The sequence below is a fragment of the Peromyscus maniculatus genome, chromosome 6, assembly GCF_049852395.1.
Source record: "Peromyscus maniculatus bairdii isolate BWxNUB_F1_BW_parent chromosome 6, HU_Pman_BW_mat_3.1, whole genome shotgun sequence".
NCBI classification, from domain to species: Eukaryota; Metazoa; Chordata; class Mammalia; order Rodentia; family Cricetidae; genus Peromyscus; species Peromyscus maniculatus.
In genome coordinates, this window is record NC_134857.1 from 3,519,389 (window position 1) to 3,591,477 (window position 72,089).

A 72,089-nucleotide genomic window follows, 5' to 3' on the forward strand; every position below is an offset into this window, starting at 1 on the left:
GTAGGAATTATAATGTGGTTACATTCTATTTTTCAAGTGAATGATAACAATGAATACAAAACAAATGGTAAAAAACAGCATGGTTCCCATATGCCTTACATGATTAAATATTTTACATAGTACAGGTGAAAAACAAGTTATCCAAAGAACCCACATACATTCATACCCAAGCAATTTGTTTTAGATTAACTGTGTGGGCAAGCAAGGTATTCTTCTCAGTCAGATCTTTTACTGGCAGGCTGCATTTTGCAGTTACAAAGAAAGGGCCAATTACTTTACTACTTATCTTGAAAGGTAATCTTATAAAGAATCTTAACAGAATCACAAATCTAAACTTTTATATATGAAAAAGAATCAGCTCTACTTTAAATATTTAGGGTATATACCCACTCATCTATAATTTTTTTATATCAGAAGATTGAGGACAAAAATGGGTATAATGAATAAACCATCACATTTGATCATCAACCAACCAAGCAAGGAAAGTATATCAGCTAGTAACAATTGGGCCGCTTTGCATTTTTGACTTCATCTATGTGTTCTTGTGAGCTTTAGATTGTTTTCTAGGGTTTTTTACCTCAAAAGTATTATCAAAACATTTGATCTAACCTGAAGTTATTTTAAAGCCTTGTTTCAGCTAATTATACACACCAAAAACTGTGACTACATCTTTCATCATTAAGACTAAAGGAATTTAAGCCAGCCTGGCTCCTGGGACTCAGTTGTTTTTCTTAATCATTAACTTGAGCTATAGCCTATGCAGCTCCAGAGGTGAAACTCTTAGGCCCTGGCTGTAGAACATTTCCTGTATTTATATTTTATTCATCAAAACTCTATATAAGCTAACATCATTGTTATCAGTTAGACAGTAAAGTTTAGGCAGGGATCATCTTCATGACAATCCACAAAGAAAAATCCCCAGTAGATGTAGTGGGTAGCCATTCCAGCTTGGATCTGGAAGTTCCAACCCCCATTGAGACTCCGGCAACTGTCACACCTACAAGGCGGGGCAAGGGGAGCTGGCACCCAACGTGGGGCTCGAACCCACGACACTGAGATTAAGAGTCTCATGCTCTACCGACTAGGGGGAGAGGGGAGGCGCCTGGGGACCCAAGAGCTGGATGGGCCAGCGCTCTCTCTGTGCGCTGTCCCCTCACCCCGCCTCGTTGGCGTGACAGTTGCCAGAGTCTCAATGGGGGTTGGAACTTCCAGATCCAAGCTGGAATGGCTACCCACTACAAGTAGATCAGGATGTTTCCATGAGATAAACACTACATTACAGGCAGTGGGGATCTCCCCACACACATTCACACCATGCCAAATACCAGAGAAAGATCACAGCAGCAAACCTGTAAAGGCACTGCAGGAGCAAAAGACATTCTGGGGTGTGTGGTCTTAGGGCCTTGCCTAACCAAGACTGACCCATTGGAGAGTTTCCTCCTGATGAGCTGACACCTTGAAATTCAATTGCCACCTGCTTCTCCTCTGACATGGCCACCAGCAGGAAATGTTCCAGAACCTGCTTACTCACAGGGTGTGTGCTCTGCCTTTCCCCTGCAGCCAGAGCTTGCCTGCTTGTCATAGATCTGACCTCTGCTACTGTAAGCTCCCCCAATACCTGCAAAGACCATTGTTTAGGACCCTGCTCTCCCCAGATCTTCTATCAGTCCCCAAAACGTTCCTATCTGACCCAGTGATAGTCTAAGCTCCTTTCCCATCCCGACTTTGGCTCTTCTCATCTCCACACTGGATGCCCTACTACCACAGATGGCCTGTGCCCTCACTGTCCCCACTTGGCCCCTGTCCCATGCTTCTTGTATGCCTGGCTCCTTCTGGATGTGTCTGGGTCTGGCTGCTTCCCTGCCTCTCTGCTTCCACATTCCAAATGCCTACCTTGACATGTGGGGTTATGGGAATCCCAACCTAAAATGGTACTGAGCATGCCAGTTCTCTTCAGGGGCCTAGGGACTGTGGGGATGTGTCTTTGCGGTGGTTGAATATCTCCCTCACTCATTTCCCTCATGTCCACATTGCCATACTAGTGACCCAATACCAGACCCAGGGCACACTGCAGATAAGTTCATTGACTGGTAAGAAGGCTGTAGGGGACACAGGCCTGCCATTCCAGAGTGGGGGATTAAAAACATAGAAAGATCATATGTTCCAAACCAACCTTAGCTACAGAATCTCTGCCTCAAAGAAGACAGGCAGACCAAGGCGGGGGCTCAATTAGTGGAGGGCTTTCCTAGGGCACACAAAGCCCTAAGCTCCATACCAGCACCATATAAACATTGTCTTGACATCCAGGCAGGAAGGAAGATCAGGACTTGAAGGTTAGCCTTAGCTTCTTGGAGAGTGGGAGACCAACCTGACCTACAGGAGACATTGTTGAGAGAGACTGAGACAGAGAAAGATTCTGGCTTTGGGGACATAGGCAGGTCGACCCTGGCAGGAGAGCTGTCTTGAGAGATGGGTGACAGAGTGTGTGGCTGAGTGTAATTAAGGTGTCCCAGGTCATACTTGGAGGGGTGCTGTCTCCAGGGTACCTGATACCTAGGATGGCAAGAGTGGCCTCAGAAAGAAGAATGGCATGTTCTGAGTGCTGTTGGAGTTAGGGGAGGCTCAGCAGGAGCCTCTCACACTCTTCTGGCTGGGGAGACAGAAGGCCACAGCAGCCTCCAGGGCTTGCTGGCAGCACCTCCTCTTCCCTCCTGCACACCTACATGTGGGTTCTGGGTTGTCATAATTGGTCACAAGCCATGTGTCTTAAAACAGCAGGAATGGAATTTGCTGGTTCCAGAGGCCCAAAGTCCCAAATCCCAAAGATTCTAGGCAAGGGCTCCACCCCCATCCACACCCCATGCTTCTCACTGGGAGATGCTAGGCAGGGGCTTCTTCATAGGCTCTGGGGAAGGCTCCTTTCTGCCTCTTCCAGGATCTAAGACTTGGGTGGCCTGTGAGTCAGGTTACATCCCACCAGTCTCCATCTCTGTCTTCCTCCGAATTCCTGTGTTCTTTATTATGTCTTTATTGAGACAGGGTGTTCCTGATCACCCCTCCTAGATTGAACTTCTAGACCCTCCTGCCTCGGCCTCTCCAGTGTGAGGTCAGGCTTGGGACTGTAGCTCAGTGGTAGAGTATTTGCCCAGTTTGTACAAGGTCCTGGGTTCTATTCCCAGAGCTGAATAAATCCCAGTAACTCACATGCCGTGAACACATGACTGTGCAATCATGCCAGCCTTGTGTCTTCTAAGACGGCCAGACAGTATATTTGGGGCTTGTTCTGTCTAACTTCCTATGACATGTCCTCACCCCCTGGCTTCTGTTAACACCCTATTCCAAGATAGCTTTATACTCTAAGGCTCCCAGCAGGTGTGGATCCCAGCAAGCCGTTGGTTAACTTCCACACTGGCCCATGGTGCCCTCCATGTGCTCATCAAGGAATGCAGCCGCTCAGCAGTGTCTGGGCCACTAGACACCCACAGTTCTCCTGGTGTTCCATGCTAGACTTTGCCTGGGGTCCAGTCAGCCCATGATGCATTCCTAGAGCCACCTACACTATTTATTTCCTTTTTACTTTGCAGTGTTGAGAATGGAAACCAGGACCTCCGGCATGGAAGGAAAGGGCTGTAGCCTTAGTCCAAGCCTACAGCCCCTCACTGGAAGATTCTAAGCAGGGGATCCACCCCCTAGCCACTCCCCAGGCCTACAGCCCCACACTGGGAAATTCTAGGCAGGGGATCCACCCCCGAGCCACACTCCCAGCCACTGACTAGTAGATTCCAGGTAGGAAATGTACTTCTGGGTCACACCCCACACTTTTATACCCTGATGCTCTGTGCTGTCCACCTTCTTGGCTCAAACCCAGTAGTAAGGTGTACCTCCCAAGTGAGGACACCATGTGACTGCCTAGACTTACCCATGCAGGCATACCATGCTGGCCCCAGACCTAAGTATCATCAGGCTGTAGTGTCCTCTCACAGCAGAACCTTTGCTGGAGGTGTCAGTCTGCGTTTTGTGTGCACTGCACATCAGCCCCTCAGTCGTGGCTAGTTCTTTATGTTTTGGGGTCGGGGTACAAACTCTCAAACTCTCTGATTTGGGATCCAGGATAAGAGGTTGGCTACCTATCCCAGGCAGTCGTAGGTTGTGTTTGTTTCATGCCCAGAACTTAGTTCTCAGTAAGTGGATTGAAAATGCATTCAACTCGCCCATTGCTGGCTTCCTGCTGAAGCCCACATTACCGCAGAAGTAAATACACCTGCCAGAGCCTGGTGTGCAGTGAGATTCGGTTTGGGGAGAGGTGCAGTGCAGTTGGTAATCTCTGGACAGCAGGAAGCCATCCCCACACCTCTAGGGAGCAGAAGGGGCAACCACCAGCCCTGCTTGGAGAAGCTTCCAGTAAAGGGGGTTAGGAGGATGAGGTGTCATGCATGCTGGGCTGTGAGTGGCCCTCAGTCACCATAGCCCTGGCCTCCAGAGCCCACAAGTCCTTTCTCTGAGGCCCTGACCTCGCAGGAACCTGAAGAAACTCTGGAGCTGGCATTGTGAGCAGTGTGTGTCCTGCACATTGAGGATGAGAGCTGGAAGGGGCTCAAGGGCTTGGAGGGCACTGGTGGCATGGACTGCCCCTTCTGCCTGGGCACACACAAGGTGGTGTTTATCCTCATCTCCAAGGATTACACATCACTGGCACCTTCTATCAGGCCGAGCAGATCCACATCCATGCACATTTAATGGAGACCTGAGTATTTGATCCCCATACCTGTGGCCCTTTGAGCCCATGAGCCCCGCACCCTGAAACCCTGAGCCTGTGAGCCCCTTACCATGAGCCCCACACGCCATCCCCAGAAGTTCACACACACACACACATACACACACACATACACACACATACACACACACCACACACATACACATACACACACACACACACCACACACACACACACACACACACACACACACCACACACACACACACACACACACACACACACACACACACACACGCACACACCCTGCAAGTACAGCCTCTGCTGCTTCTGTGCCACTACCCACCCTTTGAGGGCTGGCACAGATGCTGGCTGGAGACCATGTGACTGTGGAGGTCATGGGGCTAGTGTAGAACCGGTTGATGGGTGAGGAGGACAGATGGTGCCCTGGAGACTGAAAGGATAAAACGGCACTGGTGGTCGGTGCTGGAAGAGTCACGAGCCATGGCTACCAGATTAGAATGGGCTTTATTAGAAAGGAGAGGATACAATGGAGAAGCCAGGCCTGGCATAGGCTCAGAGAGAGACAGGGAGAGAGAGAGAGAGAGAGAGAGAGAGAGAGAGAGAGAGAGAGAGAGAGAGAGAGAGAGAGAGAGAGAGAGAGAGAGCGAGCATGGGGGTCCATGTATGGCTTTTTTTTTTTTTTTTTTTTTTTTTTTTTTTGGTTTTTCGAGACAGAGTTTCTCTGTGTAGCTTTGCACCTTTTCCTGCTTTTTAAGGCGGGACAGAGTCGCCTGCTGATGATGTAATAAGGCGCCAGACAAGACCCCAAGCTGCGAATATACAGAATCCTTACAAAGACCCTCTGAGAAAGTGTGCATGTGCATGGCTGCAGGTGGCCTGCTACTGCGTGCAGTACAACCTCTGCAGTGACTTGCACTGAGCATCTAGAAGAGGCCCCAGCACATGATTCCCCATCCCCCCTACTCATCCTATGGCCAAGAGAGTTTTTGTTACACTGAGAGCAGGGGCACACCTTGACCTGAAGCAAGCAGGACCTGTAGCCCTTGGCACTACAGAACAGAGCCCAGGCAATGGCGGGACTGTCCCCAGGGTAGCTCCTTCCTGCAGAGTTCTAAACTCATAAGCACAGGTGTTTATTCCTTCTTGGGTTTGTAGTGGTCATGACTTTCACAGCAGGAGCTCCCCTGGCTTCTTTCAATGGGTGAGACTGCCCTAGGGGCTCACGACCAACCAATGGCCCCCTTAGCTGCCCTCTGCAGGGCCACATCGCTGTGCAAAACAAAGGTTCCAGACAGCGTTTTTCTCCGTGGTTCCTGAGCCATTTTTCGGTCCCAGGCCTGGGTACTGGGGAGCAGGTGTGTCTGTCCAGGCCCCACTGCATGTCTCTGAAGGGATCCCAGGCACCTTGAACACATCCCACTTTCTTGAGAAGGACATTCATGCATGTAGAGACCCTCCCTAGCAAGGAACCCAGCACCTTTGCATGCTTCTGGGGAGCTGCTGCTTAACCTTCTCTGAGGAATTTCTGTTCCATCAATAACCTCCCTTTGAAGCTGTTTTGAAGGTAGTTTGTTTGTTTGTTTGTTTTTTTCTATTTATATGCATGGTTAAGTATTGACACCAGGCCTCAGGGTCCCTCTATCATTTCCTAGCCAGGTATTGCCAATGGCTGAGTTTCAAGTGGTGTCAGCCGCAGACTCAAGAGTCCTTCCCCAGGGGTGAGGACCAAGTCACATGCACTGTGGTTTGCACACAAAGCTGCTTTAAATTGTGCAAATTAATTAATTATTTGTGATTCTTGGCCAGGCAGTTGTGGCCCATGCCTTTAATTAGGCATGTCTTCTAAAGACATGACTTACTCCCCTTTGTGGGTGACAGAGCAGAATTTACCTAAAAGTGCATCCCCCTCCATTAAGTTAAACCCTGTTGTCACAGAGAATTCGGGATTCCTACTCCCTTGGAGAATGATGGATGGCAAAATTTTAGTTTCAGAGGAACAACTTTTAATAGTAACAGTGAATCCCACTGCAAAAGAGCATTTCAGGACACAGATTACTGTCACAGCTCGCAGCGGCTGCACTACGGGCTTGCTATGTATGACACCCTTTTTCTGCCCAGGGTCTCCAGGGACCGGAGCCATGGCAGCAGCCACCACCTCCCATGGCTCTCGCACCACCTCCTCCCCGGAGCCCAGGCCTTGGCCTCCCAGGACAGCGGTACCAGTGGCGGCTTCTTCCCGGCGCTGCCCGATGCCGCCACTGACTCCGCAGTCCCCGCCCTTCCCGGGCCCGATACCAGCGAGCATCCCCGGCCACAGCCTCCCGGCCCTGGACTGCCATGGGCGCCTCTGCTGCCCAACACAGCCAACAGCGCCTGTGCGACCCGCAGTGGCTGGAGGTGTTGATCTTAACACAGGTGGCCAGGCGACCCCCACCCCCACCTCCCCACAACCCCAACACACACACACACACACACACACACACACACACACACACACACACCTGCGGGATTAGCCACTTTGCGCCTGCGCAGTGCCTCCGTCATGCCAACACCCACATTGCAGCCTGGGCCTCCCTACCTGTTCAGGCTGTACCACTGCCAGTGGAGCTAGCTGAGGGGATGCATTCGCTGGTCCAGGCTGCCTATGTGGGCGAGATGCGACTGAGGAGGTGGTGAGGACGGTATGCCGCCTGCTGTGACTTCCCGAGAGGGTCAGGGAAGGTGAAGCTGAGAGGGAGGCAGATGCATAGGTCACAGAACTGGAGCACTTATGAGGGCTGGATGGATGGCTTCAAGGTTACGAGTGCTGCTTGAACAGAGGAAAAGCCATAGCCCAGGTAGACATGGAAGGTGCATTTCCACACAGAGACTGGGAGTCCCTTTTCTGAGGTTGCACCCGGGGAGGGCTTCAGAGAAGGCTGAAGCACATCCAGAGCTGCTGGGCATACAGGAGAAGGGTTCTGAGAGTGCATGTTAGCACTTGTCCTGATGGGCCATGAAGGATACTTTAGTGGGGATGCATCAAGTGAATGCAAAAGACTTTGAGCAAAAGCCTGTAACTGTCTCATCCTTAGCCTTGGGAGGCTTGACCTACAAAGCCCCAAGGAAGCATGGCTACACTTGTTTTGAAAAGGCTATTACAATCCAGGACTGTCTTCCTACCATGTGTCTAAGGGCAGCCATGGCCTATGGGTCCTGCCTGAAAGATGTGCTGGGGAAAAGGTGGCACAGAACTTGTGGCAGTGGCCAAGCAAGTGGTCAAACGTGAGACCCATGCCATGAGGGGAGCCCATGCTTGACACTTCCTGGAGGGCCAATAACCAGAGGCTGGACAGCCCAGAGACCTAGGAACAGAACATTCTTATTTCCTGAGAGGTATTAGGAAACATGGGGATGTTTCTCAATAAGAATAATTTAATTATTTTAAGTTTTTCAACAAGTCCAACAAAGCCAAAGCTTTTTAAAAGTTGGTGGGCAGTATAATCTTGTATTATAGAAATAAAATTCTCAAATTTTGAAGAATGGTGGACCTTGGGTACTTTACAGAAACAGAAACAAAGGATCCTATAGACATGGACATAATTAAACCTAAAAAAGTTGAAATCAAGAAATACTTATTATAAATACATAAGTATAAAAGAGAAAAGCAATTTATTCTCACTAGTGCATCTAAACATCATCTTTACCCTTACACAATCTGAAGTAGTAAATCCCTTAAATGCCATAGTCACAAAAGATGAATAAGGGATCATTGTTTTTAAGAGTTAACAATAGAATCCACTGCAATTCCAAATTTATAAAGGTTGATAAAAATGCACTTTGCAACATTCAAGAAAAATAGTATCACACTTTTAAATTGTTTAAAGAAACTCATTTTGTTTCCACATTATTGGCTAAATTCATTTTGGCTTTCTACAAAAAACATTGGTGGTGACTGGATATAATTTGTTACTTCTGATATTCATGTAACTTCATATCACAGAGGAAAAGATTCAGGCTTTCATAAGAATTATTTTATGAAAATTTCAACTATAGATCTCACTGTCATATAAAGTTATGAGATACTAGTCAGAATTTTAAAGTACCTATCAAGTATCTTCCATACATAATCTGTAAGAGAATAAGTTTCAAGTTTTTATAGCTTTCTGATGACACTTAGAAATTCTAATTTTTTTAATAATACTCATGCATTTGAGTATTAATCATCATGGACAAATTCAAATCATGGAATAATCTCTGCAGCTTCATGTTTGTCTTACTAAGTTTATACTTAGTAAGTGTTTTGATAAATCACCATGACCAAAAACAAGTTGGAGAATAAAAGCTTTATCTTACTTTTGAGTTGCAATCCAGTAAGAAGAGAAGTTAAGGCAGGAACTCAAAGGCACATGAACATATAACACACACACACACACACACACACACACACACACAAGAGAGAGAGAGAGAGAGAGAGAGAGAGAGAGAGAGAGAGAGAAGAGAGAGAGAGAGAGAGAGAGAGAGAGAGAGAGAGAGAGAGAGAGAGAGAGAGAGAGAACACCATCATACCAAGTTAATGGCATAGATAAGGTCTTCAACTTGTTAATAGAAGAAAACTCCCCACAATAAAGAAAGACACATCCATGCAAAAACAAAAAAGTACACACAGCACCAAATAGGACCAGAAAAAAAAATCCTCAGGGCATGCTAAAACTTTAAGTATATATAACAAAGAAAGTATGTTGTAAGGAGTGAGAGAAAAATGCAAGTCACATATAAAGGAAAATATATCAGAATAACAGCTGCTTTCTCAGTGGAAACTGAAATTCAGAAGAGCCTGGAGAAAGGCATTCTAAGTCTTAAAGACTACAACAGCAGATTTAAAATAATATGCCCAGCAAAACTGTGATGATTCAAGGAGAATGAAAAACATTCCAATGACATAAACAGTCTAACCAAGTTACATGCAACAAACTAAAAATTAGGAAAATATATGCAGCATTATTTCTCCCTGAAGAGAGGATTGAGCACAGCAGAGAGTGAGACTGTGGGAATAAATACCAAGTCTTAATTTTTAAAACACAAAATAACCACAGAGAGGAAGAAAATTACCAAAAATCAACAACACGATTACCACTTCTGAAATACATTTCAGTAATTTTAAATATCAATGGCCTGCATGCTCCAAAGGACACAGACTGACTGAAATAACCAATAAGCAAAGAAAAGAGAAAGAAACAAGACTGGGAGTCAGGAGATGAGAGGGGAAGGCAGGCAGGGAAGAGAGTGAAAAGGGAAAACAGAAAGTAACTTCCCACTTAAAAAGGAGAATACTTCTAAAAGGGTCATCATTGAACCAGGACCTCTTGCCTTGGTTACCTCCATCCAGGCCAAGGCTGCCTGAGCTAGGGATGGAGTACAGGCAGAGAGAACCAAAGAGAAGAAAAATTCAGGGCCCAATAAAGGGACAGTCTCAAAGACCACCCCAAAATCTCCCTGCTCAGAAGACCCCACCCTTCCTGATAGAATGCATTGTTCTTCAAGAGATTCCAGTGCTTCTTTTCTTGCTCCCTGGGCATTCAATTCTTTGCCTCTGGGAAGAACCAGGACACCTATGCAGCAGGGGTCAGCACTGATGCTTCTGTTACATAGAGGGTGGACTCATTGTTAGGATTCTGCCCCCACTCCAGCTGCGAGACCGCACATATGCAGTTCAGGAATTAAGCAAGGAGTCTTGAGTCTTACATCATCAGTGCATGCTGGTGATTAGGAGCTAAGCAAGGAGTCTTGAGTCTTATATCATCAGGGCGTGCTTGTGATTATGTGTGCACAGCGCAGTCACACAATCAGTGCATGCTTTGCGGAACCTGCCTGTGCATATCCACAGGAATCCTTAAAAAGCCAGACACAGACTCCTTCCCTTCCCTTCTCTGTTCTCTCTCCCCACCACTATCTCTTCTCTGTTCTCCCTCTCTGCTCTCTGCACCTGCTTCTTCCACAGACCTGGTTCTTTTGTGTCCTGTCCCTGCAACCCCTTCTCCGCTTCTCCTAATAAAGCTCTGATGCTGGGTTTTGTTGTGGCTTGTGGCTCGTGCCTCGTGACCTTTCCACATGGTGACCAGTGCTGCTAATCATTTAAAAAAAACACAAAGTAAGATCTTATTAATCTTAGATGAAATTTACACTTCAGGTTTCTGAGAGATGAATTCAGAAATGGAATGAATGCCTATCTCTTTGTAGGAACTTCAGTGATACCCTTTTTTTCTTTCTTTGGTTGGTTATTTTTTAGAGGCAGACAAGATCCAAATATGTATGTCTGGCTATCCTGACCTCATTTCATAGACAAGGCTGGCCTCCAACTGAATGAGATTCCTGAGTGCTGGGAATGAAGGCATCATGCAATACACAAAGCTGCCCATCTTTCTTTGTAGTTAGTATTGTTCATACAGTTTCTCTGACATGTACTTAATATGTTGACTTGTTTGCTTGTCTCTCTATATGTGTGTTAATAGTCATTTCTCTTGGAAGGGTAAGTTCTATTCAAAGGACCAAGAAATGACACATGTGAATTTCCTTTTCAATTTCCTTCTAAACTGACTTGGTGATTATATTAGAAATTATCTGTCATGGAATAAGTGTGGAAAGCATGCAATTATATGATTATATTGTCAAAGAAATATATATTTACATTGTGAGCACTGACACTCTTTCTGTTTTACACATGTATGGGATATTTTAGAATGCAGTGACCTATGATGACGTGCTTGGGAGAAGTGGGCTTTGCTGGATCCTTCCCAGAAGAGTTTCCACAAAGATGTGATGCTGGAGACCTACAAGAACCTCACTGCTGTAGTTAAGACTGTGGATTTTCCTTCAACATTTAAAATAAGGGAACAATGTTTTTTTGTTGTTGTTGTTTTTGATGCTCTTCTGCAATTTGGATCAATAAATATAAAGAATGTGGTGATTAAGTCAGACATGGTTTTTTTTTGTTTTTTTTTGTTTTGTTTTGTTTTTCGAGACAGGGTTTCTCTTGTGTAGCTTTGCGCCTTTCCTGGAACTCACTTGGTAGCCCAGGCTGGCCTTGAACTCACAGAGATCCGCCTGCCTCTGCCTCCCGAGTGCTGGGATTAAAGGCGTGCACCACCACCGCCCGGCCAGACATGGTTTTTAAGTAAACTGGATGAAGTACGTTAAATATTGCATAATATCCAATAATAAATCAAACATTTGCTGGTATTATATTTTAGGCTACAAATGGGAAGACCAAAAAACATTGATCTAAAAGATATGGAAGGTAATTTTTATGTGCAAACTAATACAAATATCCAACAGAATAATTTGGGGTTGGGGGGTGTGTTTTGTTTTGTTTTGTTTTTCAAGACAGAGTTTCTCTGTGTAAAAGTCCTGGTTGTCCTGGAAATTATTTTGTAGACCAGGCTGGCTTTGAATTCCATATAAAAATTTTAATTTGCCCTGGAAATTTTAAGGAAAAGTAACAATGTAAATAAGCACAGCTTTCAGTGTATTGATGATTACCTAAATTCTCAATCACTCTGTACCTCAATGTTAGTTATCTGATCTCTGTTTGCAAGGTATTCTTCTCCGAAAGAAGACAATCAAATAATACCTTAACAGATATCACCATTTTAATCATAGCCTCATGAGTGCTAGACTATAGAACTGCCAATCCATTCAGTTCCATACCACTCAGGTATAGGAAAAGGCATACCTGTGCATTGGATGATAGGTATATGTCCAAAATCTTCTAATAACCAAATACTCCCTGTTGAAGCTACTGTTACTGACATACTTGTGGTGAATTACCAAAGTTTAGTGATAGAGTCAGGTTTTTTTTTTTTTTTTTTTTTGGTTTTTCAAGACAGGGTTTCTCTGTGTAGTTTTGGTGCCTGTCCTGGATCTTACTCTGTAGACCAGGCTGGCCTCAAACTCACAGAAATCTGCCTGGCTCTGCCTCTTGAATGCTAAGATTGAAGTCATGCACCACCACCGCCTGGCTGATAGGGTCAGTTTATGAGAATTAAGAAGATTGTTAAGGAGAAAGCTGAATACCTATATCACATCCCTATGTGGAACAAAAATACACTTTGGGAATGCAATAAGGAAATGTGTGTTATTCTTTCTTTAATGGTATATCATATATCACTCTGGAAACAGGCCAAGTGTGCATAAATGATATAGAAAGAAGCAATGTATTTCTTTTGTACGCAGTACAATTAGAAGATATGTAGTCACCCCTATGTAGTCTTTCTGAATGTAATATAAGCTTACAAATAATAGTTTTTCAGACATTTTTGGAAATAGCAACAAACTCACATCACAGAAAAGCCCTTTAAATACAAAAAGTGTGTAAATTCTTCTGTTTGTTCTGGTAAACTTTGCAAATGTAGTGTGACTCAATATAGGAAAATGTTATGAATGTAATCAATGTGGTAAAGCTGAGTTGTTCCAATTTTCTTCAATTATATGAAAAAACTCATATGAATAAGGATGCTATAAAAGTGACCCATGTACTAAAGGCTCTGACCATCACTGGTATTTTTAACACACAAAAGAGCCCATAAAATAAAGAGGGACCCTGTGGATATAAACAACATGGTAAAGCCTTAATGTCTGACTCCTCTTTGCCATTATATAAAACTGTAAAATTAAGTCATAGAGATGAAAACATTCATCAGAGTAATGAATTTGTTATAGCATTTACATGTGCCAATTATCTTCACAGGCATGAAAGAAGTTCTATTGGAGAAAACCCTGTGAATATAATCACAAAATACATTAAAAAAAAAAAAAAAAAAAAACAGCCGGGCAATGGTGGTGCACGCCTTTAATCCCAGCACTCGGGAGGCAGAGGCAGGCGGATCTCTGTGAGTTCGAGGCCAGCCTGGGCTACCAAGTGAGTCCCAGGAAAGGTGCAAAGCTACACAGAGAAACCCTGTCTCAAAAAACCAAAAACAAACAAACAAACAAACAAAAAAAAACCAAAAAAAACAAAAACACATTCTGGATAGAAGCCCTATGAATGTAATCAATGTGGTAAAGTCTTTTCACAACAGTCATCTCCAAGTTCCTACAACAACTCATACTGGAGTGAAATTGTACAATGTAGTCAATGTGGGAAAGCATTCCCACAATAAAGTAGCCTCCAAATACACAAAAGAACCCAATGAATGTCATCAATGTGGGAAAATCTTTTCACAAGAAAGTCATCTCCAAATTCATAAAAGAACTCATCTGGGAGAGAAATCCTATGAATGAAAGCAATGTGGTAAAAAGCCTTGAATGCCGCAATTATCTTCAAAGGCATGAAAGAATTCATATTGGATAGTAACCCTATGGATATAATCAATGTCATAAAGTCTTTGCATTTCAGCAAAGCCTTTGAATCCATGAAATGCATTCATCCACGAGTAAAGCCTAAAGTGTGGAATGAATTTGTTAAATGTAGCTAGAGAGTTTTCCCTGGATCCTGCCAAGCCCTGTCAGTCTGACAGCCCACTAATAAAATAAACACACAGACGCTTATATTATTTAAACTGTTTGGCCTAATGGCTCAGGATTCTAACTATCTATTTCTTACATCTTCAATTGATCCATTTCTATAAATCTATACCTTGCCACGTAGCTCATGGCTTACCAGCATCTTCACATGCTGCTTGTCATGGCGGCAGCTGGCAGTGTCTCCCTTTGCCTTCCTGTTCTCTCCATTCTCCCCTCTGTTAGTCCTGCCTACACTTCCTACCTGGCTACTGGCCAATCAGTGTTTCATTTATTGACCAATCAGAGCAACACATTTGATGTACAGACCATCCCACAGCAGTTAAAGCCTTCATAAATCACAGTAGTCTTTGATGAAATGAAAGAACTCATACTGAAGGGAAATCTATGAGTATAAAGGGTTTGGTAAGATATTTAGCCAACAAGTTTACATTTAGCTACACAAAATTATTGTTGAGAAAAATATCTGACAAGTGTCAACAACCTACTCAAGGATTATGATGTCCCTCTTTATTTTGTCTGCACCTACAAACTCATGGACAAAAGCCCTGAGAATTTAGTTAGTAAGGCAAACCTTTTAGATATCACATTTCCCATCAATTACCCAGAGTAAACTTTATGAATGTATACTAGTCTCTTCTCTTCCTGTGATAAAACACAGTGTCTCAGGCAACCTATAAAAGAACTTAATTTGTCTTATGGTTCCAGAGTAAAACAGGATCATCATGAGAGAGGCATGGAAACAAATGTCAGACATAACAGCTAAAGCAGGAAGCTCAGAGCTCACAACCTCAACCTGAAGTTTGGAGCACAGAGTGGGAACTGGAAGTGGTGTGAGGATTTAAATCCTCAAAGCCCACAACCAGTGATAATCTTTCCTCTACAGTGTGGCATTTTCTAAACTTTTCCAAATGATACCAACAACTGAGAAGTATTGGTTCTCTAACTTGGAAGCACAAATGCTTGCTTTCTGTTATATGAACCAATTCATGACTTAACAAAACTCTGTACATAAGCCTTTGAAGGCCTCAACATCTGGGTCACATGAATGAATGCTTACAAAGTAAAAGTGGTCATGAGTGAAAATGTTTGTTTAATGCATTGTTTTAATTTTTATTTTGTTATGACAGTGTGACTTTAGATATCTGCATGTGCTTGATGGTTCCCAAGAGCAGCAGACAGTGGAGTATTCCTGGATTTCTAACAGGAATTACAGGAAGGTGTGAAAAACCTCACCTGGATTATGAATATGGAACTTGCCTTAACTGCTTGGTCCTGTCTTGATCTCTATAAATATTTCAAAGCCTTTATATATCATGTTGTTTTTGGGAAATAGCAGAGTACTCATACATGAGAAAAATCCTATTCATGTAAACAATATGGTAAAACTTTAGACATCAAAGTTGTCTTCCTTCTCAAGGAAAAACTCTTGTTGCATCTCTTTTTCACCACAGCCTTGAAGAAAGTAAACTATTTGCCAGGTTTGTTCAAGTTTGATGGTGGAGGACACAGTATTGTGGTTTGTATTTTGAACCTTTTGCAGTAGGCATTGAAGTGTCTGTGTATGTGGCAAATCCACTTACTGAAGTTTATTTAGTGGTTCACATATTCCTTCTTTGACTTCTGTTCATCTGTTGTGCTTTCACTTGGTAGTAGGTATTTTCTGCTGAAATGTATAGAATGGGATGTCTGTTATCTATGTGGCTAGCTCAGTCGGTAGAGCATGAGACTCTTAATCTCAGGGTCGTGGGTTCGGGCCCCACGTTGGGTGCCAGATATTGGAGAAATTATTTTGGCCACTCCACGTAGTTAAAAGGATATTTATTTAATGGCGTAACTCACAAATTAAGTAATGGGTAGGTCGCAGGGTCTGGGGAAGGTGTAACGCAGTCCAGCGGTGTTCTCCGGAGCTCTGCACAGTCAATCTGCACCGGCCAGCGTCCCGGCACCGAGAGCGCCCAGAGCGAGCGCTGACCCATCCAGCTCTCAGGTCCCCCGGTGCCTCCCCTCGCCCCGCCTCATAGGCGTGACAGTTGCCAGAGTCTCAATGGGGGTTGGAACTTCCAGAACCAAGCTGGAATGGCTACCCACTACAGGGATGTCCGTTATCTATGTGGTCTATTGTTTACTAAGTATCAGACATTGTGTGATCACACTGAAGGTGTCTATGAAAAGGTGGTGGGTTGTTACTACTTTTGGTTTTCATATTTTCACAAATTCCCAACAGATGTTCTTTGTTATCTATCCCAGATTGGATGTCAGTAATTAGTCAGGGCTACATTTGAACTCATGATTCTCGTGTGTCAGCCTACTGAGTATAAGTCCATGGGTAGAAGATGTAACTTAATGTGTGCTCTTTTGTCAACGTGTTTCAAGAATGTTAATGTTGAAATGCTTAATAGAAGAAAATATATGAAACTTTAGACACTTCATGTATCTACAGGAGCACAGGACAATTTGAATAATGAATCCTATTTATAAATGAATATGGTATTTATACTGCTGTCTTTTTTTTCTTTTTGGATTGTGTTAGTTTATTCTGAGGAATAAACACCTGTTCATAACACTTTCACAGAACTAGAAATTAATGCCAGAGAATATTATTAGTGGGTAAAGTTGGTTGCTGTTAAGTCTGATGACCTGAGTTGAATCTCTGTGAGACCACTACTCCTTCTCCAAGCTTTTCTCTTATTTTTATACTTGGGCTGTGGCATGTGCACAACCAAGCACCAACCCATAGAAAAAGAATTTTTAAAACCAAATAAGGCTAGTGAGATCACTTGTAACTGAACTTGACTACCTACATTTGATTGCTAGAAGTCACATAGATGAAGGAGTAACTGTCAATTGTAATTTGTCCTGTAAGGGATCCATGCACATCATGGCACACATGTATACAGAGTTAAAAGAGCTTAAAAAGTTGAAACTAACAAAACAAAGAAATTAACCAAATTTTGAGAACATATGGAACGATTTAACAATTAAAATTAATACACTGTACAATTTTAAGAAGAGTTACTGTTCCTTAAAACAATGATGGTTCCTGTTTAAAATTTGCACTATCATTTCATTCTCTGGTTCAGACAGGTCCTCTAAGCAACATATCCCAACCAGGCATGGTGATGTATGATTTTAACCACAGCATTTGGGATACAGAGTCAGTAGGATCTCTCTCACATTGAGGCCAGCATGGTCCATATAATGAGTTGTAGGATAGCCATGGCTATCAAGAAAGATTCTATCTCAAAAATTTGCCCCTCCAAAAAAATTAAGAAGAAAAATATCATAACTAAAATTGTGGAAATTTTCTTATATACTCTGGTAGACTACTCAACAAAGCCTTTATTTTTCTTTATCATATTAAGAGAAGTGTGTTAACCATGACAATGAGAAGTAATGTAGAGTGTCCATTCACAGAAATCCATTGAATCCTTCAATGACTATGTAGCAGGGCCTTTCATTACCTTCAAGTGACAGGAGTATTGGGACATCTTCATCTTCTGCAGTATAATGACGTATTTGTTATTTGGAGAGTTGGGTCAGTAGTAATGCTCCTGTTAGGTATCCAAGTTTGCTTCCTACAACCCATGTCAGATGGCTCAGAGCCACCTGTAATTCCAGGTCCAGAAGAGATGATGTAATCTTTTGGCCTCCTTTGGCACTGGGTATGTAAATGGGGTCATGAAATATAGGTGACTTCATGTTGGAAAAGGTTTACTTTGTATATGTGTTAGTTTTTTCATTAAAATTAATTTAGGTGTATAAGTTTTGCAAGTGTGTACACCAATTTAATGCCAGGTACCAATGGAGGTAAGAGGTTGTCAGATCCACCAATCTCACAGGATAAATGTGCACTGTTGCTCTCTAATTACAATCACAGTGAGACATTCTTAGCTTTTCATATAGTTTTAGAAACAGCTTTTCTTTTATAAATAGTTGGGAGTTTTCTTTCAGTGTGTTGAATTTATCCTGCAAATTGAATATGTCCAACATCTTAATATTGATTCATCATGTTTATAAGGATCCTCTAATGAATCCCCATTTAATTAGTTTTTTTATTGTTTTGTGAATATGTGAATGAGTTTTAGTTTATTGCATGAAATGTACTTTGGGGCTGGACAGGTGGTTCAGTGTGTGCTCTTCTTGGGGCTGACCTCTTTTCACATCCAATACCCATGTTCGGAGGCTCATATGCACCTGCAACTCCAGATGCAGGGAATCTGACAAACTGGTGTCACCTGTACACATGAAAGACATTCTTCCATCCATTCAACACACCTAAAAATGGAATTAAAACTATTTTTCAAAAGTGCTTATGGCTTATAAAGCAATTGGTGCAAAACAAGTTGCTTTAGGTTTATAATAAAAATCATACAAATTTTCTTTTAAAATCTGTTAACTTGCAATTGGTTTTTAAAGGTTTGTATTACTTTATCTCATTGTGACACAAAATTACAACCATTAATCATAGAACATATAAAATAGCTTCTAAGTGATCACAAAAGGTAGCACTCCCATGTTGAATTAACAGAGTTATCAAGTAAGTCTCAAATTTTGGAAGAAGAACCCCACAAACACACCATTTATATGATTACCTGACAGAGTACTAGAGTGCAAACAGTGAGTGCTAGGATGTGGTTTGTTCTTATTGTTTTATTAAAATCTTGTACTTCTTTGTTTAAAGGACCATGATATATTTGTAGGTTTGTGTCTTTCTCCAGTGGTGCTGTCTATGTTGTATTTTTAAAATAATTATATATCTCATTGTTCTTTTTCCAGAAAAAGATAGACTTTCATGTATTTTTATATTCTGAAAATTAGCTATAGTAACTTCTTAGTCCCTTGAAATTTGTTGGTTTGGGGAGTTTCTATAGAGAAATAGTTGTATTTTTCTTTTCTCAATCTCAGTGGCTTCCAGTTCCCCATTTCTTAGCATATCTGGATTTCCTAATTTTTCTATTAATCAAATTTATTCACTAATTTTACATCCTGACTGCAGTTTCCCCTCCCTTTTCTCCTTCCATCCCTTCTCCCCACCTTCCCTTCCCCCTTCCCCCATTGACTACACTTTCTGTTACTATTCAGAAAGGAACAGACCTCCCATGGGTGTCAACACAGCATGGCACATCAAATCAGGGTACAACAAAGCCCCTCCCCTTTTTACTGTTAGCCCTCTCATCTTCCAGTTCCTTCTGGAATAGCCCATTAAGATTGGTGTAGAGCTTACAATGGCTTTTGATATCCAAAGTCCTGTATAGCTTTCTGAATTCCTCAAAAATACAACATTTTCAGATTATTACAACAACAGCCTCATTTAAGGGTACCAATTTTTGTTCTAGATTGCTTCTTTGTTGCTATGATTAAATATTTTTATTAAAAGCAACTGAGGTGATTGATAAGTAGGCTTACTTAACTGACACTGCCAGGGCACATCCAATCATTGAGGAAACTCACAAAATATATTTAGGTTAGTAACTGAAGGTAAAATCATTGCAAAACATTGCTTGGTGGTGTGTTCTCTTTTCTGCTTATGGTCTCATGCTCAGCTAACTCTCTTATCAAGTCTGGGCCACTTGCTTAGGGGCTTTTCCATGCTCAGTAGTTTGCTGTGGGATGTTCTGTATGTCAAATGTGTTGCTCTGATTGGTCAGTAAATAAAACACTGATTAGCCAGTAGCCAGGCAGGAAGTATAGGCGGGACTAACAGAGAGGAGAAGTGAGAGAAGTCAAATCTTAACACTCCTTCCATTCAGTAAAATATTGTTTATTCCCAACCCCAAGCCTGAATTCTAGGAATCTGATGGCCTGGAACAGTGACTCTTCTTTCCTGAAAGCAGTATGACTTCCTCCTTCCTTTTCTATGGACCAACTGTTTTCATACTCACATAATGAATAAGACTGTGAAGTCTGACTCTAGATTGTGGGGAAAAGACACAGACACGACTTTCCTTAGGATAAAATCAAGTGCAGTTCCTGTCTAGGTAAGATCCCCTTTCACCAGCACACCCTCCTGAACAAGAGAAGTTTGCCTTGTCCAGACTCTTATTTGTAACAATTCACAGGTTACTCTAAGAACACATAGCTCACCCAAGGAACCACCTCAGATGGCCTCACAGGATAAATGCTTCCCAACAGCTTCTGAAGTGGCCCTGTGCCTCTGGAACTCTGCAGTTCAGCAAAAGAACCCCAGAGATGGAAGTGTCTGGATATCACAGTGACAGTGGTACCAGGAAGTTACCAGGAAACGCATAACCAATCTATATGCAGAGCAAAGATGAGAAATGCTTTGGGAAAGAAAATAGTATCCCTTTGCTGGTCACATCATCCTGAGGGTTGAAACATGTGTTTGACATGAAATTTGAGTGCATCAAATCTCAATAAATGGACACTAAGAACAGTCTATGTAGAAAGAGCTCTAAAGAAAGAGACAGAAAGAGATAAAGAAACTGAAGAAACAAAATATTTCACCTAAGGAGAGGAGGGGCCATGTACTCTGGCTACAGACTTCGTTAATATCACCTACCCTACCCTGACAAAGGAGATTGAACAATGGGAGACTTCAAACTTGGGTTTAAGTCCCTATCTTTCCTCTGCATACATGGCATTGTTCACTGTATCCCTCCCCAAGAAGTCATTGAGACAGTTTGGGAAATCTTGGATGAGGTCTAGTGGAAGTAAAGAAGTTAGTCTCTTTGGTGGAGTTACGTCTGACTATCTAAGATGATGCCATGAGATAATGCTTTACTGAGTAAAAGTGCCACAAAAAACTACCAAAGTTTTATTAGAATGAACTCTTTCAACAAGTTTTCTTTCCAGAAGTTTTAAATTATAGTCCATATGGAGGGTGACAAAACCATCTGATCTCCGCTGACAGCATGCTTACCTGGGATAATTGGGGCAAGAAACGTCTTGTGTTTGGGAACTAAGTTAAAACTCCTGGGTGACAATACTTGGCTTCCACAGTTACAATTACACCCCACGAAGTTGTCTTCCAGTCTCCACATATGTGTCACAGCCCAAAAACCATAATATAACACATATGCACAGACACACACACAACAGAATTTCTTTTGAAATAAATCTCATTACCATTACATTATCTGGCATCTCTGGATAATTACCTTAGAATGCAGTACTTCAAGATGAAATATCAGATGGATAACTAATGGGGACATGCAGACATGTGAAACTTCAAATAATATATTCATATCCATAGCACATTAAGCAATGTTGTAAAATACACAGTTGACTGCTGATTTTCCTACATTATTACATCTCTACCAGATATATGAAAATGCTGTTTGGAATCACATGAGGTATTTAATGTTTCTTATATTCTCTTCTATTAAGCATTTTAACATTAATATATGTTTGAACGTGCTACTAAAACAGCATACATGGCGGGGGGGTACATCATCTACCCTTGGACTTGTACTCAGGAGGGTGACAACTAAGGATAATGAGTTCAAATATATCCCTAATTACTGACGTTGAAGCCAGACTGGATAATAAACAACATCTCAAGGGAATTTGTTAAAATACAAAAAACAAAACCAGGAAAAACAACGCATCACACTTTCACAGACACTTACTTCAACAATCACATACTGCCTGATATTTAAATAAACAATGGACCACTTAGATGATGGGCATCCCATTCTATACATTGCAACAGAAAAATACCTATTACTAAGTGAAAGCGCAACAGAAGATGAACAGAAATCAAAGAAAAAAAAATAAGAACCACAAAATAAACTTCATTAAATGGATTGGCCACACATATACCACATTTTAGTATCTATCTCAAATGTGGCAAAATAGAAACCCATGATGCAATGATCTCCCCCATCTGTCTTGAGTCAACATGGTAAATAAATTACTTCCTTCAAGGGTATGATGAAAAAGACATAAAACAAGATTTTTTTTGTGTGAGTCTGGAGATAATTGTGATGTCTAAAGTCTTAACCAAATCATTTACCAGAATAGGATATTTCTGTTGTATGAATTATTTCCTATTTCCTGACATCAAGATTATATATGACAGCTTTGAAATATTTACAGGGTGATAGACATAGCCAAACAGTTAAGAGAAGTTTCCAGGATGAAGCCAGGTTTTTAACAACTCCCTGTAATTCCTGCTAAAAGAAGATCCAATGGCCTAAACTTCTTGATCCAATGGCCTAAACTGGAAACCAGAATGCACATACCCACAAAAAGAAACAATGATATCATATAATTAAAATTAAAACAAATCTTTAAACAATTAGATTTATACTCAAGAATGTTTTTCTCTTGTAAGCATTTATTCCTGTAACCCAGGTGTGGAAGCATCAAAAGGCTTACTTCCAGAGTTTTTCTTCATCATGAACTGGTTCATAAAACAGAAAGCAGGCATGTAAGCTTGAAGTCAGAGAAATCAATCTTTCTCAGTTAGTAGTATCATTTGGGAAGATATGGGTAATGCTTGCCCTGCTGGAAGAAGGATGCCTCTGGGGTTGAGCATGAGTTCACATCCACATACCATTTTCAGTTCCCATTTTCACCTTCATATCGCAGGTAGATGTGAGTTCTTAGCTTCCTGCTTTAGCTGCCATGTGTGACACTTGTTGCCATGCCACTTTGATGGTGATCCTGTATCCCTCTAGAACCAAGGGCTCACTCATGAGTTGACTTAGACATAAAGTTTTATCACAGCAACAGAAAAGGCATTAATACACATCCATTAAATTTTACAACTGGATTGTTATTTCATGTAATTTAAGAGAACTGTGGAATTTAAAAGAGTTACCTCATCATTTAAATTCATAGTTATTTTCATCACATGAGTTTGTGGGTGCAAATAAAATAAAGAGAGACATCATAATGCTAGAACAGATTGGTGACACTGGTCAGATTTCTTCTCCAGAATAAACTTGTGTAACTGAATTTAAGTCAGTTGGGTAAAGATCTTACCAAACTCTTTATGGCCAGATTTCCTTAAGTATTAGTTTTTTTCAGGTCCTCAAGGACTACTGTAAAATGAAAAGACTTTAAAATACCAACTACACACTGAAATTTTACTCTTGTATTAAAGACTAACCTGAAGTGCAAAACTTTGCCACACTCACTACCTTTCTAGGTTTCTCTGTAGTGTGATTATTTTTTTCTGATGATTTCAAAGACTGCTGATTCATGCAAAGGCTTTACCACACTGATTACATTCATAGGGTTTCTCTCCAGAATGTGTTCTCTCATGCATTTGATGATTACTGTGTCATGAAAAGGATTTATCACATTGATTACATTTGTATGGTTACTTTCCAGATTGTGTTCTTTTATGTATTTAGAGAGTACTGTCACATGCAAAGGCTTAAACCACATTGATTACACTTGTAAGGTTTCTGTCCATTATGTGTCATGACAAGTCTTTAAAACAATGATTGCATTTATAGGGTTATGCTCCAGCATGTGTTCTTTCATGTACTCTGAGATTATTGGCACATGCAAAGGCTTTACCACAATGATTACATTCATAGGGTTTCTCTCCAGTATGTATTCTTTTATGTCTTTGGAGACTACTGGCACTTGCAAAGGCTTTACCACATTGATTGCATTCATATGGTTTCTCTCCAGAATGTATTCTTTCGTGCCTTTGAAGATTAATATGTTGTGAAAAAGCTTTATTACATTGACTACATTTGTAGGGTTTCTCTCCAGTATGTGCTCTTTTATGTATTTGGAGACTAGTGGTCCATGCAAAGGCTTTATCACATTGATTACATTTGTAGGGTTTCTCTCCAGTATGTGTTCTTTTATGTATTTGGAGAGCATTGTGTTCTGAAAAGGCTTTATCACATTGATTACATTTGTAGGGTTTCTCTCCAGTATGGGTTCTTTCGTGTATTTGTAGATAACTATGTCGTGAAAAGTCTTTATCGCATTGGTTACATTTGTAGAGTTTCTCTCCAGAATGTCTTCTTTTATGAATTTGGAAAGCATTGTGTTGTGAAAAGCCTTTATCACATTGATTACATTTGTAGGGTTTCTCTCCAGAATGTATACTTTCATGTCTTCGGAGATCAGTGGTACATACAAAGGCTTTACCACATTGATTACATTTATAGGGTTTCTCTCCAGAATGTATTCTTTTATGAATCTGAAGATTACTGTGTCCAGAAAAGGCTTTATCACATTGATTACATTTGTAGGGTTTCTCTCCAGTATGTGTTCTTTTATGTATTTGGAGATCACTGTGTCGTGAAAAGTCTTTATCACATTGATTACATTTGTAGGGTTTCTCTCCAGTATGTGTTCTTTCATGTAGCTGGAGACTAGTGGCATATGCAAAGTCTTTATCACAATGATTACATTTGTAGGGTTTCTCTCCAGTATGTGTTCTTTCATGTATTTGAAGTTGACTGCGTCGTGAAAAGTCTTTATCACATTGATTACATTTGTAGGGTTTCTCTCCAGTATGTGTTCTTCCATGTGTTTGGAGATGACAGTGTTGTGAAAAGGATTTATCACACCGATTACATTTGTAGGGTTTCTCTCCAGTATGTGTTCTTTCATGTGTTCGGAGACTACTGGCACTTGTAAAAGCTTTACCACATTGATTACATTCATAGGGTTTCTCTCCAGAATGTGTTCTTTCATGAATTTGAAGATTACCATATTGTGAAAAACCTTTATCACATTGATTACATGTGTAGGGTTTCTCTCCAGTATGTGTTCTTTCATGTATTTGGAGTTGACTGTGACTTGCAAAGGCTATATCACATTGATTACATTTGTGGGCTTTCTCTCCAGAATGTGTTCTTTTATGTATTTGGAGATCACTGTGTCGTGAAAAGTCTTTATCACACTGATTACATTTGTAGGGTTTCTCTCCAGTATGTGTTCTTTCATGCAGTTGGAGACTAGTGGCATATGCAAAGTCTTTATCACAATGATTACATTTGTAGGGTTTCTCCCCAGAAAATGTTCTTTCATGCATTTGAAGATGACTGTGTTGTGAAAAAGCTTTTGCACATTGAATATATTCACAGGGTTTCTCTCCAGTATGACATTTTTTGAACCTGTAAAGATACTTAGCACATGTAAAAGATTTATCACATTCAGTACACTGATGAATATTTATATCTATATGAGTTAATTTTACAATTTGGTCTAATTTTTTAAGACAAATAAGATCTAAAAGTGTACACTCATACTGCTCCCCTTCATTTTTGTATGTTTTGTGTCTTTGAAGGTATCTGTAATGATAAGAGCCTTTATCACAGGGTCCACATTTGTAGCATCATTATTCTATATGAGATTCTTCACATATTTAAAGAGAACTGGAAGAACTCAGAGCTTTAACATACTTATTACATTCATAAATTTTCTAATAGTGAGAGTCATTACTACATTTACAAAGTGAACCAGGACAAACAGACATTTTTATACATTCCAATACCCATAGGGCTTTTCTGCAGTGCAATTTTGTTTATGTATTCTCAATGAAGTTGGAAAATCAATTAATTTTAAACTTGTATCACATTAAAAAATTCTACTCAAAGTGGGGACTACTACATATCTTCTAATTGTTTTGTTTTAAGACAGTTATATTGCTTCCGTCCATATCTATCCCTCTGCTCACATGGCTTTTATTCAGAGTGAAATATTATGTACTGATAAAGGAAAACTAACAAACAAAGTTTCCACACTGCATCCACATAGCTTGATTTTCTCTTCCTCAAAGACATGTGGTATAGAGATTAATGATTCTCCACCACAACTTTCTTGACTCTCATAAACTAACCCTCTCCCTAAATTTAGAAAAATCACAAGTATATAAGTAACACTCATTTACTCTGAACTATTTGCTTATTAGAATGTTTTCGATATATACTTATTACCTATTCAACACATATTCCTTTTGCAATATCCGATTGGCATAAAATTAAACAGATTGGCTGATCTACAGCAGAGCTATCATGGAGCTGTAATTCAAATGGGGATATTTAAGGCATTGTTTCCCTGTGATCTTTCTCAGAGCAATGCCTTGCAAACACATATCAGCTCCCTGACATTGAGGTATTTGGTTTTGTGAGAATTTAACAATCATCAGTACACTTTAAACTGTGCTTATTTACATTGTTGCTTTTGTTTAAAACTTCTGGGACACATTACAATTTCTCCATAGGCTCATTTGTTCACCTAGCACATGAAAATTACCTTCCATTTCTTCCAGAACTTTCACAATGTTCTTCAATATTATGATCTTCCCAACTGTAGCCTAAAATACAGTACCAGAAAATGTATATTATGGGAAACTGTGCAAAATTTAAGTTACTATCTTCAGTGAATTTTAGAACCATGCCAGATTTATTCACCTCATTCTTCTCATTTCTCAATCAGAATTACAGAAGAGTATTAATAGCCAAAGAACAATTGTCCCCTTATTTTAAAATGTGATAAAAAATTCAGTCTTACCTATAGCAGTGAGGTTTCTGTAGATCTCCAGCATCACATCTTTGTAGAGATTCTTCTGGGAAGAATCCAGCAAAGTCCACTCCTCCCAAGTGAAGTCGATATGCACATCATCATAGGTCACTGCAGTCTAAAATATCCCATACAACAGAAAGTGTGATACTGACAGCATGGTGATGTGTATTTCTTTGACAATATATTTGTATAATTCTGGGGCTCCCCACACTTATTCCATGACACAGACATTCTAATCATCAATTCATTTTAGGACAAAAATGAACAATTAGGTTCACCTCTGTCATTTCTTCACACTTTGTCTAGGATATAGCCTTGCAGGAGAAATGCCTATTAACAGAGATAAAAAGAGAGGCAAGCAAACAGATCAAAGTATACATCAGAGAAAGTGAATGAACATTTACTAACTATAAACAAGATGGGCAAGCTGGGTGCATTGGCTCATGCCTATAATCCCAGCACTCATGAGGCAAAAGAAAGGTGAAATTAGTTGAATTGGATGCCATTCTGCCCAATGCAGTTAATTTCAGGATAGCCAGTTACATATTAGTAAGACCCTGACTCCCCCATAAAAATAAATTGTACAAAAATGGTAGAAAGAACTCCCAGGTTTTTATGGAAGTTTCTACAAAGAATTATGCATATACTCCAGCTCTGTTTTCATCTTCCAGAAACCAGTTTAAACTATAACAATAATAAGATCTTGCTAAAAGGGAATGCATGTTTATAGTTACAAATGAGCAAATGCAAAGATTAGCAATGTAAATGCTGATCATAAACAACATAGGACAGTAGAGATGACTCAGCATTTAAGAGCTCTTGCTGGTCTTGCAGACAGGTAGGCTCAATTGCCAATACTTACATGGGGGCTTACATCTATCCATTACTACAAGTTCAGGGGTTGTGAAACCATCTTCTGATTGCTGTGAGGACCAGACACACATGTAGTGCAAATCCATGCATACTGGCAAAAGATAAATATGCATTCAAAAGAACTGAAAACCAACACAATAGGTAGGAAGAATGTCACACACTTGCAACTGAATGACTCAGAAGGCTTACACAGCTTTAATGTCATGAGTACTGTCATCCTGAGAAAGAGAATAGTACACTCTGCCAGATTTGAAATTTCAAGCAAAACAGGGTATGCTTGACATGTACAAAAACATACATTCCAGGCCAATCACATAATAATATAAAAAAAGCCCAGGCATGATGGCACATATTTAATCACAAGACATAGGAGCCAAAATCTTTGGATATCTGAATTTAGGCCAGCCTGGTCTACAGAGCTACTTTTAGGATAGCCAGGGCTACACAGAGAAACCTTCTCTTCAAAAACAAAAATAAAATCAACAAAATTGACAAAAACTCAGGTTACAAAATGGCTTAGCACTGAATAGCAATTGCTTCAACAGTATCATATGGGATTTAGTGATATCACCTATAATCTTGGTGAAGTCATGACAGCCAGACACAAAGAACATGAGCTAAGGACAAGGGCTATGGAATGCTCAGGTGATTGGGCTGTACCAGTGCCTGTGCTTGAGCCCATCTGGGCTGGCTGGGAAGATGTCTGTGTGACTGTGCTGTGGTGTGGGTCTGGTGACTTGTTCATTGAGGACGTTGGTGCTGGGATTAGGGACACAGTTGCTGTGTCCTTTCCTGAATCTCAGATGGGGCTATACTATGAACAGTTCTCCTTAGAGTGGCTGTGGTTGGTGAAGAGGTATTTGTAACTGCCATACTCATCATGGGCAAAAGTTTGTTTGTGTAAGTGACTTTGGCCAGTGTTAATGAGAGTGGAGTTAAAGCTGACTTCTCAGGAAGAGTGGGTGTCCCAGTTCCATATGATGGGATGGCATCCTCTGGTGTGCTTAATGGTGTTGAAGGTATTGTCATGGTCCTATTTGTTTCTCTGAGGCCTGGAGACACTGATGATCCTATTCCAGTGTTGATGGACTTTGGTGGTGATGGAGCTGTAACTAGAGGCATGATAACACCAGAAACTGTGCTGTCTGGTAAGGTGTCTGGGCTGTGGTGTGTTGCTTGCTTATTGTGGAGGTTGTTGCTGGGGTTAGAGATATAGCTGCATAGAAAATGGGTTGAGGCTATAGACACTCAAATCCCTTCTCCAATGAGGAATTTCATCCAGAAAGACTCCTCCTACTAAGGGTTCTATAAGCACACTAAACAAAGATATCAAGGAGAGACAAGTATTCAAATACACCATCCTATCTGGGATGGTTTTCATTCAATCGAATACATTCTGACCTAGGTCACCTCATGATCAAAATGCATTTAGTCTATCTTCAATGATCCTCATTATCTTTAACAGCACCTACCCTTTCAAATGTTCAAGGTCTCTTTGGACACCTTGGACACAAGGTGATCACTTGACTCTGACATCTTGTAAAATCAGAAAACATGTTATATCTTTCCAACATACACTGGCACAGAATACCCATTACCATTCCCAAAGAGGGCCTGGAACATAGTGAGGGAAGACTGGACCAAGGCAAGACTGAAACCCAGCACGGTAAACACCAAATCCTGTACTTGTGTCTCAGACACATGGAGCTTCAGTTTCAAAGGGCTTAGGTGTCTCATTTTCCCAAAAATTTCTCATATATCTCTTTGTGGCTACTTCTACTCCCTATATGCAGCTCTCCATGGCAAATATCTCATAGCTTATGTATCTCAGTGTCTTGTGGTCTCAAAATGCAACCTGGGCTTCATGCTCAAAGTTTCAAGCAATGAACTTTCACAGCATCCTCACTGGGGCTCTGACTCTGCCAAACATAGATGACTGCAAGAGCGCTGAACTGAAACCACAGACCAGGAATCCATGACCTGAGATTTTGATTCTTTCTTGTTTCCAGAGCCAGCACAAATTTTGCTTCCTATTCAGATGGACCTTGCCAAGCTTGGACCACAGTTGCAGCAGGTTTTGTATGAAGCTGCTTCTGGGTGATAGGAATCACTTTGCCTAATCCTTCCATTAATTGAAGGCAGAAGAGGATGCCCTTAGGGTACCTATATAGGCTTCCACTGTAGAAAAGGGCCTACTCTTTAATGGTGATCTCCTTGAAAATACCTGCCTCTGTTTCAGCACATGACTGCCGACTGAAACTACCTTTTGTTGTCATTTATTTCTGTCCAACTTGTTGCCTTTTTTCACTGTCGATCTGAATGAGTCACCAGTAATAAGCATCTAACAGATTCAATATTCCATCTAAGAAATCAGCCCATTTCTTTTTAATTTGGCCTTACTCAATTTCTCAGGGCAAGGACAGAATAAGGAAGATTCTAGGGCCGGGCGGTGGTGGCGCACGCCTTTCATCCCAGCACTCGGGAGGCAGAGCCAGGCGGATCTCTGTGAGTTCGATGTCAGCCTGGGCTACCAAGTGAGTTCCAGGAAAGGCACAAAGCTACACAGAGAAACCCTGTCTCAAAAAACCAAAAAAAAAAAAAAAAAAGAAAGAAAGAAAGATTTTAGGCCAAAATAAGACACAAATGACGTCTAGCTTAATCTTTCATGGAGTCTATTTCTCACTAAAATCTATGACCTGACCTCCTCTGTGTGCATTACTCTCAAAAGTCCCATCTTCCTTGTCCTACAAGAACAGCCTATTGAGCTCTGTGTGAGCTTTCTATGACTTTTGTCATTTAAGTCCTGATATCTTCTACATTCTTCTAGAAGACAACATTCCCAGGCTCTTCCCAACAATACAATCACTTTTGGTGTTCCACTTTTTGTTCTAACTTGCTTCTCTGCTGCTGTGATTAAATCCTCTAATCAAAATCATCTCAGGTAAGTTTATTTAGCTGATTCTGCCAGGTCACAATCCATCATTGTGGTATAGAAAATGAAGATTAAAACCACGGGCAAACACTGTGTCCTGGCCTTCTCACTTGCTTTGTCACTGTCTTGTGCTCAGCCAGCTCTCCTATCCATCCCAGGTCCACTTGCTTAGATATTGCCAACTCACTGGAAGAGCCTCTCCACATCAATCATCAACACAATCTCTTTAAGACATAGCCATTCCAGACAACTATGAAAAAACCAGTTTGAACATAGTTAAGCAAGTGTATTTGTGGCAGGGTGGAGGAGAATTTGGGGGGGAGGTTTATGCACAAGAGTCATAAGCTGGGTTTTGAGGTAGATAGATTCCCGATTATCAATGGAACTGCCATATTGATTTCCATAATGGCTGTACAAGTTTTGACTCCCACCAGCAGTGGAGGAGTGTTCCCTTTGTTCCGCATCCTGGCCAGCATGAGCCATCACTTGTGTTATTGATCTTAGCCATTCTAACAGGTGCAAAGTGAAATACCAAAGTAATTTTGATTTACATTTCCTTGATGGCTAGGGATGTTGAACATTTCCTAAAGTGTTTCTCAGTCATTTTAGATTCCTCTATTGAGAATTCTATTTAGATATGTACCATATTTATAATTGGATTATTTGGCTTGTGGATGTCTAGTTTATTGAGTTGTTTATTGTCTTGAGCAAGGTAACCCAGAACCACATAGACACACATGATATGCACTCACTTATAAATGGATATTAGCTGTCAAGTAAAAAAATAACCACAGTACAATCCACAGACTCAGAAAGGCTAAGTAACAAGGATGGCTGTAGAGGCAGGGGAATGCATGGATCTCCCTGGGAAGAGGAGATAAATAGATTTTGTGGGTGGACTGGGGGCAGGAACAGAAAAGATCAGGTAAGTAATGGAGGGACAGAGTGAGAGAATATAAGAAAAGGTGAGTGCAATAGGGGAGCTTTTGGGAGTGATGTGGAAACCTAGTATGGTAGAAATTTTCTGGAAGCTATGAGGGTGACCTTAATGAGGACTCCAAGTATTTGAGAATATGGAGCCTGAACTAGCCATCTTATATAACAATGTAAGGTTCCCAGTGGTGGGAATGGGACACCAACCCAGACACAAAAATATTCAACCCATACTTGTCCTGTCGGCAAGATATTCTGGGGCAATGGTGTCTCCGAGTTTGTGTAGTAACCAACAAACTACTGGACTAACTTTAGGCCCAAGACCAAAGAGGGAGCCCATGCCCAACACTGCCTGGATGAACAGGAACCAGAAGTTGGATGGCTCAGAGAACTAGGGTAGAACCAAATACAACTGACCAAAAAGAAAAAAAAGTCAATGAATTAATATCTGACAATATTCTATTATCATAGATTAGTGCCCAGTCCAATTGTCATCAGAGAGGCCTACTCCTGCAGCTGATGGGAGCAGATGCAGAGATCCTCATCCAAATATTAGCTGGAGCTCTGGGAACCCTGAATAAGGGTGGACTGTAGGACCCAGAGGTGTCAAGGACACCAGGAGAACATGTCCACAGAATCAACTAGGCAGGGACAAAAGGGACTCAAAGAGACAGAAGCAGCAATCATGGGTCCTGCATGGGTCTGAGCCAGGTCCTCTGCATACATGCTGTGGTTTTTTTACCTTGATGTGTTTGTGGGAGTAAGGATGTCTCTGACCAGTTTGTCTACTCTTGGACCCTTTTCCTCCTCCTGGGTTGCCTAATCCAGCCTTGATATGAAGGTTTGTGGCTAGTTTAATTGCATCTTGTAATGATGTGTTTGACTGATACACCAACAGGAGCAGTGGATCTGGAGAGTGGGAAGGAGATGGGGACTGGGAGGAGTGGAGGAATTGGAGACTGAGGTCAGGATGTATTGTATAACAAAAGAATAAATAAAGCAAGAATAAACAAACAAAAAACAACAAAAAGGATAGGAAAGTGCATTTAGTCTAACTTCAATGATTCTCATAGTCTGTAACAGCTCCAACACTGTTCAAATATCCAAAGTCTCTTCTGGTACTCACGATTATCTCTTGAATGTAAAATATTCTAAAATCAAGAAACAAGTTAAACCTTTGCAACATACAGTGGCACAGGATATATTTTCATTCAGAAAGAGAGGAATGAGGCCATGTTCCAGCACTCAAATCAGGCAGATAGCCCATGCTCATGTGCAGGCAACACCAGCCAGAGTATTACTCAGCTGTAAAAACAATGACATCATAAAATCTGTAGGCAAATGGATGGAACTAGAAAATATCATCCTCAGTGAGGTAATCCAGACTCAGGAAGACAACCATAACATGTACTCACTCATAGGTGGATACTAGATGTAAAGCAAAGGATAAACAGACCACAACGCATAGCTGCAGAGAAGCTAGGAAACAAGGAGGACCCTAAGATGGATGAACAGATCACAATGGGAAGGGGAAACAGAGATCTCCATGAGTAAACTGAGGATGAGGGGAGGTCAATAGAGGAGAGGAGATGGGGGATGAGAACATGAGAGAATGGGATGGTCGAGCTAGGGGAGGGACGGAGTAAGAGAGCAATGAAAGAAATATCTTGATAGAGGGAGACAGACAGTATGGGTTAAGGGAGAAGCCTGGTGCTAGGGAAATGCCCAGGAATCCATAGGACAACCCCAGATTAGACTACTAGCAACAGTGGAAAGAGTGCCTGAACTGTCCTACCCTGGTAATTAGATTGGTGAATACCGTAACTGTCACCATAGAGCCTTCATCCAGTAACTGATGGAAGCAGATGCAGAGACCCATAACTGTGCACCTGGCCAAGCTCCATGTCGAAAAGTCTAGTCGAAAAGAGGGAAGAGGGATTACATGAACAAGGGGGTCAAGATCATGATGGGGAAATCTACAAAGACAACTGAACCAAGCTCAAAGGAACCCATGAACTTTAGACGGACAGCTGTGGAACCTGCATGGGACCAGACTATACCCTCTGCATATGGGAGACAGTTGTGAAGCTGTGTCTGTTTGAGGGGCCGGATGCCCACACAGAAAACACTGTAAGAGAATAATTAAATGTCAATTTCCTGCCACATGGATTATGTCACAAGATGTGGAATCTGCCCTATCCACCCACCCAAAACCACACACAACTGAGAAACCTCTGTAGCTCATTATAACTGCTGCTGCTCTGCGACAGTGAAGACAGTGACCCCACACTCACCATGGCATGGCTTCTGGTCTCCCTTGCAGCTCTCTAGAGCTGCCTTCTATTGGTATTCCAAATTACTAAACCTTCCTAGGGTCCCACATTAGCCTAGGCCACCCAGCTGGGCCTCAGGACATTAGCACCCGCTCTACTGGGTGATCAGAGGTCCAGTGACTCAGACAGCACGGGCCTTCCCTGTTCTGCAGTTCCACCCCAGGAGACAGGCCCCTAGTATTTTAGTAGAAATTCTTCCAGTCTCCCAGACAACTTCCTGTTTCTCTTCCAAGGCATGGAGTGTTTTGTGTGAACAAGCCATTACTCAATGTACAATGCAGCCAACCCTTTGCTTCTTAGCTGGGAACTCCTACAGCCAAACACAGGTCACATTCAAAAAGAAAGTGTTTCTATTATTTAACTATTTTTAAAGCAAAAACAGGCCAGAAATTAGAAAACAATGAGGGACAATGGTAGGGCTTGCAGGCATTAAAGAGACTGGACATGATGTAGTTATACTCTCAAAGAACTATTTAGAAAAGTTGAAGCAGGATTTAGGGCCATGTGCTGCAGATTTGTAAGAGAGCACACCAAGGATTACTCCTGCCTTCTCCCTCAGGCTTAACACCTTAAACCAGGAAAATAATAGTCCCAATAGGCAAGGCCACATTATTTTACCCAGATCTCCTATATTGGTTGAACTAGTGTAACTACAGTAATTTGGTTTCATGGTAAGGTCAGTCCTTTATCCAGATTCTTGATTGCCCTGGACTGTGGACCCCAAAAAATGCAAGTCAGGACATTACTGGAGCATCTGAAATTGATTACCTACCACATTGCTAATCTCAACTACTGCCAAACCAGGAAATGTTTCACCCTCCTTCCTACCCCTCCCTTTATACACTGTCACTACACCAGTTTCAAAGTTGGTCATGAAAGTCCTTTCTTGCCCAGGTCCCTCTTCATTTCTATGTCCCCAATAAAAGCCAGAGAGATTGGAGGACACTGATTCACTGGTCTATGTTTCCTTCTCACTGACCAGTCAGGACCCAACTAGAAGGAACTGAAGGACTCTTCCCAGCACCAGGCAACAGAGGAAGGATTAGGTTTTCAAAACAATGCTCAACAATGCTTATAGCATGAGACAAGCCTACAGAAACATTGCTCTAAACAGAAATAAAAAATCAACAGCACTTGAGAGAAAAGGAATGAAACTATAAATGACCAAAAAACATTGGAAAACAGAAACAAATGGGGATTACAGAAGAAATGCATTTTTAATTTTTATTAAGAAATTTTTATTCATTTTACATAACAACCACAGATACCCCTCCTCCCTCCTCTCACACCCCCAGTATCCCCCCCAACCAGCCCCCAATTCCCACCTCCTCCATGTCAAGGTCTCCCATGGAGAGTCAGCAGAGCTTGGTCCATTCCATTGGGGCAGGTCCAAAGCCCGCCCCCCTGCACCTAGGCTGCCAGAGGTGTCACACTTTAACGAAATGTATTTAAAGAAAATGAAATTTAAAAAATAATAACAATAATTCTTTTTAGAATGACAAAAGTAATTTATTTTGAAGATAAAAAAAACTTAACTACATTAGGAAAGAGTAGGACCTTCACTAGTTGAGGAAATGCAATTAATAAAACACTGATTGCTCTTGCCCACATGCACATGCTGGCTGCTGAGATCTGTAACCTGACACATAGAGTTACAGCCAATGGTCTATTTCTCAATCCTCTCAGCTGACTTAACTCTGTCAAGCAGGACTGAACATATCTGCAAAAGAGAGTTGTCTAATTAGAAATTCAATATTCATTGGCTCAAACTAACTGTCTCAAATTGTACACCCACCAATCTGGTCTGTGTTCATTCACATGACAGGGATTAAAACATGCTGGAAAACTACAGTCAAGTCCTTCTTCATAATAGTGACTCCAGCAGCTGGTTGCCTACTGTTTCTCTCTGAAGGGCACACATTAAACTATTCCTCCTATTCTGGTCTGAAGGCAGAAGTCATGCTCCACATGCAAATCCTTTTCCTGTGACTTCAATGAATAGTCAACTACATGACACAAATGGGTAATTTTAAAACTCTGAGGTGCTAGAGTCCTTTAATTTAAGAATTTATAATGTTTAATCATAGACACCAAAGTCATTTTCCTGGGGACCAATATACTGGGATCAAGGCCCCTTGAATCAACATAGGGGAGTTTGTCTCAGAAACATTTTTCTAAATAGTTGAAGGTGCAGCTGTTCAAGAATGAATACTCCTTCCAAAGGAGAAATCACTCCACACACTTGGGATTAATAAAGAAAACTTTCTTTAATGATAGCATGCATCCATCTCTGGCTTATGCTCAAAGAGGAGCCAGCCTGGAACAGATTTTGCATTCCACATGTTCTGTCATCCTTAAGTTGCTTTTAGGTTCAGGCTCCAGTTACACTTTGAACATTTAAATAGGATCAGGAGATTGCAAGTCTAGCCACTTAGGCAGATGGGAAACTCACACAGCAAAGATAATTCCACATTTATTCCTTAAGTTCACCACTAACATGAAACAGCAGGTCATTCTTCAGTGACAGGGTCCTGGGGTGAAGGTATCAGGGTTGAGAAGGGTAGGAAAAGTAGAAGGCAGAAAAAATAAAGGCTGAGGTGGGGAGGTCTTGCACGAGCTACGCCTCATGCCAAGTAAACTTCTCAAGAAGAATAGCATCTTGTATACTGCTTCCCGTGGGGAAATGGAAGAAAATGAAAGACTTCTATGAAGTCAACAGAAACTATCATATGATGGGGCAAACTCAGGAAGAGGCATTTCACACAGTGCTGCATAAGGAGAACACAGGATATCTCAAGAACATTACTGACTAAAGACACCATGGCCTTGAGACTGATAACCACCTAGCTCCAATTGGCAAGTAGACTTGTCTCCTGGAAAGCCCCACCCCCACCACTCTTCTCTGACTGGCAGGTCAGACTGGAGGGCCTGATTGGCTAGTGAGGCCTGAGTGACAAGAGCACCTTCCTTAGGATAACAGTGTGCTTAAAGACTCTGTACAGTGAGTGGTTCCTGGCCCTGCCTTCCAACCAAGACACAGACCTTTTCTAGATCTGCAGATTTCCATTACAACAGCATTTGCCCCTGGCTCAAATAGCTGACCTTGCTATATTCCTGCACTTTACAGGCACTTCCTCTTCTTCCTCCTGGACACCATGTGACTAGCTTGCACACAATGTGGAGGAGAGTGATTCACCTCTCCACCAGGTTGAAGGATGCCCAGAATATTAACAATTAAAGAGAGATTTTAGGACACAAAATGAAATGTCTGTTTTATGGCTTCACACTGAGGTCTGATGAACTCAGGTACTTTTTACCTGGTTGCCACAGGGACTTTAGACAACCAGGAGAGAAAATCAGGAATCACATCACAGACAAGATAGGTCTTTCTTCCATCAGAAGGCTGGATTATGGTTCCATTGCTTTAGAGTTTTTTTCCTGAAATTCTTTTCAATCTCTTGACAATTAACAACAATATGAAGTGTAGTCTTCACAGTTGCTACGAGTCACAGGAATATGAATCAGGAAATCAGCTGACTATGGTAAAACTATTACCTAGAAGAATCAAGGAATTTTTCCAGAGAAACTCAAGTCTGAAGGAGTATTTGGTGTTACTTGGTTTTTAATATATCTGCTGTTTTCTGCTATGAATTTCATGTGCACTCTCATAGCTTCCCCCAAGAACTTCTAAACAGCATGGATTGATCATTTCTTAGGCTTGTACAATTAAGGTATTTGGATATAGTCAGGCAGGCAATGTTTACTGCCTCCAGGCTTTCTGCTCCTTTTTAGCATTAGGATTAGATGCCTGCCTTCTGCGATTATCTCCTTCAGGGAGCATCCAAATCCAGGGCCAGCTCCAGACAAAGCACCGGCTAGGCTCCTGAATTAAGGTAAACACACCCATATGGAGATACTGCCTAGGCCAGGATGTTAGGTAGGGTAGCTTGGCTTCTTGTGCAACTTAAGCTCAGAACTCCCTTTCTTTCAGGGCCCAAGTAGCACCCTAGAACAACTGACTTAGAACAAATGGCTTTGTTCCTAACAGGTGCTTCAAACTGTGATGCAAGTAACCTAGCTGTCTAATACTCCCCCGCCCCCATGCGCACCCTGCCAGAAAATGGCAACATAGAAAAAGAAAAGCAATTATATTTTAGTGATTCGTAGGCTCTTTTACCTAATCACATGTAAGATTGCAGTCTGAGCACATTTATGATAAACTTGTAACGTTTCACCTAACCACTTAGAAGAATATATTTTGAGCTGAATCCCCAGGGGAGTCTTTGCCCTGGAGGAGATGGGAATGGGGGGTGGGCTGGGGGAAAGTGGGGGTGAGGGGTGGGAGGGGGGAGGACAGGTGAATCCATGTCTGATATGTAAAATTAAATTAAATTATAAAATAAAAAAATGAAAAAGAATATATTTTGAACACATAAATTCCCTTTCTGACTCATTCCAGGCCTTATTTGATCCACCTCCTTTATTCACTCCCCTTTTGGGATGCAAAAGAAGCTATCACTGCTCTTATGGGGACCTTGAAAGCTTTTTACTGTACTATAAAAGAGTTATTGCTTCTAAGGTTGTGGACCAGTTCCCCAAGAGAACTGGCAAATTTTGTCTCAGAAAAATAAAGTGGATGGACAAAAGAGCTCGGTGTACTTAGATTCCTTTCCCTCAGATTATTCTGGCATAGTGTCTCTTCTAGAAACTCTGGGAAGAAGACGAATAGAGGAGGCTAGACCCCAATAGTCCTCGTTACACAGTAAGTTGAATACCTAGAGAGAAATGGAACAAGTGCTTTATGAGTACTACTGTTATCTACAACATCTTCCTCTGGGCAAGAGAAAACGAAACAAAACAGTATTAGTAAGGTTCTCTGCTTGAACAGAATGATAGATTAAATCCCATAGGTTCTGAGACTCTAATGATATCCTGGGCTCTCAGAGACTGCAGAAGCTCCATGTTTCAGGCTCTGCCATCCCTAGCACACGCAGCTTGCCTACCACTCCAGTTCTACTCCACAACTGCAGCTCTCCTTGGTCATCCTACAGTCCAAGAACCTACCACCCCTTCAGGTGTCCACTGTACTCACTGACCTCTCAGGGCCTCTCCGCAGGTGTTTCATATCTGTTACAGTGTCATTGGCTCTTCATGAGCCCTTCAGTCTTGGATTGGCAGGTAAGATACCGAGGCAGAAGAATCCCAGCAAATTACCAAACTGTCTGGGCTCTGCCGAGATATCAAGCAAAGGTAGTATCTAGTCCTTCGGTCTACTGTATGTGGATTCTACTTTTACCTGACAGCTTACTGAATTTGAGGGGACCTAAAGGGGTAAAGAATAAACACAGCAGACAGGAGGAGACATGAAGGAGATGGGAAAGGACAGGAGGAGACAGGAAAGGACCTGAGTGTTCCCAGGGCACTGGAGGTGCTTCAGTTCTCTGAGTCCCAGTATCAGCTCCCTGGAGTCTCTACTGTCTGGGCCATCTAGTCCTGACCTGGAGATGGTGCACTGATGGAGCCTGGGAAGTGCTCCTATTCCCAGCATCAGGAGTGAGATTACACAGAGGCTCACAGGCTTGTTCTGGTCTGTAGGGGACAACAAGTGACAGTTTCCTGAGCCTACCTTAGACTTTCCTGGGGGCCTGTCTCCATAACCCATTGTACACTCAGTCCTTGGATGTTGTTGAAACCCTCAAACTCCAGCCTCTGCCTCCGAAGTTTTGTGATCACAGGGTTGGGACACCATGACTGGCATGGCGACTTATTCCACTTTACTGAATGTTATGGTATAAACATGTGGACACTCAAAAGGTAAAATTTTAAAAGTCAATAAAAAGGTTTATAAGAAGTAACCGTGGTGCCAGGTAATGGTGATTGATCACACTGTATCCATAGTCAAGAAGCAGATGGTGATAAATAGTGGTCATTATTACATAATTTAGTACCAAATCCATGGAATGGAATGGTGCTATCATTTCTAGAAGGCAGAAGAGTCTTCTCATCTCAATGAACTTAATATACAAGATAATCTCTCATAAGCACAGTTCAGAGAATAACATCATCTAGATAAGCCCTCAGAGGTGTGACTGGAAGAGTGTCCCTTGACTGATTCTAGATCAAGTTGAAAATCAATATTAGCCATCACACAAAATTAATAAAATTTGCTGTGTAGACTGCCTGTGTAGACAGTGACACTATTCCTTTTTTTAATGATATCTCAAATACCAATGAGCCATGTTTGAAGACAAAGTACATAAAACATAGGAGTATGGACTTGCTCCTTTCCCAGATGTAAGCAGCAATTTGCTGAGAATCTCCAGGACAGGATTATGAACTCCATGTAGAGCAAGGCACAGTGCAGAACCCTTCTGACCATGTTTTTACTTCATTAAATCAGAATCCTACCCAAGCCACCTCAGGAACTGACTGATGATCTTTTTTACCAAAGAGAAGGAAAGGGGAAGACAGAGAGACAGAAAGGCAGAGAGAAGGAGAGAGAGACAGAGACAGAGACAGAGACAGAGAGACAGAGAGAGAGATTCCCTAAGGACCCATTGAAATGGAATTTACAAAGTCAACAAACTGTAAACATGGCTTTGTGTCAATTCTTAAGTGTGGCTCTCCCTCACAAGACTACACTATCCAAAAGATCACTCCAAAAACTCTTCTTAGTAGACATCAGGACTAAGAAAGTGGGTTAACAGATACAGTACTCATCTTGCAACTACCCCTTTACTTCTGCATTATAAAGCCAGTTGCAACAGTGCATGCCTATAGTCCAATGGTTTAAGGCAAGATGAAAGGCAGACAGCTGCCTATGACTCTATGTGTATAGAAATTAAATAAACACAGATTTCACGACTTTCAACTCAAAGTGACCCTTAAACTGTTGTTTCTGACGTTCTAGCTACTGATATTTCTCTAAGAGAGGCCCCATGTTCTAGAGCTCTCTCTGCAAAGGGAGGTGATCTCCTGCAGACCCTGCTATAGCTCTGCAGCCTTCATGCTCCCTTGTGTTTTCAGGCAAACCCAGCCCCAGTGATGCCCACACAGAAAACACTGTAGAAGAATAATTTAATGTCTGATTCCAACCACATAGATTATGTCACAAGATGTGGCATCTGCCCTATCCACCTGCCCAAAACCATGCAACCTGAGATACTTCTGCAGCTCAGAACGCCCTTTTGTCCCCTGGAACTGACCTTCACTGAATCACATCACAGTGGCCGGCAGTAGCAGAAAGCTAAAAGCATTCTAATCATGTATTGCTGAAGGATGATCCCCATCACCCCCTTTCTACCATTTTCTAAACTGTCTGTAACATTTATAAGACAAACCTGAAAGGGAAAAGTAACATCCAGAACTTGCAGAAACCAGACCTTCAGTTTTCCAATCTGTCTTCCCAGACTCCCACTGTCACAGAAGCAAAGCCTGTGTGTGCACACTGGACAGTTATATTACAAGCACCATAGCCTCCCATGCCAGGGTGGCAGAGCTTTCTCATCCCCAGGGAATCCATACTCAGTAAGGATCAGAGGCCAAGGGCCACTGCCCAGGTTACTACAGGGACCAACAGAAACACAGTCTGGCTCATGGTCTATCCCAGTCCCAGCAGTTCAGACGCTGACAGCTCAGCCAACCTGCTCTTCCTGGACAGCGGACCCCACACTAACCATGGCATAGCTATGGTATTCCTTAGAGCTCCCTATAGCAGAAGCAGAGGAGAATCCCAAAGAGAACTTGGAAGTTACCTCCCACTGGTGCTACTGATGGCTAAGTCTTCCCAAAGCTCTGCATTAGTTAGGACCACCCAGTTGGACCTCAGGACATTAGCACTTACCCTACTGGGTGAGCAGAGAGCCAATGACTCAAACAGCACAAGCCTTCCCAGCTCTGCCCTTCCACACTAGGGTTGCACAGGTATCTAGTCTGAGAAACTTGTAGTTTAGAGAATATTCCATTCTCTAGAGCACTTCCTATTCCTCTTTCAAGGCACTGGGTCCTTTGCATGCACATTCCATTACACACTCAATGCCCAGTGAAGCCAACCCTTTGCTTCAGAGCTGGGAGGTCCTGAAGCCAAACAAAGGTCACATTCAAACAGTAACTGTTGTGGAAGCTGAAACAGGTCATGGATTAGAACACAATGAAGGATCTATGGGAGGGCTTGGAGCCAGGAAAGAGATAGTGGAAATTAGGTAATTATAATTCCAATAATTATATTGGGAAGTTGAAACAGGCTTTCTGGCCATGTGCTCCAGAGACTAGGGATGTGTACTAGAGCACACTAAGTACTACTCATGCAATTCTCCCAGGCTGTACATCTTAAACCTGGAAAAGAGTCACATTAGGCAGGGCCACACCATTTTATCCAGTTCTTCTATTTAGGTTGAACTGGTGTAACTAATGTAATTTTGTTTCACAAAAATTCAGTTCTTTATCCAGATTCTTGATTGTCTGGTCTGTGGAACAGAGAAATGACCAGTCAGGACATTTGTGGAATGTCTAAAATCAATGACCTCACTACTCATTGCTGCTGTCTGTCAACTGTCACAGGGGAAAGCTTTCAACCTCTTCTTGCCATCCCTTTCCGTGCTGTGACTACACCTGCTTTACAGTGGGTCAGTGAACTCAACTCTTACACAGGTCCCACTTCATCTGTAATTTCACAGTGAAATCTAGAGAGGTTGAGGGTACTCATTCACTGGTCTATTTTCCATCTCACTGACCAGTCAAGGCCCAGCCTGGAAGGATTTGCAGGACTGTATTCCAGTGCTGAGCAGCAGAGGCAGGATGTGGAGTTCAAAGCAATTCTCATTTATATAGTGTGAGGCAAGCCTGAGCTACAGGGGACATTGGTCTAAACCAGTGGATCTCAACCTTCCTAATGCTGTCATACTTTAATACAGGCTCTTATGAGGTGGTGACCCCAACTATAAAATTATTTTCACTGCTACTTCATAACTAAAACTTGGCTACTGTTATGAATTGTAATAAAAATATATGTGTATTCCAATGGTTTAGTCCACTCCTGTTAAAGGGAGCCTCTACCCATCATGTTAAGAACCATTGCTCTATAAAGGCACATAAATAAATAAATAAATAGCACCTAAGAGAAATTGGAAAGAAATTCTTAATGGCTAGGAAACATTGGAAAACAAATTAGAGCTATAATACATTTAAAGAAAGTGAAATTTAAAAAATGATACCACTAATTGACTTTTTAAAATGATAGAAATAACTGGAAGAACACTTAGCAGTACTGACTTTGCAACAGAGTAGGCACTTCCCTGCTAGAGAGAATGCCATTCATAAGACACTGCATGACTTGCCCATGTAAAGTGTCAGCTGCTGGGTGCTAGAAGCTGACACATGGAGTTAAAGCCAATGGCCTGTGTATCAAACCTCTGAGCTGACTTAACTGTGTCAACCAGGATTGCACATATCTGCACAGGAGAGTTCCCTAACTGGAAACTGAAGACTCAGTACTTCAAGTTACCCTCGCTAAATTGTACACCCACCAATTCTGCCTATCTTCATTCACATGGAAGGAATAATACCAGGAGTTAAATTACACAGGAAGTCACTCCCCCTGCCCAGCAGGTCCTTTTTTATGATGGAGACCTCTGCAGCTCACTGCCTTAAACTCCAGCCCATGATCTAGCTATTGCCTAGCCTGTTTCCCCGTGCAGTGTACACAGGACACTGTTTCTCCTCTTCTGGTCTTAAGGGAGATGCCAAGATCCACACACAAATCCTTTCCCGTTACTGCAATGGACAGTCCACCATGTGACTCAAAGTGGTTACTTTAGAACTCTGTGGTGCTACAGATCTGCAATACAAGTATTCCTGGTGCTTAGTCAGGACAATAGCAAGGGAAATGCCCTGTGGGGATACAGACAGTATTCAAGTCCACCTCAATCTACATCAGAGACCTTGACTCAAAACCACTTTTCAAAGAGACTGGAGATGTAGCTGTTCTAGAGTTAAAATATTCTTGAAGGCACATCAGGACTTAATGTTGGTTGTGATCCTGTGAGCATCCTGTTAGAGGCCTGTTCTTTGACAGGGCGCAGGGAATGGGGGGACCCTTTTGGCTGGTTGTAAATTAGCGTTTTCTCCTTTGTTATGGGAATGTTGCTTAATGGCTGGTTAATTCTGGGGAACAAGCATTTACATCTTATACTAATCTCTCAAAGGCACGGTTAGCATACTACATATCTTAGGGATATCTGAGAGACAGCCCTCCCTTAGCTTAATTCTACTTTGTGACTTAATGTCTCCTAAAAATGGGTAAATCATTTTACCATCAATTCTATTACCATCAATTCTACTCTTCTACATCACAGTTTAGCAGTGGAGTCCTACTCTACACAGGAGATGGCCTTTACAAGCTTCACAAAATCAACTGCAGACAGATACTAAACCTAAATGTTAAATGTTGAAAGTGCAGAACTTCTGAAAGATACTAGAGAGCAGGGCTCTCCGTGTTTGGCAAATCTGCCTTCCAAGGTGACAATACAGGGACTACAGGAGCCAGCATTTCACAGTGACATCAACAACAAGGATATTTCTAAGTCTTGTTCCCAATGCTCTGCACAAACACAGCCCACGGAGTTAAGTTATTCAGAGGCTTCTGCGCCAGCCCTCGGGGTTGCAAGGACCATGTAGAACACACAGGATCAGGAAGAATCAGGCGCGACACGCAGGACCGAGAAGGAACACGTGGGACTCGCAGGACACACAGGACCAGGCAGGACCACACCAAACTCGGCGTCTGGCTGTTTGCTCCCACTCATACTCGGGAGGACCCAACACCCGGTTCCCACGGCTCAGCTGGCCACTCCTCCCAGTCTGCAGAAAGCATCCTCTCACTCACCATGGCCGGCCACTCCTCCCACTATGGGAACAGAAGCCCTTGATCACCGTGTCGCGGGTGCAGAGAGCTCTAGCCTCAGCAGAACCCAAGAAACAACACATGAGCCAACTTCCGATTTCCTCAGCAGAAGAGCTAAGCGGGAACCCTAGCGTCGGGAGGAAGAACCCTTCCCTCTGATTGGCAGATCTGCTCGAAGCCCTGATTGGCTAGTGAGGGCTGAGTGACAGGATCGGGTGAGCTGAGGGAGGCAGTTCCGTGGATTCCTGCCCTAGAGTCCACCTTTAGCACAAACCTATCCATAAATGCTGGAGATTTGCACCAAATTCCACAGCAAGTCTCTAGTTTATGTAAACCGATGGGTTCAGTTTTAAAAGGAAGTATACAATTTCAGAAGGAGGCTAATCTGACAATATTGCACAAGAGTAACACAAGGTATCTCTAGAACATTATAAACAAAGTCCACAGTGGCTGGGACGGATTACCACAGTCCCAGGTAGAGAAGGTCCGTATAAATAAATACCTACTTTGCAGCAACACAGCATGAGGCTGTGTCTCTGAGTCTTTCATCCTTTCACAGAACTGCTGTTTTTGTCTGACTATTCTCAAGTCTCACTAAATAATTTTAGGAGAGCCCGCTTGAGCCATAAATGGGAGTACAGAGGCAGGAAGACCACTGGCAGTTTGAGGAAAACTTGTGCTATATAGACACACACACACACACACACACGGGCACACACACACGGGCACACACACACGGGCACACACATGGACACACACACACACACACACATACACACAAGCACGAGTGAAAGAAGAACAAAATTAAATTACGAAGAGCACAGCAGATTCAGGACGATATCTCTGTAAGTCATTTCAGGTGTCACCACTAGACCTTGTCAAATTCTCAGAAATGAATGTAGCCAAGAACAGTAGGTAGCAGAGCCAGGCAGATTTCCTTGAATTTGAGACAAATTGGTCTACATAGTGAGTATGATAGTAAGACATGTCTTATAACACACACACACACACACACACACACACACACTCACAAATACAGTTGAACAGAATTTTGCTTTTTGTTTGTTACAGGATCTCATTAAAAAGTTCCAGCTGGCTTAGAACACTATCTACAAACAGCTTAATAAATAATCTACTGAATATTTTAAAACAAATTCCAGCAAACATTTCTATATCATTGGCTCATTATTCAAAGCATGGCAATTTTCTATATAATATGGAGTTCCAAGGAATTTCCTGTATATTTACTTATATTTCAAGAGAACTAGAAGTGGGAGAAATTTTACAGTTTACATTCCTAGGTTGTTTTCCTCCATCCAATTATTCTATAATATCAATATCAATTTTTCTTGAACTTTTTCTAATTTAGAAACATTTTAACTAGTTTGTAAATTGAGCTGTTCACACATTTTGTTTTATGCTAAGATTCCAACTGTGGAGGCTGAAAGAACGCCTGCTAGAGTAAATATTCCAGGTGCCAGTAACGTAATGAATTTTTAAGAAATTTTTTAAATAGTTACAAATTTTCCAAGTATTGTATTGGAATTTTTGTAATACCACTCTTTTTTTACATTGTTCTGCAATCAAAAACTAAAAGGAGGTTGTTGTTTATGTTTATATATATATATATGTTTATAATTATGGCATTATTTGTTGTGCTATCAACACATTGAGTTAAATAGCTGTTTTTTGTGTGTTACAAGAAATAAAGAATGACTATACTGGATTACTGAGTTTTCTATTAATAACACATGAAGAGCAACAACACAAGCTTATGTGTGATATGATTGTATCAAAAGTAAAATTATCTGAGATTTAAAAATATAAAAAAAATGTAGATGTTATGAATTTAAATTGTTATAACAATTAGAAGAAAAATGTTCATGAGTTGATGCTAAAATGGATTTATTTCAAGTCCTAAGTGCTAATATTAACATATGCAGTTGATGTAGTTTTGGATACTGAACACTGGGCTTTGTGTATTTTATGCAACTCCTATACTAACTGAAATACAGGACTCAATCCATAATTAGTTTGCAATGCTTGTGTCTTATTATGATCTTTATATTAGTTATTGTATTCAATGAAGAAAAAAATCAACCTATATATTAATTTTAAAGTAAATAATAATTTTAAAAATGCACCTGTCAAAGCTTTAAGTGGAGGAATAGGATATGTAGACGAGACTGCTGTAGTGTACCTGTGCCATGCTTACAAAGCTGAAATATAAAATAATTATGTGATCTTCCATACTTAAAAGAAACAAGTAAAATTAGCAGTGTTCTCATAATATTTTCTCCCTAAAGGGTAATAAATGAATCGTGTACTGCTTAGGGAGGGTTTCTACTGCTGTGAAGAGACACCATGACCATGGCAACTCTTATAAAGGAAAACATTTAATTTGAATGACTTACATTCTTAGAGATTTAGTCCATTATCATCATGGTGCAGGCAGACATGGTGCTGGAGAAGGAGCTGGGCATTGTACAACTTGACCCACAGGAAAAGGAAGTGGTCTGGGACACTGGGTTTGGCTTGAGCACATATGAGACCTCAAAACCCATGCCCACAGTGACAACCTTCCTCCAACAAGGCCATACCTACAGCAACAAAGACACACCTCCTAATAGTGCCACCTCTTTGAGCTTATGGGATCCAATTATATTCAGACCACCACAGGTACTAAGTATTAATGTTCACAAGGAAGTATGATATGTTCTCCTCTGTGAGGAAACAATGCACCCATACTATTGAGAAAGACTAAAAGTATGTTTGCTTCTATACCATAATTTATAAGACCATGAAATTTTCAGTGGGGTCACCCAAGGCCCCTTGATAAATTATATGAAATATTGGGCTTACATGTAACCCAATGTAGGAATAATGACAAGGTTGCTCCTTGTCCTCCAACTGGACACAGAGGAAATGAGGCACTTCTTTAACACCGGTTATGCTTTCTGAGATGCCTGTTTTAATACCTCTGCTTCCAATAACTTGTACAGGGTAAACTGTTATTTTTCCCATTTTTTCATTTGCCCAAGAAAAAGCCATACTGTTATTAATTCCAAGGCAACCTGGTGTTTTATTTGTTATTCATGGACAAATATATATGAATCATAAGCCTTATTGTAATGAGTATAGTAAAAACATATATGTCTTTTAGACATGGGAAAATAGTTTAGTCAGGAACCCCACTACACCCAAGGCTGACCCTGATAACCAGAATTCAATGACATCACTCACTCAAGATAACCAGACACAGTCCTAAAACCCCATCATGCCCACTGGACAGTATATCAGCAGAGATCAAGAGTAATGCTCTGCTCTCCACATCTGGAGATATGCCACCTTGATCTGCACTGTGGCTGGGGAGTCTCCCCCAGGATCCTGACCCTCTAATCAGAGATTTCTGTCAGAGACTGGACCTGACTTTCCAGCTAAGATACACTGCACACAGCCCTGGAGAAATAGTCTTAGGACCATAGTTAGGAATTCACAGAACCTTGTGTGATGGCCATCAGCATAATAAAGTATAACATTTGTTATACTAACTATGCACATCCTCCTTCTTGTTCATGATGTTTCTCTTTTCCCCACTTCCTCTCCAGCATTGTTTGTCTGTTGATTAGTGGGTCTTTGCCATTCTGACTGCAATTACCACAATTCTTACCTGTTCCTATTTCTATTAGAAACAGGAACAATTTATAATATCAACAACCTTCATAATTCTGATAATGACCAACATAAATAGTTTTTAAAATACAAAACAGCAAATGCCTCAAAACAACAGTTATGAGTTTGTCTGTCTCATAAAATTTCCACTTTTACCAAGGAGCTCACCTATGAGGATTAGCCAGGCTGCCCCAGGAACACTCAACACTTTAGCAACTTCTTATATTTTTGGTCATGAGCCTAGCCTTTAATGATAGAGCCATCTCTCAGGCCTGACTCTAACAATTTCTAAAGGCTCACAAGGCAGTAGAAGCCCCATGGAAAGCTTTGTAAAGTAGGTGGGCACTAGAAGGTATCTGGAAGGCACTTGGGCTCAAAGAAGGTTCTAAAGAGTAGCTTACAGCCTAAGCAATCAGAAGGCAACCTTGTGGTGAGAAGGTCCTTAAAAAAGTGTAGAGAGATACTTGCTTCACTTTCCCTGCACCAAGCAGTGTATTTACCTGTATGGCCAAGGTGAGCTGTTCCTGGGCTGTTCCCAGCATCCCACCACTCCTGACTGCTACAGTGGAAGCAGTATGACCTCCACATCTCTGTGTTTCATCATAGACTTGTGACTCCTTGCTCAGCAAGACTCGGGTCCTGGAAATCTCCAGGGACTAGTTCCAGGAATGCAAGGGATCAGGCAGGGTTATGTTCCTGGAATATCTCCTTCAGCTCCACTGACATTCTTCACATATAGGCAAGACAAGAGCTGGGTTGGTGAGCAGGGCCTATGAGCTTGTGCAGCCCCTGCCTTCTTGCCTTGCTGAGCCAAGCCTGCCAATAACCTACTAAATGCACCCTCTCCCTGAGGCAAACCCAGCAAAAACTCCTCCACTCATCTCCTGAAGCACAGTAACCTTCAGGTACATCCCCAGGTAAGTCTCTCATAGAAACATCCACACAACATGCTCACAGAAATACCACCCCCTCCCAGGAAAGGCCCTTCCAGACATTCTTTTATCCTGAATTAGAGGACCTGAGAATCCTGTAGTGACCTCGGCTCTTTGAATATATGCAGAATGGGGAGAGCTTGTCTGCTAAACTGGAGAGCTGCACTAAGATCAAAGTCAGTGGAGACAGCAGGGCAGCCATCAGCTGCAACCACAGCACCCTGGAAGAGGAGACCTGGTCTTATACTGTACTCAGAAGGCCCTGGTGGGTGGAGCCAAGGTGCCCAGTGGTGTGGGTGAGAGACAGAGACGCCATGCAGACAGAGCTCACTGAAGAGTTTTATTTAGTGGGGGGGGGGGTTGAGAAAGAAGAAAAGAGAAGAGGGGGTGGGGGAGGGGTGCACACACCTTGTGGGAGGAAACAGGAAGAGAGGGAGAAAAGGGTGTAGTTTTCCCTTAAGAAGAAGCTTCTATGTCAGGATACAAAGTGGGGCCAAGGGGTTGGTCAGAATATTAACATTTCTCCCTTTTGAGTACTATAAAAAGAGATGAGTTATAGAAGCAAGTAAGGGAACAAGGACACTGGATTCTCAAGGCTACTTCAAGCTAGCAAGGGGTGAAGTGGGGAGGAGGAAAACCAGGAGTCACACATGGTGGGAGGTAGGAGTGTGAAGTATCTAGTTAGCTGTTACCATGGAGATCTCAGGCATCTGTACCTTGAGTGAGCCATGTCACCATGAAAATCTCAGGCATCTGTTCCTTTGAATGTGCTGAGAGGGCAAGTTACTAGGAGGAGGAAAAAAAATAGATTTGTTATCATTGGCCTCATGAGCACGGGTAGTCATGGGAAGATTGATAACCGCCAGAAAGAATGGAACAGGGAAGTGCTCTGGTTGTACAGAAAAGGCAAAAGGTGAGTGGGTGAGACATGAGAGCAGGTATGTCCTTCCTTGGGACATCTTGGAAAACCAGGTACCAGTTGCTGGACAGGTGTGCGCCTGAGCCTGGAGAGGTGGTACCAGCAGTGACCTGAGGAATGGAATGTTCTTCAGGATGGTAGGAGTCATCGCATCTGTCAATTCTCTGGAAGGGGGCATGCATCCATCTCAGTTGGTGTCCACATTTGGGGGTTGGGATCCTTGGAGCTGGTGCCAGTTGGTGCAGGGGCTGGTGTATCTGGAGAGTCCCTTGGCCCAGGCAGGAGGAGGGAAACTGCAAGATAGGCTCGAAAATGGGTGAGGTCAAAATGGGCTCTGGAGACTGTTAATTTTTGTCAGATCAGATCAGGTCTTTTTTGTTGTTTTCTTTGTTTTGTTTTGTTTTTTGTTTTGTTTTGTTTTGTTTTAATGCAGTAGCAGAACTTTCCCCCAGAAACTTGTAGGTATCTGTAAGAGAGCTGGAATAGATTCATATCATAGCAAAAGGGTTCAAAATCCATTTAAGGACTCTTACAAACTCTTTGAAGTCAATGTTCTATCAGTTTATCAAAGCTGCATTTATCAGTATTAAAATTTTGAACCTCTGGAGTTATATCTAAAACTGATCTATCCTGTACCATGAAGCCTGTGAATGAGGCATAGCTGTCTGTAATTTTAATGGGAAACTAATTAATGAACTGTCAGTAGTCTTGGGATTGGGTCTGTTCAACTGATATACCCTACTCATCAAACATTGTCAGGTATGAGAAGGATAAATTTAAGAACTGAGACAGCTTTCCAGTTACCTGGGCAGCAATCCCAGGTCTCTTAGTGGTCATTGGGGGCTTGGACAGAAGCCCCAAAGGAAACATTTTTTCAACTGATAAGCCCAGAAGATCTGACAGATTCTTTGTGAAATAGAAATTTGGGGAGGTCATCTTACCTGTCTTGGCAGAGAGGACAACTGATTTCTGTTGTTCCTCTTTATCATGGTCTGGACAGGATCTCAGCATTTTGCTGCTAGGCTGGCCTTGCCATTAGCTTCCAGGTAAAGGTTCTGTGGCCATCCATCTTCTTAGGAGAAGATACCGGATGCTACCAGGAGCTGACATGTCTCTTTACCACAAAAAGGTTTTTTTTTTTTTTTTTAATAATGCCATAGTCTCAGTTCTCTACAGGTGTTTGAAGACTGAGGGAACAAAATCTGTTAGATGTATTTATAACTTTGAGAGCATATACATGAGTTAAATCTGAATATACAGGTTTCCCAGTTAGTTATAGCTTAATGAAGTTAGCAAGGATGGGGGGAGGTGATCTTTGAGTACAACCAGATTATAAGCTTGAATGAATTATATAGAAATAATTATTCCTTAAGGTCATACAATATATCCCTGGTTCTGCATAAAGAAGGGTAACTGTTTTACCTTATTGCAGAACCATTTTAATCAATAAATATCAGTGGGCATTAGATAGCCAATTGGTCCTCTGTGCTTTTAACCCAGAATTTCAGCCTATTCTGGACAGAGAATGTGGCTCAATGTATTTCTTCTGGAATTGCTTTGAGCTGGCATTGGGGCATTGTTGTCAGGGCCTCAGGCTGAAAGGCTTAGTCAAAGGTTAAGTAATGGGGCACTTGTCAGTGTCTGACCTGGCTGTCGAGGCAGGGAACAATTATGTTTGGCTATGGTCCATAACCACTGCCAGCTTGCTGGAATATATACTAGAGACAGGAGTTAAAATTTATGAATTTATTTGAAATCTTCAGGCCTGTGTTTTTGGTAATTGGAGATTAGGAGAGAGAAAAATACATAAAAGAACATAAAAGTTTTAGCTGAATTACCATTATCAATCAGTATTGATATCCAAATCATAGAAAAACAGGTCATAGATAACCAAGAAAAATTTAAAATCCTGAGCTTATGACACAAAGTGTATCAGAATTGTATTGTTAGAATCTGACATGTAAAATCTTAAGCATTAGTGCTGCTATCCTATCCCAGCATAAGAGCATGCTGTCCCCACCCATATGGCTGCAGAGGCTGCAACTGAACTTCCCTCTTCCCAGATGGCTGGAGGCTGGAGAGCACTGGGCACCCCGCCCATGCTGCCCTTAGTAAAGGTGGCAGTGAGGTCTTATGACCCACCTGTTTTGACCTTAGCCAAGATGGCTGCTAGACCACATGGTTGCCCTTATTTAAATATAAATGCAATAATATTAACAAACAAACAAACAAAAAACAAGAAACAACCAATTTGAGATGGAGTAAGTGGGGGGCATGAAGTGATTGGAAAAAGGAAGGAGACAATTATTAATGTCTTTATAATTTAAATATTAATCATGGGATATAGCGCTAAATAGTGAATTCTCAGAAAGCAAAATAGAGATGGCTGACAATTAAAGGTGTTTAACTTACTTAGCTAGTGAGGAAATGCAAATTACAACTTCTCTCTAATTTCATCTCACCCCAGTCAGAATGCCTAAGGTGAAAAAACAAAAAACAAAATATGACACATGCTGTCATTGAGGAAAAGGAACTCAATTTCAAGTCTTGAGGGAATGCAAACTGCTACAACCATTTTAAAAATCAGTGTGGCGGTTATTCAAAAAGGTCACTCTAGATATGCCATATGACCCAGCAATACCACTTCCATATATATACAAAAGGGAGTCCACATCCTCTTCTAGACACATCTGCTAGTCCATGTTCATTGTGATTATATTTACAATAGCCAGGAAATGGAAGCACCCTAGATTTCCATCAACTGATGAATGAATAATGAAAATTGTTAGAGTCGTACAGGGTAATGTTATTCAGATATTGAGAAAAATGAAACTATGGAATTCACAACTAAACAGATGGAGCTGGAACAGTTATTTTGAGAAACCCAGACCAAGGAAGATAAACATCACATGTTTTCTGTCCCTGTGAAAGTTGGTATTAAATCTTCAGATATGTGTTTCAATTGCAAGACTCATAATGTTCATGATTTAATAAAGTGCCATGGGAACGGCTATGAGTAGAGCAGAGATAGAATACACAGATAAAAAAGGAAACATGGACCAAGTGGTATTAAACTGGGCTGGAGGAGTGGAGGTGGGCTACCAGAGGGAGAAGAGGAAAGGATAAATAAAACCAAAGACCTTTTGAAAAAGACATCAAAATTTAATGTGCTTTAATATTACTAACATACACTCACACACAGAGAGTCACAAACACATACACAGAAAAGAAAATAGACAGAGTAGAGAGAGAGACAGAATTAAAATGGAGTTACTCTTAAACAGAGGAACAATGCCCCTACTAGACAACACAGGATAACATATAATAACTCTGTGCCACATATAAGTTACTTCTTTTGGAGTTCTTGCCAATTAGGTCCCAAAGACCACTGAAACATTACATTGTATTGCAATTGCTCTTGGCTCTTCTCAGGAACTTGATGATAAGACCCTGCTGTGGGATGTTCTGTATGTCAAATGTGTTTCTCTGATTGGTTAGTAAATAAAACACTGATTGGCCAGTAGCCAGGCAGGAAGTATAGGTGGGACAAGCAGAGAGGAAAATTCTGGGAAGTGGAAGGCTGAGGAGGGAGACACTGCCAGCTGCTGCCATGACAAGCGAGATGTAAGGTACCATAAGCCATGAGCCACATGGCAATATAGATTAATAGAAATGGGTTAATTTAAGACAAAAGAACTAGATAACAAGAAGCCTGCCACAGCCATACAGTTTGTAAGCAATATAAGTCTCTGTGTGCTTACTTGGTCGGGTCTGAGCGGTTGTGGGACTGGTTTGTCCTGATTGTGGGCCAGGCAGGAAAACTCTAACCACAAGACCCTACTGCTAAAGCCTCCATATGCTTGAGTCAGATAGCACTGCAAAATCAAAGCGGTAAAAAAGGACATTTATCCCTCCTGACTTGCTTTCAGAGTGCTGTAAGGTGCTATGCAAGCTTCTTGAGGAGACCAGTAATCATCAGTCATGCTCAACTACAAACATTTCTACCTACAGTAATAACAGACCCAGTGCAATAGTGGTACAAATATTGTGGGGGTAAGCAACCACTACCTGACTATCTAAGCACCATTATCAGACTAAGAACCTAACGAAGGACAAGACATGGGCATTAAGGAAGAATGTATTACTAGTATGCTGCTAAAAGGACATAGAATGAAAATGACTTAAAATAACTTACCATCAGATCCATAGAGCAATGGATCCACCATCTCTCAGTTTAGACGTTTCCAATTGAAGCCGATTGTGATTAACATGGTTGTACACAACTGGCAAAGTTGCAGTGACTGGGGACTGCTCAGGCTTTAATGGACATAGAGAGCTCAATCCCCTCCTATGTCTCAGGGATCATTGTGCAAGATGTGGCAGGAAGAGCATAAAAGTCAGAGGCGAGCTGTTTCCCTGGGACAGAAACCAGAGAGACATTCATCCAAGCTGCCTTCAGCTTCACACTGCGGAACTTTCAGTAGAGTTATTTCCTGGGTAAGCTTTTCAGCCTGCCATTGCTAATTGTTTATACTAGAGTCAAAATGTAATAAAAAGTGACACTTTTATAGATGGAAGGTCTTAGGTTTGAAGTAGAGTTAGTATATACTTCCATTTTATCATATGAAAAAAGGTTGAAGGCATGTTTTCAACTTGGACAGTAAGTTCTGATTTGTAAGTTTCATAAAAGCTATATAAAACTAGAAAAACAAAAGAATCACTTTCTTTCTAATAATATTTTGAATTAAACATTTCCATATTGCCTTAGAAGAGAACTAAGATGGAAATTTTTATTATGGATTGGGAAGTCAGCATAGAAACTTTAATGTCCTAGACAGTCTTCAGAGCCCATTGAACTTTCATTAAATATTTGGGAAAACCCACAGGTCCTCCTTAATGTCTTCACAAATCTCTAGGAATCAGGGAGCTCATGTTTCAGGATCAATGGTTCATGTACTGAGACCTCAATAATCACACAGAGACTAAAGACACATTATCCATGCTCAGTGTCCTAATGCAAACACTGTTAAGAGAATCAGAGGTAGAGAGAGAGCTGTTCAATAATCCTTAAATTACTATAGGTACAATTAGGGGAAGAAGTTGATGCTACAAAAATCATGTCATCCTTTTGTTTTTGTTTTTTGAGATAGGGTTTCTTTGTGTAGCCCTAGCTGTCCTGGACTCATTCTGGAGACCAGGTTGGTCTTGAACTCAGAGATTTGTCTGCTTCTGGAGTGCTGGGATCAAAGGAATGTGTCACCTTTTAAAAACATTTGTGATTCATTCTTTTTTCCCATGCTCATATTTTTACCTTCCTTCTTTTCCTTCTTCCAGTGTTGGCAACAGAACCAAGGACTTTGTACATTATACACAGGGCTGTACCTGTGAACAACGTTTGCATTCCAGATATATTGCTAAGACATTCTTCTGCATCTTGAATTGGGAGAGGATTGGATTCTTCACAATCTCAATGGTTAGGACAAAGATAAATGTAGCTAGAGTTTTCCACCTTGCCCACAGTCAGGACAAATCTTTGTCACCCACCAGTCCCACAGCCGCTCAGACCCAACCAAGTAAACACAGAGACTTATATTGCTTACAAACTGTATGGCCGTGGCAGGCTTCTTGCTAACTGTGCTTATAGCTTAAATTAATCCATTTCCATAAATCTATACCTTGCCACGTGGCTGGTGGCTTACCGGCATCTTCACATGCTGCTGGTCATGGCGGCGGCTGCAGTGTCTCTCTCCCTCAGCCTTCCGCTTCCCAGAATTCTCCTCTCTCCTTGTCCCACCTACTTCCTGCCTGGCCACTGGCCAATCAGTGTTTTATTTATTGACCAATCAGAGCAATTTGACATACAGACCGTCCCACAGCACTTCCCTTTTCTTTTTTTTAAAAGGAAGGTTTTAACTTTTACACATCTCCTAAGTCAGCTTGGTATATTTGGGAATTTGGGCGTAGCTTCTCTTACTACTTCCTGCTGGAGGGGGGCGCTGTATCTTATGGGGACACAAAGAAAATTTTAAGATCATGGAGTAGTCCATGAGACCGTATCGTCTGAGCCAGTTGCCTTGAAACAATTCTGGATGTTGGATCATCTGGGCCATGGTGTCATCGGAGACCTTTCAGGTGGTCTTGGCTGGTCAAACCTGATGTGTCTTAATCTGGAACAAATCCATAGCCTCTGGCTTTCTGTAGAAACAAAAGCAGAGCCTCTTTTCCAAAGCAACATATCCTTATAGCCAAATTTTGAAGTCAAGGTACCTTTAAAATATACATTTTGGCATAACTCAACAGCTTTTGCAATCAAATGTTTTTCTTCAGTTACGAATATCAAAGAGAACATAATCCAGATTCTCTGTGTGGTAGCCATCTTTATGTGGCTTATGTTTTATATTACCTTGAGCCTATTGCTTTAAACTGCAGCCTTCTTAGCACTGTGGCTGCTGGCTCCGCCTACTTCAGCTTCCCAACATGGCGGTGGTACGTTTTCCGCCAGCTCTGGGAGCCATCAACTCTCAGAAATAGTGGGTCTATGCTTCTTATCAAAGCAGCATGTAGCCCAGAAACCTCTTTTTGTTTTGTACTAGCAAAGGCTAAATCCACCATGCAGCTTAATGTGCCACTTGCAGAGGCCTCATTCCCGCCATACTGCAGATCGAGCTTGCATGCTAGGAACCCGCCAGTAGCTCAAACCGGCAGGCTGCCGCTCATTTGAGAGAGAAAATTAGGAAGCTGTTTTTAGTTCCGTTTTAGAATCTTTTCTCAGGTTTTAGGTGGAAACTCTTGCCAACACGTTGGGCGCCATTTGTAGCTAGAGTTTTCCACCTTGCCCACAGTCAGGACAAATCTTTGTCACCCGCCAGTCCCACAGCCGCTCAGACCCAACCAAGTAAACACAGAGACTTATATTGCTTACAAACTGTATGGCCGTGGCAGGCTTCTTGCTAACTGTGCTTATAGCTTAAATTAATCCATTTCCATAAATCTATACCTTGCCACGTGGCTGGTGGCTTACCGGCATCTTCACATGCTGCTGGTCATGGCGGCGGCTGCAGTGTCTCTCTCCCTCAGCCTTCCGCTTCCCAGAATTCTCCTCTCTCCTTGTCCCACCTACTTCCTGCCTGGCCACTGGCCAATCAGTGTTTTATTTATTGACCAATCAGAGCAATTTGACATACAGACCGTCCCACAGCAGATAAAAGAGAATTTTCAAGAAAATTCATCATCATGGGAGAAAATTGCACCTCTCCAGGGAAAATGTCAGGGCATGGTGTAAGAAATAGATGAGAAGAGAGCATGTGGGTCAGGAAAGAAGTCACTGACAACTGTATGTGCAAATAAGAAGTGCTGGAAAAAGAGAAACCCAGGATGAATTTAGGAAATGCTTCTTGGTGGCATATTTTCTAATTATCTCATTCCCAACTGTAATGAGAAACACTTAGTTGTTGAATAGTTTGTTTCCTAAAGAACTTGGGGGATTTCTGTGGGAGGGAAGTCAGTGAAGATGGTTTATGGAATGCACTATAAGATACAAAAGCTAAGCAGGGTGTCTGTCCACTGGCAGTCAACCAGATAAGTGCTACCCACTGCATTAGGAAGTCATAGGTGGCAGAATTCCATTTCCCCAGCATAAATGAATCACTGTTAACATCCTATATCAATTACCTAAGAAGCAAAACAAACCAGATTACAATTAAGGGCTTCAACAAGTTTAACAAATCTCTAATAGGCCTGTTGGCTCTGTTGAACTGTCCTGAAAGGATATGACTTACATCCTACCTAGTATTTACACTTGAATGTCATTTGACGTAGTATTCTGTAATTTCTTAAAACGTCCTCTCAATTTGTATGACTTTACTGCATTATGTATGTGCTCATAATTATCCAGATGTGGTTATGCTGTTAAATAAAAGCAACTGCAACATTAATGTCCAGGATGATGACCTCAAAACACTCTTCAATAAGGTAGCTATTTGCCAGCAGTTTGGGTATGAGATTGATTAGCTCTTTCTAAATGAAAAAAAGATGGTAAGGATAGCAGTCATCAATCATGATCAACTGTTGAAGAATGAATTCAAAGTTGTTTGTGCTATGTTTTGGCCCATGCCTTTAATCCCAAAACTCAGGGCAAAAGGCAGGCATATCGCTCTGAGTTCAAATTGGGCTACATAGTGACATTCTGTATCAGAAAGTTGTTGTTTGTAAATATCAAATGTATGATATAGGGACTCAAAATTAAAGGATTTAGAATACTTGCTAAATGTTTTTCATATGAATAGTAAGATAATGATCACTTTTAAGCATATGTCACAGTGAAAGGATATCTTCCAAAAAGCCTGAAGAGAGAAATGAAAAGAATGTCAGGTTTAACAGAGATTAAGGTTTTCATAGTGAATTACTCTAGCTGTTCCTACCTACCCTAGATAAAATAAATAAAAGTAAAAATTTTAGTACTCTGAAAAGAATTAAGAAAATTAAGTACAAATACAGTTATTTTCTTTCAAAATTTGTTTCTTAATATTTTGGAAAGTCAGAATTAAAGTATTTCAAAGCACTTTCAACTATGAAAATATATTGTCAAAAATGTTGTTTATTGAGAGCAGCTCCTGTTGTGGCTTGGAAGCAGCAAGTTTGAGCCCCCTTCCCATTTGCCTCTGTCCCCCTCTGTGGGTCCTTGGGGCTTTTTATATCGTCCCCTGCAACTCACTGTCTCATCACACTCTCTGCCTCCAGGATACTGGTGACTGAGAAGGACCTGGTGAAGGATGAACCAAGATTCAGCAGAACATGTTCATTCACTGGTACAATGAGCACCTCATGTGTGAACAAATGCATCTGGAACCTGCAGACAGACCTGACTGACAAGTTATGGCTCATTGAGCTGCTCAAGGTGCTCATCCAGAAGCAAAGGCACCACAAGTCCCACCAGCAGCCCACCTTCCAACAGATGAAGCTGAAGAACATGTTGGTGGTGCTGGAGTTTCTGGGCCATGAAAGCATCAAGTTGGTGTCCACAGATAGAGTCATTGTGGATGGGAACCTGAAGCTCATCTTGGGCTTGCTGTGTTCTTTGATCCTTCTCTACTCCATTTTCATGTGTTCTACCCATGTCACAAAACCACCAGAGACCACCAAGGAGCTGGTTTCTGATGCAAGCACACAAGGGTCATTTTATTGTCAAGTTCAAACCTGGGCTGCCACCCAGCTGATGGAGGAAAATGTGATAGCAGCAGCAGGCCCAGGGGTAGGAGAGTTTTTAAAAGGAAAAAAAAAAAGCTGGGAATTACATGCCTTGGTGTCTTGAGATTGGGTAAAAGGGATACGGGGCAAGGAGATTTTTTTGAAACTATTGTCTAGGCTTTTGGCATGAAACCACATTTGAAACTATTGGGTTAGATTTTTGGTGCAGAATCATAACCTGCTGACAGGATTATCTGGATATCTTCAAGGGCCATAAACTACTGACAGGATGTCTGCAGGAGCGTCTGGATCTTGTTAAACTTTACTGCCCTGTTTCTTAATTAGTTGCTTCTAGGGCATCTGTTTGAATTGTGATGGCACATTCCTGAGGTTCTTCCTGGAACTGAGTATAGCCCCTAGTCACCAGGTGGTCTGGTGGTAGCCCTTTCCTAAGAAGGAATCTGTAAAGTCAAGTATAGGCCTTCATGTTGCCTTCACATTCCCCCTTTCATAAGTACCCATGACAAGACACAATAATGAGTACTTCCTGTCCAGAGGTTCAAGGGTATTGGGACCTAAGAACAATAAGCTAACAGATTTTTCTAGGGCAATGACATCTGTATCTAGTCATTCTTAAGGCCCTGTAGTTCTGATTTCCACAACAACCAGGTTATGATCTTAGATAATACCTCTTTGGTTCTGCAAAAAGAAGGTCAAGTATCTTATCTTATTGTAAAACCATTTCAGTTAATAAATTTATCTATTGACGACTCTGAATCTATTTTCCTGATATGTCAATGGGCATTATAATTGGCCATCTTGCCCCTATGCCAGGAAGTTTCCTCTTGACCCAGCATTTCAGCCTATTCTGGGTAGGGAACATGGGATGACGTATTCTCCTCTGAAACTGCTTCTAGCTGACATTGGGGCACCATTGTCAGGACCCCCAAAAGGCTGAAAGGCTAGTCAAAGGCTGAAAGGCTAGTCAAAGGCTGAAAGGCTAGTCAAAGGCTGGGCAATGGGGCATCTGTCAGAAGCAGGTGGCTATCTGACCCAGCTGTAGAGACAGGGAACAATCACATTGGCTGGGCTGGTCCATGTCAGGTTTTAGCACATCCAGAGCAGTGTAGTCAGCAGTTGAAGCTTGGAGGTGTCTGCCAGCCAAGTGGAAACCTGTTGAGACAAACTTAAACTAGGAACTGCAGTTAAAATTTATGAACTGATTTGGAATTTTTAGGCCCATATTCTTAGTAATTGGGAAGAGCAGGAGTCCCAAGACCAGGAGAGAGGGGAAAAAATAACATTCTTAGGAATAGACAAGTGGGGAAAATTTATGCTATACTCATCTGGGGTCCTTTCAACCTCTGTAAAGTAGATCTAAGTTATGACTCTTAATTCTCTGAGGCCTATATGAATTTTCTTACAAAATGACATAGAAGTTTTAGATACATTAGTATTACCAATCTGTACTGAAATCTATATCATAGACAAAGCAGGTGATGGGTATCTGCAAAACAGCAGAAGTGGACTCATACCTTTGAGTCCCAACAAGAACTACAGATTTTGGTTAAAAGTATGTGCATTTTCCTTCTGTACAGAAAGCCAGGTAAAAATTAGACAGCGATCTTTGGCCTGATGGGAGGCACTTTTGAGTTTATATTTAGATATATTTAGATGACAACTAAAATAAATCTAAAATGTTGAGCTTGTGACTGAACAGTAAGTATTCACTGCTCTACCAGATTATCAGAACTCCATTAAATGTTAATCTTTGAACTGTTATATCATAGGAGAGAGCAATCTGAAGCATTTCTCATTACAACTTGTATTTATGTCTTAAATCATTTTCTGATATTCTTTTTTTTATTGTATGAAAATTTTTCAAATTAAATTTTAAAAAGATGCTATCAGTAGCCAGTAACAAAAAGTCCAAGCCATCCAGAAACAATACAGAAAGAATGTTCTCTCATCTAATATGAAGTTTGATGGTAGGACAGCTAAGAATATGTTGAATTAATACCTCAGCAATATTAACCAATGTTCTATGTTATCTTGTTGGTTCCTGTTCTTAGACAAGCCCCATGCTTTTTTCTTTCCAAAGGGTTGCAGCAGTCTCCAACCTACACCCTTATCCAACGATGCTCAAGACAACACACAGAAGCAGATCTCTCCTGATGTCCATAGCTAAGATATTGTCTCTCAAAAAATGATGAGTAGATCTGTGGCAGGTGCCCAGATAAAAGTGTCTGTCAAAGCTCTTCAAATACAGTGTGTGTCATGGCAGGGCTAAGATTTGGTACATCTGCCACATCTTCCACATCAATTTGAAAAGTACTGTGCACACATTACACCTGCAGGAAAGCATCACTACAAATTAAAAATAGTAATGTGGAGCTCAGTTCTTCAAGAGGTATCATGCTTAGCAATATTCACTCTTCAGTACAAACATGCCACTGTAATATAAGTTCTTTTTTAAAAGAAAGAATTTAACTAGTGTAATCAGCCTTTTTCATCGGGACCACTGGCTCCCCAACAATGATATAGAGATTTATCATTAATTATGAAGGCTTGACCGATAGCTTATGTTTGTTTCTTTTTTTTTAAGGCCAAGCATTTATAATTAATAAGTTTCCACATCATTGTTTGTGAGCTGATGGTCCCGAAGAGAAAGTACTACTACAATCCCCTTTAAGAAAATCTACACACTCTTTTAGCTCTGTTCCTTTAGAGAACCATGTCTAATACAGTTAGCAACTGTTATTAGCATACTGTTAGTGTGAAACAAGAGGTCCCTGTGGACACTTTCACACACCCACAGAACATACTTGGAGCATATTTACCCCTCACCTTTCCCACTTTGGGTCAGCCCACTTTCTCTTCCCAAATAATTTATTTTCATGTTTTTTTTTTTTTTTGTTCTTTTTTTTTCTCAGAGCTGAGGACCAAACCCAGGGCCTTGAGCTTACTAGACAAGTGCTCCACCACTGAGATAAATTCCCAACCCCTCTTGTCCTCTTTTCTGCCTTTCACAATTATATTTGTGTGTGGAGAGAGTGACAGGTGCTACAACACTCAAGTAGAAATCAAAGAGTAACTTGCTGGGGTCAACTTGCTCTTCCACACAAAGGCAATGAGACTGAGACTCAGGCCACCAGGGTTGGCAGCAAATTTACCCACTGACCAAACTCAGTAGCTTGTAATGTCAAGTTGTTGTTGTTGTTGTTGTTTTAAATCAAGATTCCACAGATGAATTAACATTTTGCTTAGCATGATGACCTCCAGTCCTATCTAATTCCCTGCAAACCAATTGGTCTTGTTCTTTAAAGCTAAATAATATATCAGCATATATACCAATGGGCTCTTAGGTCTCCAATGCTGTTCAGCTTTGTTGACTGCAACTCACTTCTTTCTCTTGGGCTGGTGCCACCCATGGTTAGCAGCTCTCCTTGACAGGTATCCCAGAACTCTGGCATCTCTAACATCTTGGGTAATTACAAAATTCGAACTGCCTTACATCTGGGACGCACTCACTAGAGTCCTCCAAAGGGATTGGGTCACTTCTCTGACTTTGCCCTCTGCAGTACACATAACTCATCTTCTAGACCCCAGCTGGCTCCACTCGACTGCTGCTGCTGTTCTTAGTGGTCATCCCAAGGTACTGACATCTCCAAAACACTGGGGTCTTCTGCTGCAACTGGGCTGCACTTTAAAAAGAGCAGTGAAGCCAGAACTACAGGAGTATTTGGCTGGCCTTGCACAATAGTTGATATTTATTCAGTGGCCTCTTCTTCATTACCCTTCACAATTTCATTACCGTTGGAAGTTATACCAACTCAAATTCACAGAATGGCTGGAAGAAAGATGCAGCTGTTTGCCAGAACTCAGCACTCCACTCTAGATCAGCCATGTGGCCATGATGGCTTTCTCACAAGTGATATTCTCTAGTTTAAAGGACAATTATGTTGGGCTACAGATTTGCTATTTCTAAGGATGACTTGGAGTTCATCACTCGTCACTTGATTTGAGTAACCATCCCAACATCAACCATCTATTGAAAAAAGAAACTCTTCAAAGAATGACTTCTCACTCTGTAAGAAATAAGCTAGGAACAGCAAAGTAAAAAAAAAAAAAAAAAAAAAAAAAAAAAAAAAACTCTAATGGCTGATACTGAGATTAAATTGTGTTCAATATGGGATCTAGTGGCTTACTGCAAAAACCAGAGCCGGAGAGCTGTAGAATTACACACATGATCACCATCAAAATAACTTACATGAAACTGCTTCTGGCATAGATCAAGAGGTTAAGATTAAAAAAATAAAAACAATGGATTGAACCTGCATATTCCATTGCTCATAAACTTGCACACACTATTGTTCTGCAAAAAAGACAACTGCAACAAAGAAAAATGGCCCTTTTGCAAACAAGCCTAAAAGTAACCCCCCAAAAGAAAAAAAAATAACATGCATATATGTATAAAGTGTTATTATTAAACACAATGCTATCTCTGGGAGGGGGGAATTAACTGCATAGATTAAAAAAGAAAAACAAAAAACCATGTGCAACATCTTAAGCCAGTAAAGCACCAAAATAAAAAAAAATTTAAAAACCCACCAAAAATCATTTTTCATAATGATTAACATAGAAGCACAAAATATCGACCATAAATCAGGAAGCAATTACCTGGACAGATACAATGTCCACTGTTAAAAGAATTTTTCTTCAATTTAAATGTCTTTTCTCATCTCTAAAGAAACCTTAAAGTGCTAACTTTACTTATATAAAGCAGGCAAATTCTTCAAGTAATTTGCTATGCCAATTTTTATCAGCCTAAACAAGGAACTAAAAATAGCAAGTGAAGTGAAAAGGGCAGAACACCGGACCGGTTCCACACAGGTAGACACCCCGGAGAACGTCACCTACCATCCCACCTTTCTTCACTGCACTGCACAAGCTAACAGATTAAGTATCTGTTTTCTTACATTAACTCCCTAGGATTTGCTAAGGTTTTTGCAAGTCACTAGGTAACACATACAGTCCTAAGGAAATAATGTCACTTAAAAATCAGCACTGGACACTAATTAAAGCGAGCTGTGTGTGTCTACTGCCTTAAACTAAAAGTGAGGCATTGATTACAAACTGTGATGAGCTGCCCTCCACCGGCTGGCTCACTACTCCTGCCCCTTGGCTGCTTTTTCAAGGAAGTATACATTAACCAGATGGTGATTGAGGTGCTTGCTATAATCCTTTTCCTTTCTGAAAGACCAATCACAGAAAATACAAACAAACTCTCCCTCGGTTATTTCAACTGCCAACCCCTCCTTCCCACTTTTTGAACTTGCTTCTTGTGGCACTGGCCAAGCCCCATGCAGCCCAGAATCATCACTTCCCTCGGACATATTATCACTCAGGTCACTTCCATCATGGCTGTGGATGCCTTCGTCTTCATCAATGTCCGGTGACTCATTTTCAGCCAAAGTGATAGGAGGCGAGGCCGTTACGGTTGGTGATGGGACAGGAGGCAATGGTGACGCCGGTTCAGGTGCTGAGGCTTTCACAGGGACACTGTCTGGGTTCTGCTCAGTGTCCACTTCCATTTCACAAAGCCCAGCTGAACCAGTCTGACACTTAGCATGTAACGTTTCACCACCTGACCCATTTGAGTTTTGTTCCGAGGATAAGACACTGGTAGATTCCTTGGGAGCAGCAAGCGTAGCTAGACTCTTGCCAGCTTCCTCTGTTCCCACTTTCTTGAGAGGGGCCATTTTATTTCCTTCCCCATCAGAGCCAATTTCTTGGTCCTTGGGTGTCTTGTCTTTTCTGGAGTTTCCCTTTGTAAGATCCTGTGCGCGCCTGCTTCCCTTCAGAAGCTGGCTATCTCTAACAGGCACTAAGCCAACTTCAATAAGGACTTGCTCCTGCCGCACCACCTCACTCCACATGCCTGACTTCTCCTTGGTACTCTCTTTTCGGGGAGAAGACCTTTTGGTGACTAGTTTCACTTGAAGAGGTGTCTCCATGACAGCAGGAGGCTCCTTCTGAACAGATCCCATGTGAGGAGGCCCTGTCTGAGCAACCTCCACCTGAGCATGGTCCAAAGGACAAAGCCACCTCTTCCAACAATGTCCCCACTGAGACTCCATGGGAGGAGACGGCTCCATCTGATCAGGCTCCATGGGAGGAGGAGGCTCCCTCTGAGCAGGCTCCATGGGAGGAGGAGGCTCCATCTGAGTAAGCTCCATGGGAAGAGGCTGCTCCATCTTTGGAGGCTCCATGGGAGGAGGCGGCTCCCTCTGAGGAAGCTCCAGGGGAGAAGGCAGCTCCCTCTGAGCAGGCTCCAGGGGAGGAGGCGGCTCCCTCTGAGGAGGCTCTAGGGGAGAAGGCAGCTCCATCTGAGCAGGCCCAGTCTGAGCAATATCCATGGGAGAAGGAAGCTCGGGCTGAGTAGAGCCTGTAAGGGTGACCACCACCTGAGTGAGCGCAGGACCGGAAGAGACCTCCTCCTGAGCCAGCTCCATAGAAGGAGGCTCTGCCGGAGGAGCCATCATCTCCTTCTGCCTCTCCTGAGCAGGTCTGCTGCCTTTCTTACTTGATTTACCTTTTTGAGGTTTCTTCTTTGCACCTTTTTTAATGGAAGTATTTTGCTTTTTATTGTCCCGCCTTAGTCTCCTCCATCTTGCTGTCATCCTTTGGCACCTCGGTACTAGTTTTGGATTTGCTTTCCATCTTTTTTTTCTTTTTTGCCACTGGTTCCTCGTTCACAGGCTCATCTAACAGATGGGCTTCAGCATCCACATTTCTTTTGTTCTTCTTGGCTTTACTGACTTTTTCTTTATTATTTCCTGTATGTACAACTATGTGTTTCGTCTCTGCTGCCTTAGTCTCCATCGAGGATTTCCGAGTTCTGGTAGTTACCTGGACCACTGAGGCATTGCCACAAGACTTCTTCTCTTTTGAAATATCCTTTTTCTCTAGATATTAGGATAGCTACACCAGCTTGTTTCTTAGGTCCATTTGCTTGGAAAGCCTTTTCCCAGCCCTTTACTCAGAGGTAGTGTCTGTCTTTGAAGTTAAGGTGTGTTTCTTGTATGCAGCAGATGGATGGGTTCTGTTTTCTTATCCATTCTGTTAGCCTGTGTCTTTTTAGAGGTGAGTTGAGACTATTGATATTGATGGATATTAATGACCAGTGATTGTTAATTCCTGTTATTTTTTGTGGTTGTGTTGTGTTGTCCTTCTGTGGTGTATGTTGGTGTGGGATTATCTATTGCTTGATTTTTCATGGATGTGTTTAGCTTCTTTGGGTTGGATTTTGCCTTCTAGTGCTTTCTGTAGGGCTGGGTTTGTGGACAGGTATTGATTAAATCTGGTTTTATCCTGGAATATTTTGTTTACTCCACCTATGGTGATTGAGAGTTTTGCTGGGTATAATAGTCTGGGTTGGCATCCGTGGTCTCTTAGTGTCTGCATGAGATTTGTCCATGATCTTCTAGCTTTCATAGTCTCTATTGAGCAATCTGGTGTTATTCTGATGGGTTTGCCTTTATATGTTACTTGGTCTTTTTCCTTTGTGGCTCTTAATATTTTTCCTTTGTTCTGTGTGTTTAGTGTTTTGATTATTATGTGGCGAGGGGACTTTTTTTTGGATCCAGCCTATTCGGTGTTCTGTAAGCTTCTTGTATCCTCATAGGTATTTCTTTCTTTAGGTTAGGAAAGTTTTCTTCTATGATTTTGTTGAATATATTTTCTGTGCCTTTGAGTTGGTCTTCTTCTCCTTCTTCTATCCCTATTATTCTTAGGTTTGGTCTTTTCACGGTGTCTCAAATTTCCTGGACGTTTCGTGTTATGACTTTTTTGTCTTTAGTGTTTTCTTTGACTGATGAATCTATTTTCTCTATCGTGTCTTCAGTGTCAGAGATTCTCTGTTCCATCTCTTGCAATCGGTTGGTTATGCTTGTTTCTGTAGTTCCTGTTCGTTTAGTCAGGATTTCTATTTCCAGCATTCCCTCAGCATGTGTTTTCTTTATTGTCTCAAATTCATTTTTCAGATCTTGGAATGTTTCTTTCATCTGTTTAATTGCTTTTTCTTGACTTGATTTGATTTCTTCCCATTTTTTTGTTCGTTTTTTCTTCCATTTCTTTAAGGGAGTTTTTTATTTCCTCTTTAATGGAGTTTTTCATTTCCTCTTTAAGGAAAGTTTTTATTTCCTCTTTAAGGTAGTTTTTCATTTCCTCTTTAAGGAAAGTTTTTATTTCCTCTTTGAAGGCATGTTTTATTTCTTCTTTAAGAGCCTCTATCATCTTCCTAAAGTCATTTTTAGGGTTGATTTCTTCTGTTTCTTCTGTCATGGTATGTTTAGGTCTTGCATGTATAGAATCACTAGGTTCTATATGTTGCCATATAGGTCTTTATGTTGTTGCCTGTATTTTTGCACTGGCGTCTACTCATCTCTTCCTCTGCTTCGTGCAGGTGGTGTCTGTGTCTGAGAGTGCCTCTCTTGTTCTAATTTTTAGTCTTGATTTAGTAGGGGTTCTTGGTTAAATTGGTGCTATTGGGCTGTTTCTTCAGGGGCAGCTGATTTCGATCAGTGAATTATATACTTATGATTCTGGTGATCTGGTTTGGTGGCTGGGTAGCGCCTTCTTCTGTGTTCCCAGGTCACGTTTTGTTCATTTGTCAACTCCTCAGCTGATCTTGTTTCTTCAGACTTCAAACTGTAGGCATCTGAATCCTCTCCCAGATGGGTTTCAGCTGAGCAGGGTAGTCTCACCAACACCTCCAAGTTGTTGGGTTTCACAGGATCAGCAGTTGGGCCCTGGGTTTTCCTCAGATGGAGTGTTCAGACTCGCTCTGTCTCCAACCCACAGAGACAGCCTCCTCCCCAGGCGCTGGGGCGAGGGGCGTCCCTGCTCCAAGCCGCGTCTGCCTGTCTCCATCCTGGGGCCCATCCACCTCTGTGATCTGCTGCCACAGGCCTACCTGCGTCTGCTTGTCTCTGCTGCTGGACCTGTATGTACCTGTCAGCTGACACTGGGTTTGTCTGCCTCTGCGGGCCGCCAACGGGCCCGTATGTCTCTGCCGGCTGCCGCTGGGCCTGTATGTCCCCATCGGCCATCGCTTCTGGCCTGTCCACCTCTGCGGGCCGCCGCTGCAGACCCACCTGCGTCTGCTTGTCCATTTTCTGAGATTCTTAAAAGCTTTCATATCCTCAGACGTTTCAGACCCATATTTACACCTTTATGACTTATTTAAACTTCTGTATCTTAGAACATTTTCTTTAAAATGAGCTAACAAGCTGGCTATAGATCTGATTGTCTGATGCTGCAAGTTGACAAAGTTATAGCTAGCCTACTGTCAGTACTATCAGCGATCCAAGGATAAATTATATCTGAGGGCTGAAGAGATGGCTCAGAGGTTAAGAGCACCAACTGTTCTTCCAGAGGTCCTAAGTTCAATTCCCAGCAACCACATGGTGGTTCACAACCACCTGTAATGAGATCTGGGGCCCTCTTCTGGCCTGCAGGCATACATGCAGGAAGAACATTGTATACTTAATAAATAAATCTTAAAATTCCGATATATATATATATATATATATATATATATATATATATATATATATATATGGCAAGCAGCTTCCAATTCTATAAATGACAGGGACCAGTCCATACCCATGTCTTTATAGTGTTGGAGGCCCAAGTATCAGAACAGCATCAATCTTCTTTGGCCATCAGGCCCATAAGGCAGAGTTTTTCCTGTGGAAGAGGGAAACACATGGGAAGACTGACCTTACTTTATCTAGGCAAAACAGTGCAATCAATTCTCCAAAGTCCTGCTGCTTGTCCACAGTCAGGGCCCAATACTGGTGGCAGGCATTGCATTGGGGGCATCTTGCCTTGTGGTCAGTTTTGCCATAATCCAGGCAAAGGCATTGTGGTGCCTCATACATAATCTTCTTTGAAGACCTTGGGTCAGCTAGGATCTGGATGTCTGTCTGACATAATAAGCTTTTAGATCAACATTTTAAATGCCATATTCTGCATATCTCCAAAGTATGAAGTCTTTCCAGGTATATCTGAATAGACAAACTTTGTTTCTAGTTACTTGTTTTAAGCTCAACCCTGAAAACATATGTAAGGGACTGAGTAAAGATTATCCCTGTAATTAATTACATCAGTACTTAGCATGACTATAATTAAAGAACTTGATTATTTATAAGATGACTGGTTATTTACTTATGTTCTCTAACGGTCTACAATAAGTAGCCTTAAAAACAATGATTTTAAATTGAAGCTCTTCTAGTATCAAATACAGGTTCAGTAAAGAAACCAAAACAAAATGTCAATCTTAAACACTTATATGACTCAGTTTACCCAACTAGCTTAAACTTAAAAAATTTACCAAAGACAAGGAGGCTAGACATACATTCTTAAGCCTGACTAGACCTTGAATATGGAGAAACATAATCCAAGTCACTGGTTCTCAACTTTCTCAATGTTGTTTCATAACTGTGGTTTTGCTATTGTTGAATCTCAATGCAAGCATCTGACATACAGGTCATTCTAGGCTAACCCTGTAAAAAAGTTTTTTCATCCCCCAAAGGGTGGAGACTCTTGAAGTCAGAAGCTGTTCCAAGCCCTTTGCCTAGGTCATTGTCTTGCTGCATCACAAGAAATGTACATCTTGGGCTAGAGAGATGGCTCAGATGTTAAAAGCACTGACTGTTCTTCCAGAGGTCCTGAGTTCAATTCCCAGCAACCACATGATGGCTCACAACCATCTGTAATGAGATCTGGTGCCCTCTTCTGGCCTACAGGGATACATGCTGTATACATAATAAATAAATAAATCTTTAAAAAAAAAAAAAAGAAAGAAAGGAAGGAAGAAAGTACATCTCAATTCCTGGTGACTATCACCTGAGTGGCTCCTAAATTACAAAGTTTAGCTGCCAGAGCAAGGTATATTCTTGTGTATAAAAGCACTGAGGTGCAGCTTTAATATTTATCAAACACCTTATTTATTAAACACATGTAGCCATCTACTTAAAATCTCTAGAAGCTTGCTGCTGAACAGTTGGCAAAGACATAAGGACTTAGGTATAAATCTCTAAGTTAGCTTTTGTAAACCTGAATACATTTGTATAACCTTAGTAAAAGATGGTTGCCAGCCATGTGGCTGCCTACATCATGAGGAGTTCACCAGCCAAGATGGAGGAAAACCACATGTTTGCTGTGTAAAACATGTTTTTCTAGACAATAATTATTGGCACACATATGCACAGTTGGATCCAAGTTACATACACATACATACAGTTAAAAGTAGCTTACATTTGCATATAGAGTTGAATCTAAGTCACATACCTGTCGATATACACACACACATATATCTCCATTTTTAACATAAACAGTTTCCAGTAAAGAATCATCAGCTAATTTTAAAATGAAATCCAACCAGAATTAACTATCAAATTCAGTATTTGTAAGTATAAGAAACCACAACAAACACAGTTTACTTCTCCTCTGACCTTCTACAACCTTCTATGTACCCTCAGTCCATTCCTTTGATTCCTCAGACATTTACTTCAAATTTCTCTTTTCCTATCCTTCTCTTATTTTTTTAGTCTCCTGCTTTCTCTCTTATTTTTTAAATACAGAAACTCTTACCAAGGTCTTTTTTGTGATTCCCCTCAGTAGTCTAGAATATATCATAAAGCTACACTATTTTAAACAAGAATAGAAATACATGCCAAACCATAACAAGAATAACTCTAAATTTACATCAACAGTGTACGAACATGAAGAATTTATTGGATCTGAATGATCAAGGCAGCCCTGGCTACAGTATTATAACATAGCCATAGCTTAGCAACCATAGGCAGTAACATTCTGTTCCACCCTTGGAGCCAAACCTTGGTCAGGTTTAGCAGGCAGCTCCAGGGCATGTCTTGGGCATCCCACCCTTCAGCATGGGAAATGGAGAACAGCATGGGGACAAAAAAATCACGACCAACCCCAGATTCTCAAGTGCACAAGATCGGCAGACTAGAAGGGACTCCATGACCTGGTCACAGCCCCAGAGGGGCAGCTCTCCATTAGCCCTGAGTATGACAGCACACCTGGGTGAGGCATGCTCCAAGCTACATGAGACCTCACCTGCTCCATGCTGCTCCACCCTGCGGTTCCCCGTGTGGCAGCCCAACCACAAACCTGCCATGTCCAGGCCTCGGGGCTCACACCCTGCCCTAGCTCCCAGCTGATCGGTGGCACCCTAGGTCCCCACAGTAGCCCCTCGGCTGCCCTGGCCGTGCCACAACCGTGAGCTTCCTGGCCCACTGCTGTCCGCACTCCTACCCAGAGAGCAAGCCCAGCCCAACCAAAGGGACCCTGCATCCCTTCTGCTAGCCATCTGGCCCCAAAGGCTGTTTGTACACAGCTTTTATCAGGAGTCACAATGCACACACAAGCCTGGGCATAAAACACGAATACCTGTGGCCACATTTCTCACACATTTACACATTCATATAGGCAGGACATTCCAACAGAAAGGCAAACTATTTTCCCAGGGAAACAGTATCAGCTAACCACAAACAGATGTTGGGGTCTCTGCCCCACTACAGATCTGAGGGCCTCTGTCCTCAATTAAATATATGTGGTGGTATTTGCCACACTACCAGGGTCTGAAATGTCTTTTAGGCCCTTGTGATCATGG

The 72,089-nt window shown here is 41.6% G+C and overlaps 1 protein-coding gene across 2 annotated transcripts; it reads right to left on the minus strand.

Annotated features, from left to right (window-relative positions):
• Positions 1–22,517: 22,517 nt before the first annotated feature.
• Positions 22,518–45,028, minus strand: LOC102906602 (uncharacterized). Of its 2 annotated transcripts, none has more exons than XM_042278972.2 (4): positions 44,657–45,028; positions 26,692–26,818; positions 26,434–26,494; positions 22,518–25,303 (listed from the first exon to the last, which is right to left on the minus strand). In XM_042278972.2, the coding sequence occupies exons 1-4, from the start codon at positions 44,657–44,659 to the stop codon at positions 24,985–24,987; spliced, it is 510 nt and encodes a 169-aa protein (XP_042134906.2). In that variant the 5' UTR covers positions 44,660–45,028; the 3' UTR covers positions 22,518–24,984. The 2 variants fall into 2 exon arrangements, with proteins under 2 accessions (XP_042134906.2, XP_042134900.2); XM_042278966.2 differs by having other exon boundaries at positions 22,518–25,292; positions 44,657–45,023.
• Between the last annotated feature and the right edge of the window lie 27,061 nt (positions 45,029–72,089).

Coding starts and splice junctions, on each gene's coding strand:
- LOC102906602 (XM_042278966.2), bottom strand. Junction 26,495..26,691: donor CAGAAACCTCACTGCTATAG/GTAAGACTGAAT, acceptor ACTGTATTTTAG/GCTACAGTTGGGAAGATCAT. Junction 25,293..26,433: donor AGTTCTGGAAGAAATGGAAG/GTAATTTTCATG, acceptor GTATCTTTACAG/GTTCAAAAAATGTCATACTG.